This window comes from Zingiber officinale, chromosome 5A, assembly GCF_018446385.1.
Source record: "Zingiber officinale cultivar Zhangliang chromosome 5A, Zo_v1.1, whole genome shotgun sequence".
Lineage (NCBI taxonomy): Eukaryota > Viridiplantae > Streptophyta > Magnoliopsida > Zingiberales > Zingiberaceae > Zingiber > Zingiber officinale.
The window spans coordinates 77021081-77093169 of record NC_055994.1 but is presented as its reverse complement, the minus strand read 5'-3'; the positions used below and the strand labels follow the sequence as shown (position 1 = coordinate 77093169).

At 39.6% G+C, this 72089-nt stretch overlaps 2 protein-coding genes across 3 annotated transcripts; both read right to left on the bottom strand.

The window, feature by feature from the left end:
- Nucleotides 1-15871: 15871 nt before the first annotated feature.
- Nucleotides 15872-23721, bottom strand: LOC121979669 (general transcription and DNA repair factor IIH helicase subunit XPB1-like). Its single transcript, XM_042531660.1, has 15 exons — nt 23686-23721; nt 23542-23598; nt 23310-23366; nt 23156-23233; nt 22872-22959; nt 21897-22240; nt 21060-21135; nt 20768-20961; nt 17465-17625; nt 17298-17370; nt 16931-17050; nt 16797-16856; nt 16560-16619; nt 16305-16379; nt 15872-16213 (listed from the first exon to the last, which is right to left on the bottom strand). The coding sequence occupies exons 1-15, from the start codon at nt 23719-23721 to the stop codon at nt 16175-16177; spliced, it is 1518 nt and encodes a 505-aa protein (XP_042387594.1). The 3' UTR covers nt 15872-16174.
- A 1760-nt stretch (nt 23722-25481) lies between these two features.
- On the bottom strand, nt 25482-46336 carry LOC121980645 (general transcription and DNA repair factor IIH helicase subunit XPB-like). 2 transcript variants are annotated; one of them, XM_042532769.1, is made up of 10 exons: nt 46177-46336; nt 45750-46072; nt 45597-45662; nt 31500-31582; nt 31300-31359; nt 31063-31122; nt 30802-30876; nt 30660-30702; nt 28930-28960; nt 25482-28860 (listed from the first exon to the last, which is right to left on the bottom strand). In XM_042532769.1, exons 2-9 carry the CDS (start codon nt 46051-46053, stop codon nt 28956-28958), a joined length of 696 nt encoding a protein of 231 aa, XP_042388703.1. In that variant the 5' UTR covers nt 46054-46072; nt 46177-46336; the 3' UTR covers nt 25482-28860; nt 28930-28955. The 2 variants fall into 2 exon arrangements, with proteins under 2 accessions (XP_042388703.1, XP_042388702.1); XM_042532768.1 differs by lacking the exons at nt 25482-28860; nt 28930-28960 and adding an exon at nt 29867-30311 and having other exon boundaries at nt 46177-46335.
- Nucleotides 46337-72089: the final 25753 nt, after the last annotated feature.

Below are 72089 nucleotides of genomic sequence, written 5' to 3'. Positions count from 1 at the left end.
TCGTATTCCTAGATCATAGAATAGTTTAGTTCATTTAGCAAACATCGTTTCACATTTTCCACCTGCAATAAAAAACAACAGTCTTTGACAACTTCCATTAAATGCATTAACTGTAGGGGGCAGAACTATATGGCACCCGAGAAAGGTCAATCGTTAAAGAATGAATGTCATTCTCATCCTCATCCCCATCCTTAAAGCACTGAAGAGCATTTTATGAATCCTAAACAACTACACATTAGATGAGATAGTAGAAGCAACGATGAAAACTAGATTAGAAAAGAGTATATTAGCATTAAAGGACTGTTTACTCAAAAATAGGAGGGGAAATGTAAGGAAGAGTGGAAACAGAAGTATGAATAGTGAAAAAGATTTCCTCCCAATTTTTCTATACCTTCTTCCTTATCTAAAAATTAAAAAACCATAGAGCATCTACTTTTCATTATCCTTCCTCTCCATTTCTCATCCCTTATCTCCTTTACTCAGTACCTCACAAAAAATGAGATAAACTAGTTAGAATACGCTTTAGAGGCATTTGGCAATGACAAATTGTCCACTTCTTGATTCTGTTATCGCAAGGTCAAGGATTGGCTCTGTTATATAATTATTATGATTAGTATTTTATGATATTTGATTATTTGCAAATAATTGTATTCAACCATCACATATGAATTGATGCAGATAAGGTTACTAAAGAATAAGAAATCTAATATGTGACATGATTGTTCAAAACTGTAGTATCCAAATTAGGTAAGCACCTTTAATTTAATCTGAGCCTTGGATATAACTTCTTCCCCAAGCAATGTCTTCAATAACTGTATTCATGTGGTCGCCAATGATGACAAATAATCCACATGATGTGAAAAAAAAATGATCAAGAACTTTCACATGGATCAAAGTTACCTTTGGAGATTCTGACTCAGCATAATATAGATTCTTTTTCAACACAAGCTTTAGTTTTCCAGAATTAGCACTCTCACAGATATGGTCTTTTGTATAATCTGACAACTTCTCTTTTAGATAGCTCGGTCAAATCCTTAATAATGCCCATAGTATTCGAACGCGCAGTAGTTATCACAGTACAGAGAGAGTGTGGTGTCAAAATAAACATGGGCGTTGTTTCAAATATGCAAAAAAGCATAGTCGTAAAACACGTACAAAAAATAATAAAAATTCCTATAACTGCTGAGCGACAGAGCTGACGAATGTGTAGCCGTTACTGTAGTCAGGCGAGAAGGTATTCAGATAGATCCGGCCGTCATAACAGACATTGACAGGCCTGTCCTCTTCCTGAGTCGCATGCTAGCGAGCAATAAGAAGCAAAAAAAGAAAAAAAAAAATTCGGATCATTCGTCTCACCTTAGACGAGAAAGAGCTCGTCTTCAGTTTCTTGGACGAGAGAAGTCTTTCTCCTGGTAGAGAGAGGCATTTTGACACATTAGAGAAACAATATAAAGTAAAATGACAAGAAACTAAAACTGCAAAGGTGAATGAATTGGGATAACCACCGTCGTCGTCTGCCATTAACGATTAGGCGATTCCTTCTCGTCGAGGTTCGTGGCGGGCGGCTGAGGAGAGCCAGACTACTGTAGGATCCTAACTATGACTATATATATGTGTGCGCGCGGGATAAGCCAAACCCTAACCCTAATTTACATGATAGCTTTTGGAGTAGATCCAACAAAATTCCGGTCACAAATAATGAAGATTAAAAATAAATAAATAAATTAATAGTAAAAATATATATAAATAGATATAATAATAATAATAATAATAATAATAATAATAAAGAAAGAAAGAAATTAAATTAATTTTAGTAAAAATTTCAATAAATTTAATAAATTGATTTAATAAATTATTAATAAATTTAATAAATTTAATAAATAAATAGAGTATAGATTATAATAAATTAATTTTAATAAAAATTTAAAATTTAAATTAAAAATATAAAAAACTAATAAAATAAGAGAAAATAATATAATTAAAATGTGTATGAGAAAAAATTAAAAATATTAAAGAAATTAAAATTAAAATAATAAAAAAAATATATATATATAAAATAAAGAGATTAAAAAAATATGATAAAAATAATAAAGTAATAAAGTAATAAATAAATAAATATAATATAAAATTTTAATAGGTAGAAGAAAGTAAATAATTAATTTAAAAGAATATTAAAAATATTTTAAAAATAATTAAAAAAATAAAAATATAGTATAATAATAAAAACAAATTAAGATAGAAGAATAATTTAAATTATAAGAATATTCCCACATTGGACATGATATGAGATAATTAAATCAAGTTTACGTTGGACTTAATAGAAGATCATATCAGGATCACGTTGGAATCACACTCTCCTCCGGCTTAGGACCATCATCATCTTCTTTCTTAAAGGCAACATTTTTTTTCTAAGAGTTTGGAGTCGTGTCATTAGCGTCTCTGTCACCTGACCATTGGTTTTGTATGTACCTCTATTACTTATTTAGTTTTTATTTTACAATGGTGTCACATAGGGTTATCATTAATATTTTAGGCATGGCCGAATTCGAGCACACCCTGTTTTTATGGAATCTAAGAGATTTTTTGTCTGTAACTATTGGTTTATGGTTGCTCAGTTCGAGATGACTTCGAAAACATTGTCGTTAAGCGAAGGTGTTGCTTGACCCAATTATCCAATTATGTCAACCGAGGATGAACTAAAAAAATGAATTGGAAAAGTAACCTTTGCCATTTTAAGAAATTTATTTTTTCTGTTCAACTAACAACATAACAAGAACAGTTGATTTGAAGTATACCCTTTTTGCAGGTCCTCAACCTCCCTATTAGTTCTTTTTAAGTCCAGAATATGTTTGATAATTGGAATCAGGAGGAACACAACTTCATCTTCCTCGGGAAAAACTCAAATTCATAAAGGTATATGTTGCACTAATTCTAGGCCTACCCGACAATGGAGAGATAGTTCCACTTGATTTAAATGAGACCTCTAGCCACTGTATATATAATTTTTCCAAGAGTTTGATTGTTATGTAAAGCATTTTGAGAAATTCATAAGGAAGTCAACATCAATTGACAAACTATCCTGTCAGTTGTATATTCTATATTTTTTTTTTACAAATGTTCTGTTTTGTGGTAGTAGTAGTAGTGCTGTTAGCATACCTGTGATATCTTTAATTGATTGTATAGATGATTTTGACAATTTAACTAGATTTAACTAGTGTAATGTGGTGTACAGTTTCTAATGGAATATGTGTGATGCGGTATGTGCTAAAAATATGTTCGTAAACATGCACAACGGAAGACTTAATAATAAATAAACTAAGATGACGTTTGGTTTAAGGGTTTGGGAATGAGAGAATGAATTCATTCTTAAACCTTGTGTTTGATTGATGGGAATGAAATCAAGATTTTAGAATGAAATATAAAAACTTAGGTATTGATGAAACCTACCTCTTCCCTTGGGTTTTGATAGGAATGAAAATAAAATTAGGTTTTAGATAAAAATAACCTTAATATATTTGTTCAAGTTTTTTTCCATTTCATTTTCTCTCTCCTCATTCTCTTTCATTATACTTTCTCTCTCCTCATTTTCTCTTATCTCACATTCTCTATCATTTTCTTCCTATATTATCTCCCATCATACACTCTCTCCTTATTTTCTGTCTCTTCATTCTCTTCCATCATATTTTCTCTCATCACACATTTTCTCCTATTAACACTCTCTCCTCATTTTGTTATCACACTTTCTCTCCTTAATCTCTCCTACCATCTCTCCTCATTTTCTCTCATCACACTTTCCCTCTCTTCAGTCTCTTCCATCACATTCTCTCTCCTCATTTTCTCTCATCACACTTTTCCTCTCTTCATTTTTCCAATCACACTTTCTCTTATCATTCTCTCTCATCATACTTTCTCTCTCCTCAAACTCTCTTCATTTGTTCTCATCACACTTTTTCTTTCTTCATTTTTTCCCATCTCACTTTCTCTCTCATCATACTTCTTCTCTCCTTAATCTCTACTATCATGATCTCTCTCTCCTCATTTTCTCTGATCACACTTTCCTTTTCTTCATTTTTCCCATCATACTTTCTCTCTTTCTATTGCATTACTTAAAACTTAGAATTGTTTAACTTAGAAAATTTTGCTTTAATTTTTTTTTACTTAGAAAATTTTCTCAAAAATATTTTTCTTTAAATAGTTACTCATTTTTTTACTTGGAAATGTCTTAAAAATATTTTTTTACAAAAATATCTAACTTAGTTTTTTTTTACTTAGAAAATTTTTTCAACTTAGCAAAATTTCTCAAAAATATTTTTTTTTTTATTTAAATAGTTAGTCAAAAATATTTTTCTATTTGAAATTTTTCACTTAGAAATTTTTACAAATTTTTCAGAATTATCAAAGTTTTCAAAGTCTTTCAATATTTTCTACCCTTAGAATTTTTTTTTTTGTACACCATTTTTATGTGATCAAAGGGGGAGAAGGAAAAGATTAACTCTATGGGGAGGTAGATTCATTTTTGTACTTTATTGCAGAATTTAGTGTTTTAGCTTTATGTATGTTTACCCTACCTTAACTTGGGTTGTTCACATCAAGAAGGGGAGATTGTTGAAACCCCGAGGTTTTTTTGATGTGATCAAATAAGTTAAGTTAGGTCCTGTTGTGTTTAACCTTGTGTCTAAGTGTGCAGGAACTTAAGAGCACAAGAACTCGAGCGAAAGACGCGGCTAGCGAGAAGGATGACACGGGAGAGAGCCGACGGGCTCGGTGCGTCTGAGGGACGAGGTGTCGCAGAAGAGTACGCTGGTGGACGAGAAGAACATATGCAACATTCGAGGGACAAGAAGCTGGGAGGAAACCTACTCGAGGAGAAGGCCGAAATTAGATTTCGGTGAACCTTATTTCGGTTAGCCGGAATCACCCAAGCGAGCGGAGCCGGAGCGGAAGACTCGAACTGAGGCGAGCTGAACCGGAGCAGAGGGTCCGGACCAAAAAAGTCAATGAGGTTGACTTTGAATCTGGGTACCCGGAATTTGACTTTGACCAAATCGCGTTTGACCACGATCCGTTACGAAGGGAATAAAACTTTATCCCCTCCAGTCGCCCTGACCAAGGCTATAAATACAGCCTTGGTCCAAAAGCTTTTTAATCAACAAGCAACTTTGATACACAACACTTATACGCTTCCCTTTTAGTTTAGCTTCTCATTGTCTATGCTTGAATGTTGTAAGAGGCTTCTCCGCCTAAAGAAGATTTTTAGTGTGCTTTTCATCTGCCTTGGATTAACAACCTCCTCGGTTGTAACCAAGAAAAAATTCCTTTACCTCTTTCTTTTTCTATTTATTATTTATCTTTATGCAAGTGTTCTTTTAAGTCCAAGAAGGGTTGTTTTCTTTTGATTTAGTGCAGGGCTATTCAACCCTCCCTTCTAGTTGGCCCAACGGTCCCAACAGTAAGTGTCTTTTCAAAAGAACTTACAGACAATGATTTCTTTCGATCTCTCATCTGGAAGCCTCCGAGGGACTTTGATCATCTGCTCGGACATGTTACATAATACATCAACATGGAAGAAGTCCAATCAGCTCGAAAAAAAAGAAGTGATCCCCGAGCTGGTTGCTGTTCAAGAGCACAGATCTGGTAATAGCAATGCACCCCTAAAAGGGCTCTGAGCAAGCCCTCAACAGCATTAGGAGTCTCGACCACATGCGGTCCAGCACGTGGAAGCTAAGCGGATAAGATTCCCCAAGCCCCAAACGTGGACACCTATGTTATGCTCTTACCATCACTCAACAACTTACAACACTAAGGATTGCTACCACTTCAGTTTGAAATCTCGCTGAACGACCCTTACGGATTCAGTGGTCGATCTCTCTCTCCTAGCCACCAGCATAATCGCCAATCGGATGGGATACAAGGTTAAGGTGGCCCATCGGCCGAGCGGAGCCAACGACAAACCCAACAGAGAGACAGCCAAAGGCTCACCCGGGCATCAACAGAATGGCCAGCATATCGGTCAGACTGGGAAGAAGAGAATTATGGTAATGCCACCCGAGGCGACATTGGCATGATAGTCGGGGGCCCGATCGATGGTGACTCCAATTGCACTAGGAAATCACATGCACAGAGGTTAGAGATCCACATGATTGGTTATAGCGCAGAGAAGGCACAAGAACCATAAATTAGTTTTCAGTCCTCAAGATTTAGAAGGAGTTTAAATCCCTCACGATGATGCCTTTATCATCAAGGCAGTAATTGCTAACTACAATATTCACCGGACTTTTGTTGACACAGGGAGTTCGATCAACATAATATTCAAGAAGACATTTGATCAACTCCACATAGAAAAAAGTGAACTCCATCCTATGACAACTTTATTATATGGATTCACTGGCAACAAGGTCATGTCGCTCGGCTAAGTTCGGTTGGTCATATCTCTGAGGGAGGAGCCGCTTATGAGGACTCGTTGTACGAATTTCATGGTGGTGGATGCATCTTCGGCTTATAACATCATACTCGACCAACCGATACTAAATGAATTCTGAGCTGTCGTCTCTACATTCTGCTAAAAGATAAAGTTTCCCGTGGGCGGCGCAGTCAACGAGGTTAAGGGTGATCAGTTCGTAGCACGCAGATGCTATGTGGAGGTGGTCAAAGCTGAGTCTTGAGCCCTCGGAAGGCTCGACGACAATGTAATTCAAGAGATGCCTCCCACCTTGGTTTATGAAGAAAAAGAGGAGGTACAAGTCCACCCCAGCTGATCGGAGGCTACCACATTAATCGCGATCGATCTGAGCACTGAGAAGAAAGTCGAGCAGGTGGCTTGCTTAAGGCAGAATCATGATGTGTTTGCATCGGTGATCCACGAGCTCCCAGGTGTCTCTCCAACAATAATGCAACATGAGTTGCACATCCGTCCGGATGCCCAACCAATAAAATAGAAAAAAGGATTTCAGCTCGGAGCAAAATCAAATTATTCGAGCAGAGGTAGAGAATCTGCTTGAAGTGGGACACATCGGAGAAGTATAGTTCCCGAGCTAGCTCCCCAACATGTTGCTAGTATCCAAGTCGGGAGACAAATGGCGGATTTGCATAGATTTTAGGGATTTGAACAAGGCAACTCCACGACGGGTTGCAAGTTGATATGCATATTGAATGCATATCAGGGCTACCACTAAGTCCTGCTCACCAAGGAGGATCAAGAGAAGGTCAGCTTCATCACGATTGATGGGATCTACTGCTACAATGTCATGTCATTCGATCTAAAGAATGTTGGGGCTACCTACCTGAGACTGATGAATAAAGTATTTTGGCAACAGATCGACAACAATATAAAGGTGTGCGTCGATGGCATACTTATAAAACTCCTCTGAGCTGCTAACATGTATGCAGATATAAAAGAGACATGTCGATTCCTGAGAAAATATGGAGTCAAGCTCAACCACAACAAATACTTGTTTGGGGTGAGGAGTGGGCCCTTCCTATGCTACATCGTGACCGAGCGAGGGATCGAAACAAACCCTGGAAAGGTGAAAGCATTGCAAGATATGCCCCCCACCTCGCAACTTGAAGGAAGCTCTGCGTTTAATTGGGCGGATTATAGTTTTGTCAAGATTCATCTCCAAATTGTCCAATTGGAGCTTGCCATTCTTCAAGATTCTATGTCAAGCCACCAAGTTTTAGTGGGACACCAAGTGCAACAAGACACTGGAGGAACTGAAAAGCTACTTATCTTATTTACCTATACTTGCAAAGTCCATCGCCGATGAACCACTCTGGATCTACTTGTCCTCTATAAAGCGGGTTGTCAGATTGGCTTTGGTTGGATAAGACGACAAGGAATAGCAGCCGATGTACTTTTTGAGTCATTTATTAAAAGATATTGAATGCCGCTACACCTGTCGAGAGAAGCTAGCATATGGGTTGGTTTTAGTCGTTCAGAGGTTATGTCCTTACTTTCTCTCCCATCTTATAATTGTGTTAAGTAATAGTACGTTGGGCTGAGTTCTCCTCAACCCCAAGGCGTTCGGACGTCTTAACAAATGGACTATGGAGTTGAGTGAATTTGATATACAATACCAACTTAGATCGGGCATCAAAGTGCAAGCCTTAGCCCTATTTTGTGACAAAAATATAGAATCTTGAGCCAGAGGAAACTGAGAAAGTATATGTGGATGGATCGTCCACTTAATAAGGTAGTGGAGTGGAGATACTCATGATATCTCCACGTGAAGATAGGATGCAACTGTCCATTCGGTTGGACTACCTGGCCACAAACAATGAGGCAGAATATGAAGTTCTGATTGTCGGTCTACGACTGCTAAGCATGTAAGAGCTACTCGAGTCCTTATTTATTCAGACTCCCAACTGGCAGCCTAGCAGCTTTCGGATAACTTTGAAATAAATAATGCGAGGTTGAAGTTATACACCAAGGCGTTCGATAAATTAAAGTTAAGGTTCCAAGAAGTGATAATGCAAAAGATCCCCCGAGCAGACAATCAATCTGCGGATGAGCTAGCCAAATTAGTGAGCTCTCTAAGCCCGATGGAAGCTAGATAGGTCAATCGAGCAGACATTATTAGTAGCCCACATTGAAAGACCAGCTAAAGTAGTACAAAGTGATTGGAGGATGCCCCTGATAGACTTTCTCCGATCAGAAAATACACTAGCAGATCGAGAACAAGCTCTGTTGATAAAAAAGAGAGTCAGTCAGTTCACTCTTATAGGGGATCATTTATACAAAAGAGTCTTTTCTAGGCAATTGCTTAAATGCGTTAGATTGGAGGACATTCAATACATTTTGTAGGAAGTACACTAAAGTTCTTGTGATAGTCATCCGAGCGGTCATTCACTGGCTCGGAAGATTTTGCTGGCCGGATATTTTTGGTCCACATTTCAAGCAAATGCAACTCGGACGATGGCCACTTGCTTATCCTGTCAAAGACATCAAAACATACCCCACTGACCTATTAAAGAATTGAAGACATCGATTGTCTCTTGCCTATTCGACCAATGGAGTATAAATATCATATGACCTTTCCCCATGGCGATCGGTCAGAGAAAATTTCTCCTCATAGCATTGGATTATTTCTCCAAGTGGGTGGAAGCTGAGCCACTCACTAAGATAACCAAGTAGATGGTTATCAAGTTTTTATGGAAGAATATTTTGTGCCGATTCGGCGTCCCCCATAAATTTATCTCAGATAACGGGAGGCAAATTCAAGGATTGAAAATTAAAGAGTGGTGCGACAGTTATGGCATACTGCAAGCCTTCACTTTCGTGGCTTATCCTCAGAATAATGGCCAGGCGAAGGCCATGAACAGAGAAATCACTTAGATGACTCGAAACCCAGCTTGACCACCTTGAAGAAAGTTAGGTCGATGAGCTTCCAAGTGTGACGTGGATGTACCGCACCACTCCCTAAGAGACTGCCGGTATAACTCCATTCCACTTAATGCATGGAGGAGAAGCAGTAGTACCAATGGAGATAAGTGTTGAATCTGATCAGAGACAACTATATGATGAAGAAAACTCCAATCAGTGTCTTATGTAGCTAGACTTAATAGAAGAAATCAGGGATAAGGCAGCCACTCGGCTAGTGGTGTACAAGCAAAGAATGAAGCAGAATTATAACAGGAGGGTCGTCCTGAGATCTTTCCAGGTTGGCAACTTGTATGGAAAAGAATCAAACCGATTGGCGACATCAACAAGTTGGAGCCCCCATGGTGCGGTCCATATAGAGTGATACAAAAGCTAGGGATCTTATTACCAGCAGGACAAAAATGGAAGGAACCTTGATTGGTCATGGAGTGTAAACCATCTGCAACCCTATCAGGCAAAATAGTAAGTTTGCGTTAAATTTATGTAAATTGTAAAAAAATATTGTTCTATGAATGCAAGAAGGTTTAAGTAAAAAAAATTAAGTGCCCCATACTCTCATGTCGTTCAACTGAGTTATAAGTGAACATTCTCTCACACCTTCAGACTCTCGTGTCATTCGGTCGACTTATAAGTGAGTATGCTCTCATGCCTCCAAACTCTCGAGCTATTTGGCCGAATTATAAACGAGTTAAGCTCTCGCGCCAAGTGTCTCAGACTCTCACGTCGTTTGGCTGAGTTATAAGTGAGTATGCTCTCACGCCTCCAGACTCTCGAGCCATTCGGACGAGTTATAAGCGAGCTAAGCTCTCACGCCAAGTGTCCCAGACTCTTGTGTTGTTCAGCCAATTTATAAGTGAGCATGCTCTCACGCCTCCAGACTCTCAAGTCGTTCGACCGAGTTATAAACGAGCTAAGTTCTCGCACTAAGTATCCCAAACTCTCGTGTCGTTCGGTCAACTTATAAGTGAGCATGCTCTCATGCCTCCAAACTTTCGAGCTGTTCAGTCGAGTTATAAACGAGCTAAGCTCTCGTGCCAAGTGTACCAGACACTCGTGCCATTCGGTAAATTTATAAGTGAGCATGCTCTCACCCCTCCAGACTCTCGAGCCATTCGACCGAGTTATAAGTAAGCATGTTCTCATGCCTCCAAATTCCTAAGTAGCCAACCGGGTTATAAGTGAGAATGCTCTCACGTCTCTAGACTCTCGAGTAGGCGACTGGATTATAAGTATGTTTTCACTCCTCCAGACTCTCGAGTCGTTTGGCTGAGTAATAAGCTAGCTAAGCTCTCGCGCCAAGTGTCCTAAACTCTCGTGTCATTTGGTCGAGTTATAAGTGGGCATGTTCTCACGCCTCCAGACTCTCGAGCTGTTCGACTGAATTATAAGCGAGCTAAGCTCTCATGCCAAGTGTCCCAAACTCTCGTACCATTCGGTCGAGTTATAAATAAGTATGCTCTCACGCCTCTAGACTCCCTATTAGTCAACTAAGTTATAAGTGAGTATGCTCTCATGCATCCAGACTCCTGAGCAACCAACTAGGTTATAAGTGAGCATGCTTTCATGTCTCCAGACTCTTGAGTCATTCGGTCGAATAACAAGTAAGCTAAGCTCTCGGGCCAAGTTCCCCAGACTCTCACGTCGTTAGATCAAGTTATAAGTGGGCTTGTTCTCACGACTAAGTATCTAGAATCTCGAGCCGCTCGGCCGAGTTATAAGTGAACACATTTTTATGGCCCGACGAGTCAACTAACCCTCTCATAATGGGACCTATTCCTGACTAAGTCTCAGAGAATCAGGCCGAGCGGCTGAGTTTCTCACTATTAAGCGTTAAAAGCTTTCGCGGAGTTCCAGAAGACTGCTATATTAAAGGTTCTGTATAGTATGGCTTGAGTAGATCGTGAAAGCTAAGTTAAAAGATAAAAAGGAGTGCAGTTATGAATTAGAGTACAGAGAATGAAAGTGCTAAGGCATAGAACATACATATGTAGCATCAAATTTAAAAGGTTTTTTATAAAAGCACTTAACTTTTTACAAGAAACTACTAAAAGACCTAAAGAAAACACTATGCCAGGTCAGTGATCATGTTGATCGGAAGTACTTCCAAAATCTTCTGCCTCTTGATAAATGTTGGAGGAACCTTGGCTAAAAGACAGTCAACTTCCTTTAACTGCTGAAGGATCTCGTCAATACTATAGTCGAACAGCTTGATGGTCCGATCAGTTAGCATCTAATTGAAATCTTTCTAGTGAAGATACTCAACTCTGTGAGCTTCTAACCAACCGAACTCTTCTTCCTTGAACTTAGCAAGTTGAGTCTTTGAGGCTTCCAGCTCAACCTTTAATGCAAGCAGCTCGGCATCTTTTTCAGCAATTGCTCGTTGATGCTCCCCAAGCTGGAGCTCGCTCATTGCTTGTTCAGCCATTTAGCTGACTTGCTAGGTGACCAGAGTAGCTTCTGCTTCCTCAAGTTTTTTGGCCAGGACCCGGGCCTCTTTGTTCTTAATATCTAAATCTTCAATGGCCCTGAGTTTCTTAGCGTTCGCTGAGTTAATCTTTGACTTGAAGTTATGAGCCTGCCTAGTCAATTAGTCGAGCCGAAGGGCCTGGTCATGATTTTTGCTTTTTCCCATTGTCAGCACCCGCTCAGACCCCAACAGCTACTCAAACGTCCTCTCCAAGTCCACCTTCAGTTGGCCTACCTTAGCAGTTAATTGTTCAACCAAGGCTTGTGAGGCACTTGTTCCCCCGACCAGAGCTTGTAGCTGTTTATGTTTGTGTTCTAGGTGGGCCAGTCTCTAGCATAGAGCTAGACCTTCCACCCAAAACTGTGGAGATAAAAAAGGTCAATTAGATTCGATTGGGAAAATAAATATGAAAATTCCAGCTGAACTTACCCCAGTGGATTTTTGGCTGAAGCTGTCAGCAAGTTCACGAGGCGAAATTATCACCACTCTGGCCCAAGAATTCACCCAGGTCTGAGCCAAAGGTCCTTAGTTCTTAATCTTGTGTTCGGGGGAGCACGGTTCAATGAAATCCAGATGGCGTCATTCTTCAGTGGGCAGTTTGATGATGGTCGAGATGTGCCTGCGACCGCTCGAATTGGTAGGCTCCGAGCTAGCCTTGCTTTTCGATTTGGAGAGAGGGGTTGAATGTGTTCTAGAAAGGAGGGCTGCTGGGCCAGCTGGAGGGGGCATCATGCAAGATATTGGTTGGGCAAGGACGGTGCCACACGGAAGCGCTGATTAGGATGGCATCCGATCGGATGAAGTAGGAGTCGGTAGACCGGTCGTCCTCTCAGGGATTGCAGATGAAGAACTTTCACCCCGCTCTGATCGGGGTAGTGGAGTCGACGCGGCTGTAGAAGTCTGGGTAATAGAGGTCGTTGGGCGAGGAGAACCTTCCAACCAGAGCCTTTGCAGCGTTGGCGTTGGATTAGTGGCTCAGCAGATGTGATGGATTATGAAGGAACTGCTATGGACGCCATGGAAGGGCGCTAAGGAGGTAGCTCTCCAATGTCAGCTGCAACGTCCCTCCCCACTACTCTGCTGCCTTCTTCTTCGCCGATCAGCGCTTATCTAAGGTCTCGACTGACAAAAGTCCATGGCTCTCCAGCTCAGCTACTCCCTTGGCATTGACTTCTTCATAGTTAGTTTGATAGATCTGCTGAGCAATGTCCTAAACATCACTTTGGCTGTAAAAAGAAAAGAAAATCAGTTAGATTCAAAAATGATAAAAGGAAAAATGGCTTACCAAAAGGGTCGAGCAGGCGGGTACGGATGGGACTTATCCTGAACATGTACAAAACTCCTCCAGCAGTAGCTTATGTATATGGTATTTTTGGCTAGACAACTGCGAGACAGCTTGGAGGTAGGTCAGCTCTCAGCGGTATTTTCCCAACTCAGGGGCTAGGCAGCTATATCTGATAGCCGTTGGGAATGTTGGCCGGTCAGGGAGTTGGACGTAGAAGTAATGAAACTTCCAGCCCTTGTTGGATGAGGGCATCTTGTCAAAATATACCGTGCCCACTCGAGCTTGAAAGAGGAAGACACTCGTCTCAGACAACTTGGGATAATAAAAATAATGGAATATATGAGGAAGAAGAGGGATCTCGTACAACGGAACAGTACCACGACCCCGCACAGTAACCTAAAGGAATTGGGTACCAACTGCTGTAGCAGGATATGAAAACATTTATAGACTTGGGAGAAAAAAGGGTGTATCGAAAGATGGAGGTCGACGTAAAGTTGGTCCTTAAAGAAAGTAAGAAAGTCATCCAGAGGATTGTGGAGGCGATCATAGGCAAAAGGGATAGCAAGTTGGTAATCATAGGGGATGTGACAGGTGAGTTTCATTTGATTCACCTCATCGCCATTAAAGTCAGACAAGGTGGAGGTGTACCACAGTCCAGGGGTAGTCGGAGGAGAAGGAGAGTGCACTGTGTGAAGAAAGATGAAGATCAAAAATTGAAAGGGGAAAGGGGAAAGAAGAAAGAAGAAAGGACTTACTGGGCAAGATCACCGGCGATGAGAGACAAAAAGCAAAGGAGCAGACTAAGACGAAGGCAGCACAGGGCTAGAAGAAATGAAATCCTTAAAAACCCTATCGCCAATTATTCAGAGTCATCCGATCAAGGATTTAGTAAAACGAGACTTATCCGGACCGTCAAATTCAAAAAATAGTCATCAAGTTCAATACCAACAATCGCTTGTCACATCACACATTCGACGATATGAAAGTTTGACACATGGCGATCAATTACAGGGTACATTAATGAGAAATAGAAATGATCAACAGACGTATGATGAAAAAGCATCGGCATGTTTTTGCATTAATGGCAAGAGATTTAGATGATTTTCAAGAAATTGAGATAATGTCAGCAGTAATTAAAAGACACTATAAGAATGGGAAGGCGCTCAGGAAGGTGGCTCTGCTTTTAACTCGGTGAAGACCCCAAAATCGGTGACGACTGTGAGTTGGGAATGTGGCTATACTATTGACTCGGTGAAAACCTCGTGCTATCCTGCAACCCAAGGAGTGTTAGAGTCAGGCCAGGGAAGGGACCTCCAACGCTCAAGTTAGTAATCGGTGTATGAGGAGAAGAATAGGAGTAGCAACTATGCAATGAGCGCGTCTAAATATGAAGCATCGTATACCTTCGCTTGTAGATGGGGACCCCTTTTTATACTAGCACTGTTGTGTCTATACACAAGTTCCAAAGTACTTTTGATAAGTGATGGGTCATAAAGTAACTCTGACACATGTCCTATAATAGATACGCAAACCTTTGTGATTGGACAGGATAGAAGTTTCGAAAGCACGATGTGCCTGCAGGATATCCTATCTTTTTCGACACAAACTTCCAAAAAAGGGTACGATATAACAGGTGTCTGGGCTCCACTGTAGGTTGATCGGTGCCCACTCGGCCGGAGAATTGCCAGCTTAGCCTTACAGGATGCAGTCGACAACCCGTTCTCTACTCGACCCTTCCTTCTACCGAGAAGGCGCACCCTATCCGATCAACTCTTAGGCCCAATCGGCTAGTGTATGGCTCCAAACTTCATTTGCAAGCTACGAAGGGTAGATGCTCCGGAGGTCCGATCAGCCCTTCACATCCGACTAGTGATGCGAGGCCTGATCAGCCCACAGTATCTGGTCAGTGATTCTGGTCCCGTACAACTGTGTTTTTGACCGTTTGACTTTGACTGTCACGTCAGTCAATCTATGACCCGCTCTCGGTGCTCCACCCTTATTGCCGTACCAATGAGCATGGAACTCATTTATAGTCTACATTCATCACATTAAGTAATTAGAATAGTAGAATGCAAGAGTAATGCACATAGGAAAACAAATTATCTGGATTTGATGTGCCCTAAACCCATTTCAAGTTGACATTCCAGGACAAGTTGCTTAATTATACAGAGGAATGATTTTTTATACCGTAAAGCAAACCAAATTTTATACCTTGAAACCATAAACACTACTCGTAAGATTATCATCGATGCTAAAGCTCGAAACTTGCTCACAAACAACGAGAGCATACGATAGAAATAAGAAAAGATGCGGTCATTCTTTGCAGAGCAGAGAGAATAGTAATTCTGACAAAAGATGCAGCAGAAGGGAAAGAAACTGATGACTCCGGAAGGGAGGGAGGGGATTGACAAGACCACCGTATCATCATCTATTGCCAAAAATACAAATTTTCTTACAATCAACATAACAAGACAACAAAGGCAGCCGCTGGTAAGTGTCATTTAAACATTCATTAACTCGAAAACGAAAGGGGAAAAAAAACAATGGAATTCTGTTTCAGGGAACGACCTTCGAAATATTCAGAGTTCACTGCTCCACATAAATTTCTTTCTAAGTCAACCACCAGATAATAACAGCAGCATCGAGGATGTGGGAGGACAGGGCCTAGAGGTTGTCAAAATTAATAGGTCCTGATCAAAGAGTCTAGCGACATGTCATAGACTATTAAAAGGCTAAAAACGAATGAAAATAAAGTATTTAATCCACTATGCAAAAATTAACGAAATCCAAATTTCATGAACATTTGCAAAAGTTGTATAATTGTTTATAAGTAAACAGTCTCTGATTCTGAGAACAATTTCCTGGAATTTTAATGCGTCAATTCATATCACTATCCTACTGCTCGGTAAATTTCACCCTACCTGTACAGGTACTGCCCCAACCTCTCACAATGAGGTGGTGGAACCCACTACTTAAATGTGGGTCCCACCATCCCAATGTGAGAGGTTGGGGCAGTGCCTGTACAGGCAGGATCGAATTAACCCTACTACTCCAAAATCACCATGTCATCCTCGGCATATAGCACCTGTTCAAAAATGAAAAGTCCTTGAATATAATCTCAATAAAAAAAACATTAACTTAAATTCTAGAAATATCAAAGAACTGGTAAAAAAAACCTGGTTCAGAAGTTCGATTTGCTCATCATAGCTTAGGCCAATGTTTGAATCTATAAAAGATAAAATATTGATTTCCTGTAAAAATAAATTTGTTTATTTATTAGGTGAAGACGTAGAATTCCTACGGCGTCCCTCAACCCTCAAAACATAAGCACACTGATAATTAAAATAGAATTCAAAACCAGTCAAGATGGAAATACCAATTTCACTGAAAATACTTGTTAACCTTTGTTAAGATAAATGAATGTGGTTTACCTCAAATGTATACCCTTGATCAACAAAGAATTGCTTCCTTACAATAGAATCAGCCACTTCCTGTATCAAGTAGAGAGAACAATTATTAGACAATATGCTCCACAACTTTGGTACGAGTTGAGCGTTCATATAACCAATAGATGGAACAATTACTACTAAAACCAACAGATCAAATAATGACTGCAACTCCATATGCTGCACAACTTTAGAACTAGTTCAAGAGCGTTAATATTGCACCTGAGTTTCCATGGAAACAATGGTATAGAAGGCAGGATAGTCTTTTTCTTCCGGTAGCTCCTGCAATGCAGACCATGCCGAGGAATGACAAAAAGTAATGAAATAAACAAACACAAATGAAGGCTATTTTATACAATTTCCACAGCCCTAAGAATGTGACCCAAACGTCGAGCTTCCTGATGTGGTGAACCAGTATGGGACGAAATCTGTATTATCACATTGGCTTCTAAAATATCAATTGAGTTATAACCAACCTGTAAAAAAAACAAACGTAAAAACTTCTTGATTAATGACCAATGATGCTTAACATCCAAAAACAATATAAGTTTTAAAGAAATAATAAGCTGCTCTACTCTTTCACTGCTTCAAAGAAATAAGTTTAGTACCAACCTTTATTCATTTTCTAAGACTATCAATAATATGATTCTCAAACTCATAATCTAGTAAAAGAATATTTAAAAGTCACTAAACTATGTAGTATAAATGTCATAATTCACAAACCTTAGACAGGAAGATTGTGTTATAAACAAAACCGCTCTTGAAATCTTCAAGAATACTAGTTTTCTCGTCATGGCTGAAAGCAATTTAAAAATAATAATAATAATAATAATTAAATAAAAGAACAAGGCCCACTATATGAAAACTTCATCAAAGTTCCCAGAAAAAACCTGGTTGCATCACAGATCATGGGCTTTTGGAGTTTGTTTGCATACGCAGTCAGTGCAAACAGATTATCACCAAAAACAATAATTTTATGACCCTCCTGCTCATGAGCGCGAATAAGAAATTCACAAGATCTGAACTTATTCGGATTCAATACAGATAGTGCCTAGCAAGAGAAAATCTACTTGGTCAGAGAACTAGTCAAGACTATGAATTGACATAAAGTTATAATTGAAACATATAAATAGCAGTAAATAGAGAAAAGAAAAACTGATTAAATCTTAAAGTAAATTTAGTTCAGAATTTAGAGATAATAGAACTCCAAATCTTTTTTAGGTAAACTAAACTGTCAAGCATGCAATAGAATTAAATATATGACAATTTTATATATACTAAGAAAGAAAAGTCTCTAATTCTCCAAGCAATATTAAAGTGGATTACATGCCCAGCTTTCTAAGTCATTTTGCTCTATTAAGGGAAAACTTGAATTTGTGGATATGGACATGGTATAATTAATTAAAAAATCTTAAGATGTCCATATTCACATCAAAAAAATAATTGTTCTGCTAATCTTTAAATTATCCACGTAAATTAATTCTTGCATTGTGACATGGTCATAGTTTCAAACATTTACTTGAACTAAGTAGTGCTATTATTTTTTTGTATTATATTGTGGGCGAGGATTTAAATCTCATACTGCGCCAGTCGGCACGGCAGAATTTATCATTATGCCTGCCAACCGACACAGTACTAGCATTGCAACCACGAGGCCGATGCAACTTCACGACGGCCTTGCGAGGTTCGGGAGGGTGTTGGGATCCCCCTTACGTCTCTGTGGGGGTGCAGAACAAGGGATGGATCATCTTATAGTAAACCAAAATCCTTTGGTAGCACAAGGAGTGCCAAGGAAGTTGAAAATTTCTTATGGGACATGGAGCGGTATTTCTTGGCTACTCGAGTACCTGATACTAAGAAGTTGACAATTTCTAGCATGTACCTTGGTGGTAATGCGAAGTTATGGTAGAGAACAAGCATGGTGAATAATGTCGGGTCGGGAAAAAATTAACACTTGGGATCAATTGAAGAAGAAATTGACGGATTAGTTTTTTCTAGGCAATGTCTCGTGGATGGCATAAGATAGGTTGAAACGTCTCAAACAGAAAGGTTCTGTGAGAGACTGTCAAAGAATTTATTTCTTCGATGTTGGATATTACAAATATATCCGAGGATAAATTGTATAACTTTCTGTATGGTTTGCAGCCATGGGCACAAATTGAACTTCGAAGGCAAAATGTGAGATCTTCCTAATGCTATTGTTGTTGTTGATGCCTTGGCCGATTTTCATACAAACAAAGATAGTTTGGATGTTTCTTCACCTTCCAAATTCATAAAGAATCGGAAAGATACGGAAGTGGAATGAAAGAATGATTCGACTAACAACAAGCGGAATGGTAGGAATGATCACACTACCACCAAGGAAAGAACAACTTAAAGAACCAGAGTTGCTTCTTATGCAATGGGCCTCATTTGGCAAGGGCTTATCCCAAGCGAGAGAAGTTGAATGCTCTCTTCGTGGAGAACATTGAATGCCCAGAACAAGAAGTTATTTCTCTTGTTAATCCTTTACATTTGTTGAATTCAATTGTTGGTATTGATGCTAATGAAAATGAAGGAACATAGAATTCTAGCAAGGTCGTGGGGACTATGCCGGAGTGGGAGGCCTCTATACGAAAGTGTTCGAAGAGGCCGTTGAATTCTTATGGTGGGGGTGGTTTGTTAGCCCCCTAAACTTGGAGGCATGGCTGGACATGAGGACTAGGTCGCTGCTCCTTTGATTCAGCCTAATGGCATGTACGTAGGGTGCGCCACATACTAAGCAGCAAAGGATTATGACAGTGTGCGGGGTGTTGTCCAAGCCGAAGTCATGCAGAAGGCAAACTTGGCAATCAAGCAAGCATGACATGTGGACAAGGCATGCCAAGCATGGGGTGTTGTCCAAGTCCAAGTCATGCAAGAGGCAAACTTGGCAATCATCCATGCAGGGCATGTGTGCAAGGCATGCCAAGCAATGGAGAAGTGAGACAGCATACAGGGTGTTGTCCAAGCCCAAGTAACGCAGGAGGTAGACTTGGCAATGATCTAGGCAAGGCAAGTGCGCAAGGCATGCCGCACAGACAAGGGTTGCAGCAACCTGCAGGGGCTGCCCAAGCGAGGCGGATTTGATGATAATACAAGCAGGGCATGCCAAGCAGCAAAAGATGTGGCAGCGTGCAAGGCTGTCTAACCACAAGTCATGCAGGGGCAAACTTGGGTTATGGCAAACAAATGCGAAGATTGGACATGTAAAGTTTGAGCATTTAGCCAAGCAAAGCTTGCAAGAAAGGTGAGCCATAGCATACGACAAGTGCGTGCAATACAGCACGATAGATGGAGCAACAAGGGCTATTTCGCCTAAGTTCACGGTGCAAGACTTGAGTCATGAACACAACGTGCAAGCTAGCATTTGACATGGTGACAAAGCAACAAAACCATGGGCCAAGCACAAGGCAGGAAAGTTGACAGTTGGCATGGTGCCAAAGTAGTAGAACCATGAGCCAAGCACAGGGCGAAACCATGGGCCAAGCACAAAGCGTGCAGACTAACATTTAGCGTGGTGCCAAAGCATTAGAACCATAGTCCAAGCACAAGGCATGTGGACTGACATTTGACAAATGATGCGGCAAACCACAAGGAGTGCAGCCAAGCCATGTAAACAAAATAGTTTTGTACATGTGACAAAGGTGGTTGGTACAACTATCATGCAATCGCTCATGTAACCACTAACTATGAGGGATACATAGGCGGTTGGGCATTGAAAAGAAAGAGGTCAATCATGAGGAATTTGTGAGTAAATTTGTAATTGTTCCACTAATATTCCTTTGTTATTGGAAATAATAAAGGTTGGGAGTTTTTTCAATACATTGTGTGTTGCTTTCTTGTAGCATTTGTTGGGAAGTGTTACTTTCTTGTAGCAACAAATGTTGCAACGGGTACGGAGTGTTGCAACCCCCGCCAAGGCCTCTATGAGGGCGCAAAGGGTGCCACAACTCTGCAGTGGCCTCCATGAGGTTGCGACAACCGCCACAAATTTCTTTATATATATATATATTTTATTTTTAAACACCCTCATGGTCTAATAACCATCAATTCGAGGCCTTCCCTATCTAATAGTGGCCAAATATGAATCTAACTTTATGCAATTCTACATCATGGCATCCAAGATAATCTAATACAAAAAAAAAATTAACATCTCCAAATAAATGAAATACTTGTTTTCTCTTCAAATTCTCTGTCTCGAAATATTCTGAAGAAAACTCCTCGGTCATAGGACACTGGACTTCAAAACACAGGACATCAGGAATAAATCCTTCCTTTACCAAATCCAACCTGTTTGCCTCATACAGCTTGGGTCCAATAAGAAATTTCAAGTCCATAATTTTTTCATCTTTTCTCACAAGTGTTGCTGCCGTGACAGCAAAAATAAAAAATGAAATATCAGGGAGCTTATGCAGTACAGGTTTGCAATTCAATAGAAGTAATTCAATAGAAGAAAAAAATGACCAGTAAGTCCAAGTTTGCAATGAGATTTGGTGATGCTAATTACTTTACGAAACACTTGTTCTGGAACATCATCCACCTGTAAGGAGAAAGAGAAGAACAGAAAGTGAATCTGCAATCTAAAGAAAACTCTGCTGAATGGTAACGAAAGCTCTTAAGCGAATAATGAACTACTAGTTAGCACCAGATATATATTATGACAAGAAAATTTTAATTCTTGGATGTAGAATGGTAGGTGACACTTCCAATTCACTTGATTTTGGTGGCAGTGATTTCATACTGCTGTATCATTCTAGATGGTGATTCACTGAACAACAACTACAGATCCCTGAAATTACCTCTTATATGTTCAGTCTGAAATAGCTTTAATAGTGCAAACATCATGAAAATTTTATGACCCATCGAAAAAGGAATATAAGATCCCCCTTCATTCAGTCGCCGGGATGATTTCATTCCATGGTCTTAATCACCATGATGATTCTGTCACAAGCTCAACATCTCATCTATTGTACTAAAATCCTGATCAATCAAGAAAATTTCATTTTATTTCATTCAATTTACTAAAATAGTCATCAACATCAAGCTATCCTTACCCGAACTATTTAGGGGTGACTACATTAATCTTGTATCTTTATTGAATTTACGCAAAAATTCAGTCACTAGGAATATCCAAATTGAACTATTAATTATGTTAACTAAATTTTTTTTTGGCTTCTAACACTCTCAACTGTAATCCATTAATTACATAATCTATCAGAGTGTGCACGCATATATTGAAACTAACTTATTCAAATAATAGATATATTGTGTATAGGTCCAAAATAAAAAAAAAAAAAAAACCTCATCTAACAATAACAGTCCCCATTCATTGTTTAGTACTTCTCCAATAATTTTTTCATAATCCTTATATGTTGTCTCTCCACCAAAAGTAGCTATCATTTCATAAGTGGTAATAACAACACCGGCCAAGCCACGAAAATTTTGCTTAGTATCAGATTTGATGAGGCTTATCTTCTCGTCTTCTATATTTGACCAAAGACGAAATTGTGAAGCCCATTGATCCACAGAAGCCACATTTGAAACTAAACACAGACAACATTTTTGTATCTTGCAAGCAGTGGATACACCAATGAAAGATTTCCCAGCATGAAATGGTAACACAATAAGACCGGACCTGGCTCGACCTGTAGTTACAACAAGAGAAAAATCTTTAATCATTCAATGAGAGAGCTGTAATGAGGGGAGAGCAAAACCACTTATCTAAAAAAATGCAAAGAAATTTGAATTTAGCCATAACTCTTTCAGCATGAACGATGGGAAATGAATTAGAAGAAAAAATAATAAGATGACACAAATTTTCACTAAGCAAAAAATAATATGTATTTGTATATATTTCCAAATATACGTTGCAGCAAATTGCACAAAGGCTGAAACAATATTGTTAGCATGAGTTCTTTCCTAAATTATTTTAGTCTGAACTTTCTTTTATAGTAACTCTCTCCAATCAAATTCCATAAGAAATCACGCAAAATAACTACTATTAGCAAGAAGGAAACAAGCATTGAAATCTCAAAAAGGTAGATGAAACATAATACCAAGTGTGGAACTTGGGAAGTTACCAATTCCAATGTGTTCATCAGTGTCAACATCAAGTTGTGTTTTCTCAACAACTTTATGGTCAATTATATGTATTTTAGTCCTTCCATTCAAATAAAATAAATATATTTTTGTTTCACTAGAAAATGTTTTGTTTAGACATTTACACCAATATTGGTGACCAATAATGTTTATGTTGTATGTGATAAGGATACTTACCATTTATAAATATCTTACTTTCACATTCTTTTTGATATGGTCGTTGTCGTGCTTGCGGTTTCATTTGTATAGTCAATTCTGGGTTTACCTACGGTTAAATTTCCTTTCAGTTGCAGTAGCATGGAATGAAAGACAAACATTCTAAAAGAGTTTCAAAGAGGAATTATATCCATCATAATCGAAGCGGATACTCTTGAACTTACAAAAATGACAGTATAACTTGAAAATTCAATGTGTTATAATAATATAGGCATATTTGGAAAGGAATCAGAAATATTACTCACAAAATTCATTGAAAAGTCGTATTCCTCAAGCATAGGATAGTTCAGTTTATTTAGCAAACAATGTTTCACATTTTCCACCTGCAATTAAAAACAACACTGTCCTAGGCAACTTCCATTAGATGCATTAACTGTAGGAGGCAGAACTATATGGCACCTGAGAAGGGTCTATCTCGAAGGAATGAACGTCATCCCCAAACTCATCCTTAAAGCACTAAAGAACATTTTGTGAATCCTAAACAAGCGCACACACGTTAGATGAGTCAGTAGAAGCAACAATTGCATTCAACCATCACATATGAATTGATGCAGATAAGGTTGCTAAAGAATAAGGAATGTAATATGTGACATGATTGATCAACACTCAAGTATCTAAATTATGTACGCGCCTTTAATTTAATCTGAGCCTTGGATATAACTTCTTCCTCGAGCAATGTCTCCAATACCTGTATTCATGTGGTCACCAATGATAACAAATAATCCACATGATGTGAAAAAAAATGATCAAAAACTTTCACATGGATCAAAGTTACCTTTGGAGACTTTGACTCAGCGTAATATTGATTCATTTTCAGCACAAGCGTAACTATTTCACAATTAACAGTCCATTTACAGATAAAGTCTTTTAGATCATCATCTATAAATTTCTCTTTACACAGCCTGGTAAGACCCCAAATAATATCCTTAGCATTCATATTCATAGTAGCCATCCCAGTATAAAGAGAATGTGGTGTCAAAATAAACACCAGTGTTGTTTCAGATCTGTAAGAAAGCATACTCTAGCTAAGAAAAATCATAATTGCAAAAAAATAGGTACTAAAACAAATTTCTGTACATGATGAGAGATTCAGCGAAACTGCTGACAAATCTGTATGCCATATGGTAGTTAGGCGAGACGGTATTCAGATAGATCCGGCCAGACTCCAGAGGTATCTACACTGAGAGGCGGCCTGTGCATATAGTCTGCCATCAGCGATGAAGCGATTCCGCGATTCCTTCTCGTCGAAGTTCGAGGCGGCGAAGGAGACGGACTACATAAATGTGTACGGTAAGATCCTATATAGGGACGTGCGCGATGTTAAGCCTAACCGTATTTAGAAAACAATATTAATAAAAATTATTATAGTATAGTTTAATTTAATTTAAAATTAGCTAGCAATCAAATCTAATTTCTAACTGTATAGATTATTTTCTAACTAATTACGTTCGGTGTAAATTTATTTGTTATCTTTTAAAAAATTCTAATTTTTATTAAAATATTTTTAGAACCCCGTTGGTAAATTTTTAAAATTATTAAATTATATATTCTAATTTTAAAATTACTAAATCACTCACTCACTTTCATTTTTGTCCATGTTACCGTCTTAGTCGAGTCAATTTTTTTAGCAGTCGAATCGATTTTTTTTAGTCGATTTTGACTAATTCATATTTAAAAAATCACTATTATGAATATATTATTTGAGGTATTTTTATAATCAGTAGAATTAGACGAATATATAGAAACTGATTTTATGTCATTTTGAGTTCTCGATATGTCCATCAGCCAATGTTTGCCCTGAAAAATTAATTTGTGTTCAAAAAATCAATGCTCTCAATATATTAGGTCAAATTAATGTTTGAATGCATGAATATCATAAGATGAATTCATAGAACTTGATTTCATGTCATTCTGATTTCTCTAGATCTATCAACCTTGACCCATTTGAATATTCCTCTTCTTGTCGGTATTCGATCAACTTGACATATTTGACTCTTTACTCAAACACACATCATTTGCTCAACCAAGCTCAAAGTTAAGTATACAGTCAACCTTGACATATTTGAGTTCTTACTCAGCTATTTAACATATTGATCAAACATCACAATGAAACTCAAATTAACTTGAACTTGGTCAACTCAGTCAGCCTTGACCAGAGATCGATTACACCAATAATCTTTTTATTTTTTTTATTTTTGATAATATATTTAATTTAAACTAACTCATTAGCTCTATATCCTTTATCCCATCCTTTTTTCATATTAATGCGTGAATGAAGATTTTCTAATTTAAACATTTCATTCTTTATCTTTAGCACACATCAAAAATCTTTTCCAAAAATATATTTTCTTTTTTCATTCATAACTTTCAACATCACAATCTTTGATATGTAAACAGGTCTACAAGACAAGATTATTAATGTTGTCTAGCCTATTTTTTTGGGTAGGGTTGGAAACAAATCAATTTGATCTAACCTTTCCCTTGCATGGGCTCAGCTTAACAAATCATTATGGAGCTCGAGGACGTGCTTGATTCAACTATGCTATTCAATCATGAATTCCATTCATTTAAATTTTACTAATCTCATGGCAACTCTAGTTTGGATACTTTAGTCCCTTATCCTTGGGAATTGAAGTTGGTTGTCGATTGTAGGAGGAGCTTATACTCAAACTTGATTAAAGTCGGAAGTCATTTTCATTTTTATGGAACAAGAACACATCAGTCTATTGAAATAATATTCTTGTTATCTATCTATGAATAAGTTTCTTCATGATAGTATCAGCAAGATTGGTAATAAGTTTATTTATGAACACAAAACAACCTTATTTTGAGGAGGTGGGGGTGGGAGTTTGGCATGCTCTACATTGTTATCTGGTCTAATTTGCTTGTTTAGATGAAGGCAAAGCTTATATATGGCTCACTAAGGTATTGGACTGAGCTTAACAAGATCTCCTTGAGCTGTAATCCATAGGGTCTATTATATACCAATTGTGTCACCATAGCAAAATTCATTTGTAGGCTAGCCTTGATAGCACAGTGTACATTTGTCCACCCCTATATTTCCTTCTTCAGGATGGGGCAGATTTCTTCCAGCTTTTGCTTTTGCTTTTGCAAGAAGGACCATGGTTTTTAAGTGAGTAAGGGGCAAATGACTAAACTTTATATTTCACTTGGCATGGATGCGGTGAGTGAATGTAAGGACACGTGGGCAAAGGGAAGGGGCATTTTGGGGATTTTCTTGTCATTGTTTTTTTTATGTTCTATTTACTCAAAAGTGTGGATGAGAAAGGGAAAACAATTTATAGTGGAAAATTATCCTGAGAGGAAGAGAAGAGAAAGCGTAAAAAAAATCTCTTTCTTTACATGCTTGTTTACTTTGATAGAGGAAGATGGATATATGCGACGTAATTTTGTAAATAAAACAGGGTGTATGCATCATTTTTTAGGTACATGATATAATTTTGTGAGTTAAAAAAGATACATGTATCATTTTTTTAGTATATGGTGTAATTTTATGAATGAAAATGGCTACATACATCATTTTTTTCAATCTATTATTTTCTGTCCGATTTTGAGATGATTGATGTTGCCTCCAAAACTATCCGGTGATGGATTGTGTTTCTCTTCCCTCTGAGAATTTTAATGAAGTAAACGACGAAAATTTTTCTAGTGCAAAAACTTTTCTTAGTTTTACTTTTTGCTCTCCCAAGTAAATTGACCATTAGGGCTGGGGTGGGAGAGGAAGAGAGGGGTTTTTTGTTTTCTCTCTTGCTCACGGATGAGACCGTCACCTCTCCCGTCTTGCCAGTTCTTCCAATATAAGAAATCATTCCCATTGAATAGGAGCGGACGAACAGTGTTATAACCTTAGTTATGAGTCATTTGTCACTGAAATAGAAAAACTAGAGAAAGGTACCAAAACTTAGTCTTGGATTAGTAGGGTTTAAGAAAATAAAATAAAATATATCGAGGAACTCGAGTGGTATTGCACCAACTTCGAGTAAACCCCGAATGAAAAAGAGTTATTTGAATAGATAAACTTTTACCGATTCAAATAAAATGTGAAAAACTGAAATCCAAAAGAAAATAAATCACTTTCCCCTGGCTTGATTGGTGGTTGCATCAATTCAGAGTAGAACCGGCTCTGATACCACTTGTTGGATGGAATCACACGTGAGAGGGAGAGTGAATCACGTAGTTTTTAAAACTTGTCTTTTCTTTTAAATTTAAAAGCAAAGTACGTAGTGGAGAAAGGAAGTTAGTAAGCGAAGTAAAAGAACAAGCAACCAAATATGCAAATTCAGTCGGTTTACTTAGTTTGGAGCCTTCGACGACTCCTACTCTAAGACTCAGGTCACGCGGACCTATCGATGGGTAATTCACTAAAATACCTTTTTCGGTATCTCCAAAAAAAGAAATCGAGTACACGGAAAGACAGAACAAGTGCAACACACTGTACTCGTCCTTTTGTAAATAATTAAGTACACAAATTACAAGTTCGTTACCCAACACCTTCGAAGATTGTCAGAGGCTTGGTGTCGGTCTGCTCCTTAGCAGTAGTCAGGCTCAACAGTGTCATAGCAAAGTCATAGCAGGAAGCTGGAGCAATCAGAACCTCAAACGTACGCGTAGAAGCTTGTATAGAAGTTGTTGTAAAAGCTTAGGTTGAGAAGCCCTTATAAAGGCTGTGGAAGGCGCCTTCAAAGGCCTTGAAGGCGCCTCCAACCTGACAAATTTGATTTTCAACAAACTGGCCCTTATTCGCTATGAGGTTTGATTCTTACCCTATAGAAGACGCCTTCCATACATTAAAGGTGTCTTCTATGAAGAGTGTCAAGGTGTCTTCCACTGCTTAAAGGCGCCTTCCATCCTTGAGAAGGCACCTCGGGTAGTGTTCACCGGAAACTTTTTATGCTCTTTTTATCCTGCAAAATATGTTAGTCTCATAGACTAAATAATAACCTGCAAGACAAGTATTAGCATAATGATACTGAGTAGTAATTAGACACTGTCTCCTCTGAGACCAGGATCTAGTCAAAGTCTCAGTTTAGAAATCCGAAATAAACCTAAACTGGACCGACGTCTATTGTCCCGTAACCGGGACACGTTCTCACCTAGTCACTCTCCTCCAGTGACTTACCTTCACTTACCAATTTACAGTCAGTTGACTAGCCTCACAACCCACCAGATCTTTATGCTAGTTGTTAGGTCCACAGACCCAGTTGGACTTCTACCGGTTGTCCACTGGACTTCCTACCACGTATTAGGTCAGCCCATTTATCTATCTGGACCTTGCACTAGCTATCCGGTCCTGCGAACCTAGCTGGATTTTAATCTGATTTCTGGTCCTCCAGACTCATCAATTCTTGCACGCTTGGTAAAACACTTAGATCACAAAGGCATCTAACTGAACTCACTTGTCATTCATTAAAACCTGAGTTAGACTGTTAATGCAAATTACACCAACATGTACTACCTATATTGTTTTAGAGCGAGAGTTCTTATGTTTCATGTTCCAGACTATTAGTCTTCCTATAATTTTTGTTCTTATCCAACCTATGGTATGAGAACTCTTGTCTATTTAATACTACACCCAAGTTCTTAAGAAGATGTAGCGGTCCTTACCGATACGTTATAGTAAATTTTGTAACGTAAACTTTTACATATTTAATATTACACATGAATTCTGGATGGAGAAGAAGTCCCTATGTCATTTAAAATTCAAGCAACAAAATTGCAAGCAAGGATGGAGAAGAAATTATTTTTTCACTTTGCAATGAAGCAATCATCCTCGCATATACAGCAAAATAGAAACTAAGTACAGAAGTCATTGAAATAAATAATTATCTTAAATGAAAAATCTCAATGAAATCATGAAATAGATGACCACTAAACTCTGTGTGTGTGTGTGAGAGAGAGAGACATACTAACTTTGTATACTTGTAATCTCCTGCATTAAGACAAGCAAATTACAAAACTCAAATTATCCAACATTCCACAAACAATGATAAACTGTTACCCATGTCATGAAGAAGAGCAGCAAGTTCAACCTATTCAAAAGTTAAGATAAGTGATTATCATAGTGCCCATAGTGAGTAATAGAACTGTTCAAAAATAATTTACACCTACCATGAACAGCAAAAATGTCGACAAGTTATAGTTCTTAATACTTATAATAAGCATAACAGACGGTGCTTAATGGGAAAAAAATCCAAATTGATGAGAAAAATAGGTGATTTTTCTTTGGAAAAATAATCATCCTTCAATTTCTTCAAAACATCACTCTTCATAAGGGTGCTTGATTGGATGAAATGAGTGCTCGAGGTCATGATAAGATATTCAAATTGTCATTTAGATATCCGTAGTTTAAACCCCAGCTACGATACATGTGTAAAGAATTTTTTTCTCCAAATGAGAGACGTAATCAAAGGATGTTGGACTTCTGGGTTGGCCGCCGTGTGCGTTTCCCGATTTATCCTAATGGTCGATGTAAAACTTCTGTGGGACCGAACCGGTCATCCTAGGGATAGTCAATGAATGAGGTTAATTGGAATTATTTGGTTGGATGGAATGATAGTGAGGAATGGAAAATGGGAAAGAAATGGAAAGTTGATGTTTAGTTTGGGAAATTAATGATTGATCCCATGGATTTAATGTTCTAAACATGAGAATGAGACATTACTTAACAAAATGGAAGCAATAAAAACTCTATTCCTATTCTCCATTTTTATCATTCTCAGTCCCTTCCGAGATCTCAGCGCACCCTTACTCATTTAATTTGTACCAGGTCATGATTCAGTATTTTTATTTTTCATGAATCTGAAGCTTCTTCGTTGAAATAATTAGTCATCTTTCAAACATTTTGAAATTAAATATCTCACCATACATGACCCAAGCATATTCTCTTTTTATAATATACATCATAAATTGCCAATCTCTTTATGCTAACTGTATTCTTCAATAAAGATTTTTTTTCTCCTTGTTGAACAAGTCTAGGCGAACCAATTGAATATTAAAATAACATGTCTGCAGTGACGCAACACATAACTAGATATGCATATAAAGGTCTACAGACAACCACTAATTACATGAAAGTGAAACACTTCCAAAAAATGAACATGGAACTCATTGAGTAATTAAAAACCAATGAAATTCTATTTCAAGGAACGACCCTTGAAACATTCAGTGTTTACTTCTCCACGTAAATTTTTTTCATGTCAACCACCAGAGAATAACAGCAGCGTCAAGGATGTGGGAGGAGAGGGCCTAGAGGTTGTCAAAATTAATAGGCTCCCTCAAGAGTTTTTCCATCTGCTTGGCCCTGGTCAAAAAGTTTAACGACATGTCAAAGACCTGGTTTCCTAACTCAACCTCCTCTCCTCCAATAATACTTGGATCGATCTGTCAGAATCACAAAAGGTGAAAATAAATAAATAAGAATTCATAGAAAACAAAGCGAGCTGGAAGAATGGTTTCTGGTTGATCAAAGGAGATGACACCGATAGTTCAACAAAGAATATTCTGACTATTTCCATATGAAACAATTGGAATAAACAAAGACCTAACAACTTATTAAAAGGCTAATTATCAATGGGAAGAATGAAAATAAAGGATTTAATCTACTATGCAAAAATTAATAAAATCCAAATATCATGAACATTTATATAATTGTTTATGAGTAAACAGTTTCCTCTCTCATTCTGAACAACAGTTTCGTGGAATTTTAATGCGTCGATTGATATCACTTACCCTCCTGCTCCATAACCACCATGTCATCCTCGGCATACAACACCTATTTAAAAAAGCAAAGTCGGTGAATATAATCTCAATACTAAAAAAAAACACTAACTTAAATTCTAGGAATATCAAAGAACTGGTTTAAAAAAAAAACCTGGTTCAGAAGTTCAATTTGCTCATCATAGCTTAGGTTACAGTTTAAATCTATAAAAGACAAGCTAGTGATTTCCTGTAAAAATAAATTTACTTATTTATTAGGTGAAGACATAAGAATTCCTATGACAACCCTCAACCCTTAGAACATAAGCACACTGATAATTAAAATAGAATTCAAAACCCATCTAGACAGAAGTACCAATTTCACTGAAAATATTTGTTAACCTTTGTTAAAATAGGATAAACGAATGTAGTTTACCTCAAATGTATACCCTTGATCAACAAAGAAATGCTGCCTTACGGTAGAGTCAGCCGCTTCCTGTATCAAGTAGAGATAACAATTATTAGACTATATGCTCCACAACTTTGGTTCGAGTTGAGCATTAATATAACCAATAGATGGAACGATTACTGCTAAAACCAACAGATGAAATAATTACATCAATTCCATATGATCCACAACTTTAGAACTAGTTCAAGAGCGTTAATATTGCACCTGAGTTTCCATGGAAACAAGGGAATAGAAGGAAGGATAGTCTTTTTCTTGCGGTAGCTCCTGCAATGCAAACCATACCGAGGAATGACAAAAGAAATGAAACAAACAAACACAAATACAATGAAGGCTGTTTTATATGATTTTATGAATCATATCGTGTGCAAACTTAGTCCTTTGGTTTCTTTTCTTACAAAATTTACCTCAGCCCTAAGAATACAATCCAAGCGTTGAGCTTCCTGATGTGGTGAATCAATATGGGACGAAATCTGTATTATCACATTGGCTTCTAAAATATCAATTGAGTTATAACCAACCCAAAAAAAAAACAAAGGTAAAAACATCTTGATTAATGACCAATGATCCTTGACATCCAAAAATAATATAAGTTTTAAAGAAATAATGAACTGCTCTACTCTTTCCCTGATTCAAAGAAATAAGTTTACCAACCTTTTTTCTTTTTCTAAGAGTATCAATAATATGATTCTCAACCTCATAATCTAGTAAAAGAATATTTAAAAGCCACTAAACTATGTAATATAAATGTCATAATTCACAAAGGAAAATTGTGTTATAAATAAAACCGCTCTTGAAATCTTCAAGAATACTAGTTTTCTCGTCATGGCTGAAAGCAATTTAAAATAATAATAATAATAATAATAATAATAATAATTAAATAAAAGAACAAGGGCCACTATATGGAAATTTCATCAAAGTTCCCAGAAAGAACACGGTTGCACCACATATCATGGGCTTTTGGAGTTTGTTTGCATATGCAATCAGTGTAAACAGGTGATCAAAATGCCATGTTGGCCGGCGTGGTACGATGGCAACCGCCTCAGTCTGTAGTGGTGTAGATCTCGTGAACACAAAAAGAAGCAAAAGCAAGGCAGGAGGAGTTTCACGCTTCGAGCGCAGAGAGCACGGGTACGGGCGTTAGAGAAAGATTTTCGCGTCGTCCGTGATGTCCGGGGTCCTGATAGGACCTTAGGCAGGCCGCCTCGATGCCGTCGTGCAGCTAGTAACACGTGTATCTGCGTACGCCTGTCACCGACTGCGACATTCGTTTCTGATCGTCCAGGCATATCCCACGTGCGATGCGTGCGGATTTGAAGCCCGCCAGATGATCACTATACGCGACATCCGTGATCAACCTGTCGCCATGGCCGCGCCGGACGCGTCCTCGAGATGATGTTATCTCTGTTGTTCCTCCTGCCCCTGCTACCATCTTGCATGCATCCAGAGGCTACCCCTTCAGCGTACAGCAGCATCGTAGAGCGGCGAGGGATCGGTCACTCGACGTATGTGCCCTAGACGCTCCTCTGCTGCCTGACCGACACCCCGCACTAGCTGGCTCGATGAAAATCTTTTTACGGCCAGGCCGCCCGACCACCCCTAGAGCATTGCTCTCGAGAGGGTTCTACCCCTTCTACCTCGTCGTAAGATCTCGTGGAATCTCTCGACCTCGACCTCAGTCGCCGACCTTGGCCGGCGGGTCCCCCACCGGATCATACCTCCCCTCTGAGTCGAGTCGTCGCTAAGTCAAGTCACCGATTGGTGAGTCTGAGCCGTCGTGACATCCGCACGGGAATGTTCCTCTCACTCGCCTCTCGGCCTCTTAGAAGCGGCGGCTTATGTCGGGTCGACTTGGCGGCGCCCTTGGATCTCTGATTCGTGTAATGCAATCCTCCTCCGTTAAGGCCAGACACAGAGCGGACGTCGTTGTCAGAATAATGATGGCGTCGTTATTAAACGGGCCCAGCTTAAATCGCTGACTAAATCCGTGTCGTAGTCTGATGATGTGTCACCACGGCTGAGTCGGCGGTTTGAGTTGGGGCCTGATGGGGCCTCGATTCATCCCGCATCCGCGGTGATCGGGCCGGATCGGCGATCGGCCCGACCTTATAAAGCCGCCTTTCCTCAGTCAGGGGTCGCGACTCGTTGTGTTCTCGATCGCTTTTCTATGGATCTTCCTTCGTAACGTACTTCTTGTGGTTCGCCTTTCGCCTCTCCCTTTTATCGAGTCCGTCGATCCACAGTCTTGTCGCCTTCGCGTTTAGCGTTTGTCGGGTGTGTATGGTTATCTCTCTGGCTTTTGCTTTTGCCCGATCGATATGTGAGCTCATGAAACATGACCATGGACCGCACTTACCTCCTCCAGACCACGGTGCGTGGAGTCTCGCGATCGCACAGAAGGCTTTACTGATGGTTTTGCATTCAGTCGAAACTCAACCCTGACTCGGGCCTCCTGAGCTGTGTATATTCAGCGAATGGGTCGGCTGGCGGTGGGTCTCTCTATTTCGCGGAGACTCAGGTCTTCCGCCGGTCGTCGCGAATTAGCCACTTTTCGCCTGGTGTGATTCAAGTACGTTACCAGCACATAACTCGACCGTCGATTTTTTTATATCCCAGCGATTCAAGGGGTACTTTTGGTACTCCGGTGGCCGCCTTCTTCTTCTTTCTTTTTCGATAAACTTCCTCCTCAATAAACTTTGGAAGGTATTACTTTATATCTCGCCTCGAAAGGGCCTCGCTCCAGCTCCTTCGAGCAGGATGACAGATTCACCGGTCGCCTGACCTTTCTTCAGGTCCGAAGAATTTAAGACGACGTGGGACTATCTCGGGACCTTCTTGCCGGCCAGCTCGACATGCACACGAAACAGCAAGGCGTTGTGCAACAGCTCGACTGAGATAAGCACCGCTGCATCCGAGCATCGCCGCGCCTTCGCCTGATGAAATTTCCGCGTGTGCATTATTGCTCTTGTACTGCGTTGGCTGATCTTCCTTGCGCATAATCGGTAGAGTTCCGATATCGGGATTAAAAGGAAGCGTTGTTGGCGGTAAGGGCCATGACCGCGAACAGCAACCGGCATTGGTTCGAGAGGCGGATGAGAGAGCGAGACAAGGGAAGAGTCGTGCCTCTCGTGGTGACTGGAAGGGAACCAACAGAAGAAGGAAGAAGGCTCTGGCCAAGGAAGACTCGGCTCACTCACAAGGTGTGGCTTGACCAGAGGTGGGGCCACAGATTGCAGAGTGTCATGGCAACGGCCGTTGCTCATGACGGTCGCCTCGTAAATTAGGTGTATCGGGATCTCTGAGGGGAAAACTCCAAACGGTGGAGGCATTATTCCGATCTGGGACCCGCCTCAACTAAACACACCCCGGTTTTTGCGTTCGCCAGACTTCACTGCTATAGCTGGCTTTTTTTGTCAGATTCTCATGGCTCGCGTACCACACTCGTCGAGACGAGACGTGCTAACGACACCATCAGTGAACTGCTTCACCGGGCTTTTGCAGTCACGCCCGCAGGATGATCGAAGCTCCGCGTGTGGGCCGACGCTGTGACTGGCCGAAGGCGAGATGGGCTCGACACGCGTTGCTTGCATGCAACCCGCCTCGCATGGCGTGATCACAGTAGGCCACCGTTAGTGTGAGTCAGAGTTCGAGTCGCCCTTCTTCAGGCCACGGCTTACTCCAGAGATGGGTGGATAGATTAGGGAGATGATGGACGTGGTAGTCGACGAAGTGGAGTGATGAGGCTAGGCGAGTTGAAGGGTGTCCCCCCCCTCATACTGTCTTAGACTCGCCTGAGACGTTGGCTTGGAGGAGTAGAGGCAGCCGGACGACCGACCAGTGCTATACTATACCAGTCGAACGAGTGGCCACCGAAATAAATAATACGCGTCGAGAGAAGACCCGTCATCTGGAGAGAAAAACATCGGTAGCTTGGGACAAGAAAGTGCAAGGTCAGCGGTTAGACTGGCGGGCGGAGGCGCCGGGGACGGCACGACCACTGAGGGCCCAAACGAAGGCCTAATGTGATGTTGTATCGGCAGGCAGACCGCTATGACACACGGCAGCTGCCGCAACCCGTTACGATCTCGCGAAGAAAATTAGGCGGATGGCTCGTGTGGCATACCTGGCTTGCCGGAGCCCCGGGGGTCTACCGACCACACTTCAGGAGTCGACGCTATCATAGAGCGAGGCCGTACAGAAGAGGGCGGCCGCTGCTGAGTTAGCGAAAGACGATTCAGGGTTCTACGGAATGGATGTATCTCGCTTGACTGCCGCCGTTGCTGGTGGCATTATCAAGGAAGTCAGAGGTCGCGAAAGATATTTCAGTCCAAGCGACTTCCACTCACCATTCCCTCTCGAAAAAGCCTCCTTTCTTCATTTTATGCACATCGAATATTTTGTGAATCCTTCCGGCGGCTGAAATGGCCCAATAAATTTTATAAGGATATGGCGTTCCTACCTTTTTTCTCAATTCCCACAATCGATATACCGATTCTTCCAGGGAATCGCGAATCCATGATTCCGTTCTCTGCTCTTCATCCCCCACCTTTCCTCTAATCTCTGCCTACTCACCTCCTCATGCATATTTTTATTTTGATTTTTGATTGGTTCGCGAACACACCACTTTGGAAATTCCTGTATCTATGATGGTAAAGTAGATCGGTACGCTCGATCGTCGATCACACCGACTGCGGTTCGATGTGCCTGCCTCCATTATTTATCTCCGCTCGACTTAAGCGCCGGTTCGGCCGGGGTTTAACGCCGCCGAACGGCGATCTGACTCTGAACCAACGCCGGACTGCCGGGCCGGGGTTAGGGGTTTAGCTTGGGTTCGGGGTATTAGGAGCGGTCGCCGTTGGTCCGATACTATACGTTTTTGAGATTTTGTCCAGCCAGCAGGTCTTGCTAGGGGTTTACTCTAGTCGCAAGATTCTCTGTTTAGCTTAGAGTTTAGTAACTTGTCGTTAAGGAGTTTTATAATGCGCGAGAGAGTCTACGCTTCATGTCGTTGGAGGTCTCGCCGGTAAGTTTCCGACTCTAAGTTCCGATCGACTCCGTTCCGACGGTTCTTAAATGGCCGGTTCGAGCTTGTCCGTGCCTGCTCGCGGTCTTACGTTGCTAGTATACGGCAGTCATGTTTTACTCCGGCTCGCTCGCGGTGATGTAACCAGTCGTAGGTTCACGCTCTGTTGATTTACCGATTCTCGGCTAAGATGAGTTTAACGCGGAAGTGTGAATTGTCATTTCCGTGTCGACTATATGATTCGCCGGTAAGATTCGTTCTCTTGGCTCGAGGGTCGTTAGATTCCTCTAAGTTAAACATCTCGGAGGATCAGATCTAACGTGAGACACGGAGGGTTCGATAATCTCTAGACTCTAGATTTAACGAGCTAGATTCGGAGGGTAGGAGGGTAGCTTATAGCGCTCGACAATTCGAATCTCTGAGAGATAGCACGAGGGTTACCGAACGGCCAAGCTCGGTCGTTGAGAGACAGATATTTCGGAGCTTAATGCCGCTTACAATCGAAGACGTCTAGGCCGGTAGGCATATCAGCTAATAGGCACCGATATACAGCGGTTGAGCCGAGAAGCGCGGTGGCGTGCCATCAGCGGGGTGTCTAGCTGTGCTTGCGTACGCAGTGCGCATGTCCGCTCGTCTTATAGTTTTCGTTCTGCAACGAAATGATACATCAAAACGGAATATTCGTAATATACATTATCGGTAAGACCTGTCCCAGATGTCGGTGCTCACACGGAACTAAGCTAAACTCTCTATAGTAGTCATGGTCCGTCATCCTCCAGTAGCAGTAGTCAGGAGACGGCGCAGGGGGTAAAATCCCGGGCTGGACCTGTGTGTTCGAGATCCCTATCCGGAGCTCCACCCCCACTTGGCAAGCGCTTTGAGACGTTCTTGAACGGCCTGACTTTATGTGGCCGGCCGCCAGGAAGAAGCGTCGAGCTCTACCGTCGATAATTATATTGAATACCGTCTCTTCTTCCTTTCACCGTCACCGATTTTGGTTCAGGCCCTGAGCTCGGGCAACACTGTTCTCATGTCACTCATGGTCGAGGAGTCCGAGGCCAAATGATGATCTGAGCGCATTGATCTTACTTCTTACTGTGCCGACCTCCTATTTGGAGTCGATCAGCCTCTCCTCCTTTTCGTACGTAAATGGTTTCAGGTTAGTATTTACCCTCGACGACCGAGGCCGGACATCAAATTCCGCTGCCATCTCCCACCATTTTGACATAGCGGCCGTTGGTGATTGCTCCACCCTATTGATCTTCCAAGAACTTGATACGAAGAGCACACCTTGTAACACCTGCAGGAGATAGCGTTATACGGCGCTTGAAGGGCTTACCAACCACTATGCGTCTCGCTCGCTCCAGCGATGACCAGCTATGCCGTCACTGGTAGGCACCGTGTTCTCCCATGAACCGTGCTCGAGGGTACCCGGCTAGTTCGTAGTTCACCGTATACCTAGGCCTTCTCTTCATATTATATTGGCGACTTTGAGCCCGGAATAATAGTAGTAATTGGTTATGGTTGTATTTAGACCCGTTATTACGGAATCATGGCGCGTATGTCGTGTGGGACTTGGACGTCGTAGAGGTGGCCCGGTTTCGGCGACACGTGGATCCGCCACGTGGATCCTCAACTCGGCCGGATCCACTTACTAATGTCGATCGGTCTCCCGGGCCGGCCTGACCGCGTGGTCGATGACGCGCGGCTGCTCCTTATTTTCCTCCTCCCGGCGAGTCGAGGTTCGCCATCTGGCGACGGCGCATGTGTGGAGGCGTGGTGCCATCATCTCTTGCCGGCCGATTTCTATCATCTTTGCCCGGGCCCGGTCTGTTGCCACGTGTGTGACTGGCGGGGCTGAGGGATCACGAGTAGTCGAGGTCAGCGCGAGGTCGAGGTCCAGAGCTACTCAATGCCGCGCACGTTCGCAGCTTGCGACGGCTTGGCGATCAGCGACTCACTGGAGGCGAAATGAGGGCAGCACACCGAGGTGGCCTTGCGCTCGGGGTTTCCAGAAGTCTTGTGCTCCGGCGTGGGGTTCGGCGGCCGGTTCTCGTCTCACTGGACTCGCTCACTGACGTTCGCAGTATTCGTTGACGTATGGGTGCGTGGAGGCCGATACGCAGCAAGTCAGCGAGCCAGCATGCTCATCATCGCTGGGTTTGGAACTGTCTAGCATAGCACGACCTACGACTGACTTTGACGATGGCACCGCGGTGGCAAACGCGGGTGCTTGATAGCAAACTCTTGGGTGGCAGTTCTTAATGGATGAACGGCAGTCGGAATTCCTAAACTCGTGATATCGCCAGCCTACGAAGTCGCGAACCGGCCGGCTGGCGGTGAGGAACATTCCCATTCCGTCACATATATGAGACAGCAAGGAGCGTCTTGATCAGTACGCACCATGTGATCGTCGTGAAATCTGCGCTGTTGATTATATTCCCGATCGGGGGCATGCTTGCCGGAGATGGCGAACGACCAAGTAATGCTCGATCCGCCGTGAATTGATCTAAAAGCCTTGGTGTGATTGATGTCTGCTGTTAGCCGTTAGGCGCATCCTTCCTTTCTAACTCGGACCGGGTCATCGTATTAAGATCCTGTTTCGATTAGCTCGTTAGCCGTACAATACTGTGGCAGCGAGCGCGGGGTGGTGGCGCGGTTCGCAGGTCTGGCTTATTTTGGCTCAGGCTGCGTGTGTCTTGCACTCTTCATATCCTCATCGCGCAGTCGACGCCGATATGCGCCCGTGATATCGCCGCACTCCGCTCGACACAGGCTTCCTTTGCGGCCCACGCCCATTTTGCCGCGCGGGACTAGTCGAGCTCACAGGCTTTAGTTGACGGCTTTGGCTCGGCTGAGCCGTTACAGTGGAAGGCTTCCCACAGATCGGACGGATTAGGGCCACAGCCCACGCCCCTATCTGGCGGCTATCGAGGTACAGGCGAACACGCGCCATGTGCCTCGTGTGTGACGGCATTGATGTAGATGTAGATCTCCAACGACGGCGAAGCAGAGCCCGAGTTTCACCCTCGCGACGCTCGTCGACGCGAGTCGAAGGAGAAAAGGGCGTGGCTATAGTATTTTCGTCTTCGTGATGTCCGAGGGTCATATAGGGGGGCAGCGGGCGTTTGCCAAACCATGCTGATGGCGGCGTACCTGCGGCGTCAGCATCCAGCAGCATATCCATGGCGGCGGTGGAAGCTTCCATCTGCTCTACTAACGTCGATCTCTGCGTGTCTCCCCCCCAAGGCCTACATATTCCAGAGGCCGAAGGTATACAGCCTTCTTCCCGTAGTTGTAGTATCGCTAGCACTGGAGGACTTTGTTGCGTGAGACACATTCATTCCTGCGCTTGGAGACGGACACGGCTCGACCTTTTATGTGACCTGGCGTTGGGTGGCAGGCGGATTCGGTTATTGGAAGATCGCGGGGACTCCTGTCATCTCCTTGCGATGTTCGGTCCGCTCATTATCCCCGCTATCATGGTACTTGTCACTCTTCGGTGTCTCTGAGGTCTCGAGGATCTCGAGTCGCATTATGCCGCATGCGTCGTTGACATAATATCACATCACTTGAACAGCAATAATTTTGTACCCGCGCGCACTGACGCGAAAATAAAATATCAAGAGATCTGGTTCGGATTACGTTACGTATGGTACCAATATGAAGAGATCTACTTTTTTTTACCTCATATAGTAGAGTCTGAAAAATACCAACATGCGTTGGTTAATCGGATGCAAGCTAGGCTTATTTACTAATAATATTGAATAAAATAAAATATATTTTGATTAACTAAGAATGTTGTTATCATCCCGAATCAGTGATATTTATAGTGATATGAACGATTTTCCATTTATAAATATCTTGCTTCGCGTGTATACTTGAGATATCATGCAGCAGTCAGATATACAATACTGGGTGGGGTTCCTGGGTAGAATTTAAAAGAGACGTGGCTGTGGATGATAAAATGAAACAAACAAGAAACGAAACATACATTCTAAAGAGTTCCAACGAGTAATTATATCCATTCAAGTAACTACCATTAATACAACTTAAAATAATTATATTTACTTCAAAAAATGCAATGTGTCTCTAAGAGCGTATATATCAAAAAAGAATGACATGATGAGTTCGAAAATCGAAAATATATCTAGGCGTGTGGATAGTTCAGTTTATTGATGAACATTTTTCCGTCTATGCGACTTGAAACCCTTTGTTTGTCACGGAAACAACATTTAAATAAACGCATTATTACCTTAGAGGAACGAGGAGGCAGAGAAGAGTTATCTCAAGAAGGAAGCAGCATTTTGCGTTTGATAGTAACCGGCGTTATTAGTGGATTGTACAATTGTACGCACAAGTGATGAGAATTAATCAGACTAAAATAAGGAATCTAATATGTTGACGATTGTTGGCAAACATGAGTATCAATTAGGTAGCACCTTAATTTAATCCGAGTTGGAATTCAAGCCCCTGGTGGATGATGTTCGCTGCTGATAACCGCTCGAACGATGAAACAAATACCGATGAAAAAAACGATCGAGAACTTTCCGTGGACGTCGAGATTACAGATCGGACTTCCGATGAGAAAATCGATAATATAATATAGATTAACTTTCGCAAGTGAAGCTTTAGTTTTCCGAATCAAGACTACTGAGACAATCTCATCTGTGTAATATCGATATCCTCCTGAGATACGACGGATAATGAGCCCGGTAGCGTATTGATTATCAAGGCGACGAAGGGTGTCAGATAAGCGTGGGATGCATGTCGGCATAGATCGTTAAAATCAAAATACAAAATATATAGACTAATGCAATGCGATCATTTACTAAGAATTCACTGAGATTCGCTGAGGCTCGCGAGGCGGGGCGACAGTGCACAACGTCGTCGACGAAAGCGACATCACTTGTTTTTACTGAGAGGCATATTCCTCTTCTGTTAGTTATGTGGGCGAGGCGAGAAATTAGGTCGAGAATTAGGCGGAAGATAATTCGACGCTTAAGAAAAATCTTGTTATCTTTTCATTCATGGTGCGCAATCCTACAACATCACCGCGTTTGGTCGTAAGAGAGGCAATGCTTATCTGAAATCTTAGCACAAGGAGGTTTACTGGAGGTTGAGCCGTGTGGCACAAATAATGAGATAAAGACAGCTTCTAGCGTACTGGAGAAGTTGAAGATAAACCGCTGCTGGTGACTAGAGTTGAGCACTGCTCTCTCTTTTCAATGGTCCACCACTGCGGGAAAAGAGTTCCGTTAATATCTAACAATCTCAGTCCAGAAGCTCGTCGAATACGCTTCTCGTTCTGGCGATGCTTCTGTGCTGGGTCAGAGGTTTGTGCTACTTATCCTGGCCTACATCAAAGTCGCTCCGCACTTTTGGGGCCGTGCGTTACTTTTGCACAGGCGAGCAGCAGGCGTCGGTGTCTATTCAGGTGGTGGTTGGGGAGACTGGCCTGAAACGCCCAGACCATCGGGGCGTATACGCCAACGCCTAACTCTTCCATCCTGCGCGACGGTATATTGTAATGGATCGTCTATGATCGCGGTGGTCAATCTCTCGGCATAACGTGAGGCAATATCCACCGCCATTCCGTTCATGGTGTTGTCCGGAAAGAGTCGTCCTCGCGACTAGGTGTGGAGTCCATGTTAATTTCCATCTGTGTTAATTCGATCGGTTTAATTCGCGCTCCGATGGTCTTGTTGCGGCGCCAGGCGGTTGATGTTGCTCTGTGTTTCTCCATCCACAAATGTGTGGTCAGCAGACACCACTGCGAGCTCCGCAACTATAGCGTCCTTGGGTGTGGTAATTTGTTCGTTTTGGATGATGGCGGTTTCCATGAAAGCTTGAGCAGACGCATCGATGTTAGCATCGATGCATGTTACGAGCGATTATGTGCGTTCGATCATTGCCGTTGATATGAGTGTCGCTATAACCGGAACTTCATACGGATGATTTACGTTACCAGACGTTTCTGCCGACGATAGGGGCGAGATATAACGCATATAATCTGCGTTAGCTGACTGCTTTTACGGTCCATCGTTATAACCGGCAGGCGTTGATGTCTGCTAACAGTCGTGAACGACGACGACACCATCAAGCCCGGTCGTGAGCATGTTGTCGCTGCTGTTGTACTCTGTGTAAACATTGGGGAGATGGGCAGCACAACGAAGCTCTTGGTCTCGCGACCATGATGATGGTAAATGCTGGTCATATGATGGGCGGACGATCCAGGTGTTCAAGGAGAGATGATTTGTTTTTGAGTTGACCTGTGTGAGGTGAGTCTGTGTACGATGAGTGCGAGGACGTATGGACCTACGCCGTGTGGACGAGGGTATGTCGAGATGGTTGACAGGGCAGACGGAAGCAGCGCTGGCCGAGCCGGTTCATGAGATGCGTTTCGCCGATATGTCCGGTCGGTCCGGCAGCCGGCACGCCGTCCCGTCCGGTTTCCGGGTCGGTACGTCCGGTACACCTTCTTCGGGCTCACACCTTCCTTGTTGACGTGTCTCACCTCCGGGCGTGGAGTCGCACGAAAATATCATTATCCCTTGTAGGAATGATTCTGAACTATCACGAAAATAATAATCGTCCTCATCCTCTTCGTATTACTGCATTCTGATAAAAATTCTGTATAGGTAGTATAGTGACCAGTACGAAGGGTAATCTATCTTAGTTTTACCCATTTAGTTCCGTTCATTGATCCAAGCCATAAAGGCATACTTACTAATAATATTGAATATAAAAAAATATATTCGACTTAACTAGCAAATGCGGTGGGTTTGGTTGTTATACCCATATAATGTTTGGTACAGTTTATGTGTGATATGATACTTTCGTAAATATCTTCTTTCATTGATCGGACAAATTTCCTTCGTTTGTAATGAATCGATTGAGGGTTCTGTTAAATTTTAAGTCATAGTTGCGTGGAAAGAATAATGAATGTAAATAAACAAAAACGAAAGAGTTAATGTAACGAGTTATATAGATCCATATAATCTAAGTACTTATGAACATGACTGAAGAATTCATATTGATCACATATAGATGTGTTAGATAAGATGTATAGTTCTCGAAAGAATAAGTATGACTATGACGATGACAACATTGTAATACAGATCGTAATAAGTTCATTATATGAGCGTCGCATCACTGCTGATCCACTGATAAAAAACCATTTGAACGAAATGACATCCATTAAATAACGTGACGCATGATGCATAGCGAACGTGGCCGTCGAAGTCAGTATGAATACCATTCAAAAACCTTTGCGACATCCCAACACATCCAAACGTTAGATAGCGAAGCCTCGGAAGCAACAATAGAAGCGGTAATTCACCCATGGCGTTATTCAATGGCGCGTGGCGTTGTACCGTTGATCGCCGTGACAAAAATCTAATACGACCAGAAGAATAGAATCAAATTGTGAGCACCTACTATATAAGGTAAAGCAGGCCTGGATAATTTAAGCACCTTGAATGTCTAATATGTGAATGTCTTCAACGATTGATACGTCAGATGCTATGAACGAATAATATAGATGAGCACCTTTAATTTACGAGCATATAACTTACGCGGATTCGAGAATAAATGCACTGGTATTACAACCTAGTTAAGCTCTTTTTGCAAAGCTTTAGTTTTCCGGTGGTGTTTTCTTTTGTACTAGCTGCTCGCTCGGTCTCGAGTCTCATGGTGACGATATTCTTGGTATCAGACCAGCATAGTGGTCGCGAGTCCTGACTGAGACAACACGCCAGTTCATCACGCCACAAGGAAGATAAACCACACGCAAGCTCAACGTCAAGAAAGAATTGTCACGCACAAAAATACTAATACCCTAAATAAATAGAAAATAAAAAAATCTTGAAGAGAAGAATACGAAATGTGGTGAATAAGCATCATCAATTATCGTGCGCAGCATAGATATTAGGAGGGATGCGCATCGCTAAACGTAAGCAAATATTAGGAGTATTCCAAATGATTGTTTTAACTAATCCCTCATGTGGTGAATGTGGAAGATATGGGATGTGGAAGGAGAAAAAAAAAAAAAAGGATCATTCTGCCTGTCAACCCAGAAGGAGTTAGTAGTCTGATCTTGATGCGGTCATCATAAGCGTAGGTAGCAAGCGTCGTGTGAGCATGCACCTTCACTTTATTTTCAACAGTAGACACTGACCTCTTGGGCTGAGGAGCAACATGTGTTTGCGGACATTCAAAACTATTATGAAACTAACTGTCAGCTTAGAGGAAGATGGTTGATTAATCATTCGCCACCCAAGGTGCGAGACGAACGATCCGAAATTTTTTCGCACTGATTTCGCTTGTATATTTTAAGCGATTCAAGAAGGTTTTGAATGTGAGTCGATTGTGTGTGGTGTAGATTCTACTTATAATAAGTCTGAGTACTTCGCTGGTTTCAAATCACAAAGACTTGATTAAGTTATGTTCTCTCTTGGGGTTGGGGTGTGGTAGGATTTTTTTTTGTGCTTATTGAATAAATCAGTGCGCACGTCTACAATGCAGCGAAGATTAAATAACATCGTGTTTATTTCGACCTGAACACTCTAGCGATGACTATTAATACGGTCTAGTCTAGTCTATACTATGTGAGATGGGGGTTATAGCAACATACAATATGGACCATTGTTTCTAACAGATATTCAGAAAAGTAAGTATAACTGTGGATTAGAAGACTTACCGACCGAGACTAGTCTGAGTTCAGCGACCCTCCTCTCCTTCCTCGGTAGAGTAGTATTCATAAATTGAGGAAGCGATAAAAGTATAAGTAAGATGTATAAGGAAGAGGCTGGCTGCGTAGGAGTATACGAGATTGAGTCAACTCAAATGCCATTAGCAATGAGGCGATTCCTTCTCGTCGAGGTTCGTGGCGGACGACAGAGGAGAGTCGGACTACATAAATGTGTACGGTAAGATCCTAACTATGACGATTTATATGTGTGAGTGCACGGTATAAGCCAAACCCCAACCCTATTTACATAATATTTTTGGGCCAGATCCAACAAAATTGTGGTCACAAATTCAAACACAAAATACAATATTAATAAAAAAATGTCACCCGCTAGTAGAAAACAATATTAATAAAAACTATTATAGTTTAGTTTAGTTTAAAATGAGATAGCAAGCAAATCTAATTTCTAACTCTATTGATTATTCTCTAACTAGTTATGTTGGGTGTGAATTTATTTGATATCATTTTAAATTTCTTATTTTTCTTTAAAATATCTTTATTCCTCACCTTGCTTTGCTTTAGTAACAAATCTGCTATAATAATATTAAATAAAGATATTTTCTAAAATAAAAAAATGAATTTAAACGTATGGAAATCATTTTGATAATAAAAAAATAAATATACAATGTCATTCTCATTTTTGTCTAAACTAGAACAGATTTTTTTTTAAGATGCAATGTTTGCCCTTATTTCTTTTTATCTAAATATAATGACAGATTCGATCATCACCTTTAACAATTCCAAGGTTGCCGGCGTTGCAGAGCCGGGTCTTGCGCTGAGAGATCCGGCGCGCCACTGTGGGAAAAATCAATCTTTAAGCATAAAAATCGCATTTTTGCCTTCTTTCTCCAATATTCCAACACTAGCAACGAGAAGACTCACGGGAAGACATATATCCGAAAGCGCCGCCGCCGGAGGCGGAGCCTGAACCACGAGGGTGAGCCCGGAAGACGGTGAAGGAGAAGAATCCGATTTGGCGTTCTACGTTTCCGCTTCCCTTCCGGCCTCTCCACCTCGTTTTCAGCGAACTCGCCGAAGTCGAGGGGGTCGTCAACGGAGAACCCTCGCCCAAAAGGTTCCCCTTTCGACGACCCACCCTGCCTCCTCGCTCGAAAGCTGATGCTGTACCGACGGCGAGGCCTCCGGCCTTAAACTCGCTTTCAGAGCTTCCATGGATGCAACTCATCCAGCTATGAGGAAGAACCCTAAAACTCAAAACCAAAGTTATCCCAAGGAAATTAGGAAAAATTCCACCTTTCCTTCCATTTCCACCCAAAAAAGCCGAGATTTTTAACACGCTCCGCCGTACCTGAGCGCGGTGGGGGCGATCCGAGGGCGGCAGGGGATCAAAGACGGAGTGGAAGAAGACGAGTCGAGAAGAAGATGCGTAGGAGGAAAAGGCAGCGAGCGTTCGGAGCATTGAATGGCTCCGTAACAAATGCACTGAGTGTCTGAGCATCTTCAGGAGACGGTTTTTATCTTTTTTATGTGGGCCCATCCAAATGAAGAAAGAGACAGAGAAGGTGGTTTCAATTGTTTCGAACCCAGCTACTTTTATTTTGACGGTACACAGCAATAAAAGCATGAAGAAGCTGAGAAAAACTTTCGTTGGACATGCCTCGGAGCATCTCTAATGGAATGAGATTTTTTTATTTTTAAAATGCCACATCATGACCAAATGTAAAAATCCTATTTTTTCCACTATAAAAATCATTCTATCAATTCTTTTTATAAACATCACACTCAACCATTCACTTATCCGGAAAAAATCTCAATTATTTATTGATAAATCATTCATATATCATCTAATTTATTAAAAAAATAATATTATAAATTTATAAATTTAAAAACAAGAATACAACATTGAATAATAAATTATTATAAATAATTTATAAATAATCTTTTACTTATAATTTAATCAAGTCGGCTCGAAGTTGATGATGTATTTAATTATCACATAGTTCATAATTTTTTCAAAGCTATTATTCAACCTCTTGAGTAGAGCTTTGAAATATCTGTGCTTAGAGATGTAAATGAACTAAGCTACTTATGAGTTATTCGAAACTGGATTCGATAAAACCTCGTTTGAGCTCTTTTAATAAGGCTCGTAATTAAAATAAACAACCAAGCTCAAATTTCACAATATTCCACTCGTTAGTTCATGAACATGTTCGTTAGTAAACTCATGAATCAACTTTTAAATGAAAAAAACAATAGTTTTAATATTGAATTTATAGATTTTACACTATATGGATAAATATATTAAATTTATTTATTAGAATAAAATTATAAATTTTAATAAGAATATTATAATTTCTCTAAATATATAATTTTGTCTTTAATGAATATTTAAATTTATAATTTATATTTATTAAGCTCATTTATGTTTGATAAGTTGAATGCCTGGTGAGTCTGGTCGATGCTGAAATATAGATCAAACAGCTCGAGTTCTCCGATTATAAGCCAAGAGTCAAACTTAAACATTTAAGAGTTACATTTCTCGTTGGCCGTGTCCATATCGATCCCTTAGGCCGACCAGACTCAAGTTGAAACTCGAGTTGGCTTAAGCTTCTTGATGTTTTGATTATGTTGATGTTCATAGATGTGGAGGTGGAATTGAATGCGATCGGGGAAGTGTAGTGTATTCTTCCCGATCGAGTCGAAGCAGGATGATGCAGCAAGGGTGGCGAGTAGGAGTGTTGAGCGGTGTGGTCAGACCGTGAAGAGTGAGGGCACGAGGGAAGGACTAGAGGACTCTACGAACCAGCTCGAGGTGAGGGTGGTCTGGTGGTGAGCCGAACGCAGGAGATTGGATGGAGGGTGGTCGGCCAACGGGGCGAAATGCGGTCGGAGTGAAGTGCGTCGAGTCAGTCAGGCTGGTAGGTGAAGTGGTGATAGGTGACGAGTGAGTTGATGGCTGAAGCTGGCTATTGGAAAGACACTAGCAGTGAAGTAATGAAGCCGACGGAAATCTGTAAGGGTGAGGTTGACGGACGACACCTGTGTGGAAGTCGAAGAGTAGGTCAAACTAGATATTTGGTAAAAATCCGGAGATAAGGGTCATCTAGTGGGACATCTAGTGGGACGGTGAGTGAAGTAAGGAAGTCCTCGCGCATGCGACTGGCATGAGGAGAGAAGGAGAAGGGTCGGGAGAAAAGTCAGGATTGCATTAGACACTTGATCAGGTCTGTTAGGACTTAAGATTGATTAGTCAAGGGTTATGAACGAGGTCAGTGCATTCCCGAATGCTTCGTAGTCGCGGTCGCGGTTGATCAATGATTGGTTTAGAAGCCCAGTTATCAGAAATTGACTGTTGAAGCCCAATCGGAATGAGTCAGTCGTACATTGGGAGAAGGATGATTCCGATCGAATCAATAGAGACCGATGATTGGGAACGCCGAGCGAATAAAGTTCTTCCCGATCGATCAATCGACTTGGGGAAAGAATCGAGGTTGAATCAGGTGCTATGCGAGAAATCGGTGAGAAAGGTGTTGACTTTCTTTCGGTGAACTCTACAGCGAAATTCACGTGATTTCGGAACGACCCTTGATTGTTGGGATATGGCGATTAAACCGCCTGAATCGAGATCAAGGGATCGATTAAACCTCCCCAATCGATTGATGACCGCTTCGAAACAGCCTGAGGCCGCGATGAGCCATATGACTTCCGTTCCTCTCTTCACAATTTCTCGGGTCTCGCTCTTCGGGCTTCTTGGAAAGTCTTTGGGAGAGGCACCTAAGAGACTAGCTAGGGTTTCATTTGTGTAAATCTTGTAAGAGATTGAACTTCTGTTCTTCTGCTGCTCAGGTCAGGCAGACAAGGCTGAGGCTTCACGTTGGTGAAGATGTAGAGAAAGAGTCGAGAGAAGTGCCTCGCTAGATCACGATTACGAGAAAGTGGAGTTCATTTACCAGAGTTAGAATAAATCACGATTAGTTATGATGCAGGTTAGTCACCTCTTTCAATCTCAAACCAAGAAGCAACTACACAACGCAACGCGGTTTCGAGTTCTTTCCGCTGCACAACAACTCAGCCTGAAATCGATTCTAACGACCGATACACACTAGCATCTTGGCCGACAAAATCGGATCCTTATCGTGACCGAGACTTACTACTCGTACATTCATTCAATCATATTTGTTGATTGTATTAAATAATTACATTACTATCTATCATCTTCAATAGATTCATGTTGTAAAATAATACACATAGATTCTATATCATTTAACGATTATTGTTGGGTGGACGTGAAATCACCGGCCATCAATCAGAATCTCGGACGGCGATAATAAAAGAAAAAGGATCCGCAAACGTATACGAAAAAGGTTCCTGATCTATGATCTAGTCACAATAAAAGGTTTCACCAGCCCTACTGGATATGGTCCACGATCGAAGGAGTCATCGATGATATCAGATACCTCCGGTAGGGTAGAAATATCCACACAAGCGTGCACACCTTGGTGGACGAATTGGAGGAGAGAGGGCTAGCTGGAGCTAGCTAAAAGTCCAATCATGATATGGCCGGCCATTCCATTCCCCACAGTCGAGCCACCATCACAGTGTGACCCACCATTAGTGTGGCAGATTACAAGACAAAGGTAGACACATCAAGAGGTGTCATTAAAAGAAGGCTGGCAAGCACACTTGTGTGACACACTTTGATGATGGTGCAATGGCGTTATAATTCAAATGCGAATCACTCAAATGATGTGGCGAAATGAATTGGATCGAATAGTAGTCGAAGTTGAGTCGACAAATGAGTGAACTCTGTATCTGACGAGTTCGATCTATCTCTCGATCCATGGTTGGAATCTCACAAGACATAATGTGGTCTAATCAACCATAAAATTGATTCTAATCTAAAGACCAATTATTAAATTGATTGATGAGCAATGATGGTGTACTAAATTAGACTCATTATTATTAGATGAACTCATGAACTGATGCACCCAATTAGCTCAATTATGATTATTCTTAATCCAATTTGATTCATCAAATGAATCTAATCCTCTTGGTTCATCATATGAACCTAATCTCCATCAATTGTCTTAGTGTGTGACCATATAGGTTCTTGTAACTGGTAATGCCCTAAACCCATTTAGGGCAATAATAATGGTATCTAGCAACACATCATTACTACCCAAGTTACAAGAATGTTGAGATCCAACATCACTGACTACTAATTGTGACTCCTCACAATATATGACAAGTGTCCTTCTATCCTAAACATCTAGATTGATCAATATGAGGCATGTGTTATCCTCTAATCAATCTAAATCTTGAACTCCAAGTAGACTCACTCAAATCAAACTCAATATCTTATATTGACTCATTTGGGCATCGTGGTCTCACTCTATCAAGAATATCGATGTCGCTCCGTCATATATGATGTATCCCATCTATCACTCCTCGCAATAATATACACGACCGCTATAGTCCACCCGTGTGACATCACCACATAATGAGGAACTATGGTGATCAGGTCGTACTGACTAGTGACTATTGCCAACATGAGAAAGTATATGACACTCATATAACGTCCATGATACTTTCTCGTGGTGTTATAGATACATTCTCTAATGCATACTACTGTGTCAATGATATTTGATATCTATGACTTGTGATCAAGTCATCGGTTGACACCTACATGCTGAGTCTTATTTGCATTCACACAGAATGTTAATACCTAGATTAGGAATGATTACGAGTAGTAGTGTTCCTATATTATCTCACTATCGATTCAACCAATCGATTGATATGTAAGAACCTTCTATTATGGTATATTCGACACCAATACACAAGTATAATAACCAAAACCAAATGCCTTTATTTATATAGAATACGATACAACAAGTCCAAAATACAATCAAATGATTGGCTCTAGGGACTCTCACAGCTAGCACACTAGCACTATCAGTGCAATCGAAGGCTCATTACTACCACCGTACTTGTGACCTGCCTCCGCCCGCGAAGCCTCGGTCAAGGATCCGTGTCATCCGTAGATCAAGACTTCACATCTCCTCTCTCGATGATCTCTCGAGATGAGAGCGTCGAGTATGTGTTTGGTCTGGTGAAGCGAGGTTCAGCGCATAGCTCCATTGTTGTCAATAGGCTCGAATGGGTCAAGAATGTTAGAACCACCCCAAGTTCGATGATGAACTCATGGATCCTCCCTCGCTACCGTGACAATGCACTCCTCGTTGTAGAATCAACTCATGTCTTGAACTCTTCCAGGTGACAACACCACCATTAATGCAAAATACGATCCGATTGCGATCGGAATCATCCTGATCGGTCTGGACCCTTTACAACTAGCTCATCATTGCTTCCATATATCAAGAAATATTCTTTAGTCCTTCTCAAGTACTTAAGAATATTCCGTATCCAAAGACTTTCACTGGATCTCGATCGTGCTGCATCTATGCGCATCGATACGGACATCGTCGAGTACATAAGACATGGTCGACGTCCTATGGCCGAGGCATAAGGGATCTGATCCATGCAGCCTCTCTCCTCTCAAGAAGAGGGACCTTGAGTCTCGAAGACTCACGCCATGACGACATCGGTAAACTATCTCTTCTGGAGTTCGCAAAGCCAAGAAGGAGTAATGTCAATATGTATGACCGACTTAGGCCAAGCAATCTCTTAGATCTATCTCTAGATCCGTATCTCTAGAATGTGGGATTCTTCACTAAGTCCTTGAGAACAAGTCCCCAGCCAAGTCTTGACAGTCGTAGGGATGTCTTTCACGTGAGCGATGTCATCCACATGCAATATGAGGAAGACAACTATGTCCCAACCTTACCTGTAGACATAAGGTTCATCTTCTCTTGATGAAACCAAACTTTGATTGCATCATCGAATCGAAGATTCCAGCCCGAAGCTTGCTTTAGTCCATAAATGGACCTATGCAACAGATACTTGCTTTGGATCTACAAAACCCTCGTGTTGTGTCATGTAGTTTCCATTCAGAAATGCGATTTTGACATCCATCCGCCGATCTTAATAATGGTAAGTCGCAATAGCAAGCATGATCCAAATGAACTTAAACATCGCTACTAGAGAAAAGGTTTTATCATAGTCAATACCATGAACTGCTTGAAACTTTAGCTACCAAGGGCCCTTATAGATAAGTTCATCCATGTCAGTCTTTCTCTTAAAGACCCACTTCGGGTGGATCAACCAAAGTCCATACTTGGTTGGTGTACATGGATTCTATCTGATCTCATGGCCTCTAGGCATTTCTAATCTGGTCTCATCACAGCCTTCATAGGCTCATCTATGAGCACAACGTCATCATGGTCGACAAGAGAAATGAATATCTCTCGTGTCGACGTACCCTATCGGACTAGGTATGTCTACTTGATGCGGTTTGTTCCCTCAACTCTTTGGAACAACATCATCCACAACACTTTTGGTTCAAGTTCAACTTCCATCGAGGCATCGATACTATTGTTGCATCTTGAACAAGATCGATTGAACGTCTCCCTAGTCTTTCTAGAAACAAAGTCCCTTTAGAAAGATCTGACCCTGATTATTACACTTGTCGCTGACCGGGAATGGAAGTAATATCCCTTAGTTTCCTTGGGATATCCAATGAAATAGCACTTGTCGGATTGGGTCCTAATTTCGAACGTAAGCCTCACAACCCCAAATCCTCATGAAAGACACCTGCATCTCTCCCGTCCATATCCTATATGGTGTCTTTATCCTCGATGGAACTCTTGAGTATAAAAGCTCGTTTCAAAGCATAGCCCAAAGGTATGTCGAAGATCCGCGTGTGTCATCATCAGACACCATATCAATAAGGTATGATTTCTCCTTCGACACCATTCCGTGGTGTTCGAGGAGTGGAGTTGGGTTGTAAGGTATTCTCCACCATCGGATAGTATCTTAATACTTGCCAAGCTAGTTCTCAGACTTCATTTCTTGAATTCTTTGAACTTTCAAAGGATTCAGACTTATGTCATTGTACACATAACCATATCTAGTCATCATACATGAAGTACCTATAACCACCTCTAGAATGACATCGAAATGGCCACACACACATCACTATGTATAAGTCCTAAGAAATCACCGCCTCACTAAAAGGAGTCTTGGTCATCTTGCCTCGTAGGCATGACTCGCATATCTCATATGATTCAAAATCAAATGAGTCCAACAAACCATCCTTATGGAGTCGATAAGCTTGTCATATACGACCTGAAGGCGGTATGAGGTATGTTCGTCATGTCATTGACTGAACCTCTTGGTATTTATGTTATAGATAGGGCTCTCAAGGTCTAGAGAATAGAGTCCGCTTATCGCAGTGCACTGAGAACATATCGCTTAAATAGATTTAACAACATTTGTTCTTTATTGTAAACGAGAAACCTTTCGGTCCAAACAAGAAACCGATATAATGTTCTTAGTTAATGCGGCACATAACAATCGATCTAGTACAAGGTGCGAGGCGAGAAAGTGAGTAGTGGCTGACAACGGTGCTCCATGCTTACCTGAGGGTCCACCCTACATTCACCGCTATTTCTCGCAGCACATCAAGACAAATGTGAGAAGCACATCCAAAGATCTAATACTCATGATGTAGAAATAAATAGATTGACTTATAACATATTCAAGTGGAAGTCTCAATTCTTAAGATCCTCCAAAGTATACTGTTCTCTTCCTCGCGGCCCGATCGCGTGAAGGCAAGTATCCCTCGGCCCCCTCCTTTAGCAGCTTGCCTTGCCTTTTTGGGGGACTTTCTTGCCTGGGCTTGCCTTGCCCTATGTTTCGAACCATCGTAAAGCAGTGCTTAGAAGTTATTCGGTTCACCAACATCGTCGCGTAGCCTTGTCATCATTCATTATAAGAGAACGAACTGACTATAGCTATCTCAAGGATCAGAATTCGGTGCCAGCAAGAACCCCACTTTGTAGGTTCTCTATGCCAATCATTGCCCGAAAGAGGCCGAGATCTCAAATCTCTCATGATCGCCTGCCTCGCTCGCTTGATATGCCAATTCACTTCAAAGCTAGCGGTGCTTCGAGCTCGTCGTGCGCGAGACATCGATGTTGCATCATCGGTTCATTCGCCTGTAAATGGTCAGTCCGATGCTAATGCTCCGAGGCTGCCCGGTTTCCGAGAAGAAGTTTGCTTCTGCTGAGCTTGTCCTTCGACGCATCGCAGAGAAGGTGTTCGGCGTTCGGCGGTAATCTACAACAGAAATAAAGAAATAAGTATCATATTTTTAATCATTTAATTAGGCCTTTAAATATGCTCCAATTAATTCTATAATTCATGTGGGACAAGATCCACATCATACTAACCCTTGAGTTAGCTTTCGCCAAGACTTAGTATGATCGGTAGGTAACAATTACCAATTCTATGCAACTCTTGTTTATAGGATCAAAACCGCATTTATATTAAAACTCGAGTTAGCTTTGGCTAATACGCCCAAGAGTTAATATAAACGTGATTTTGACCTACCAACCATTGGATAATGCCTATAGTTAAACTCGATCCAATTGAGTTAACTAGTTACTCAATCTAATTGAGTTGTACTCACCCTGCGCTGATGAGAGACCAAATTGAAATCCCTCCGTCCTCCACCCTACCATGGTACGTTCTGCTTGCTGGCGAGATTCAACAACAATATGTGATCGAGGTAGTGGTAGGTATCACGGCATGGTTGGCATTTTACGGACGCCGTTTAGATTTAATCTAAACGATGATGCGTATCATATACTTGATAGATCTAATCTCATCGAAGGGTGCATCATGTGCACGACTTAGATCTAATCTAATCGTTATGCACTAATTAATTACTTAATTAACTAGCATGCATCACATACACACAAAAGCAATTAATTAATAATTTTGTGATTATGTCATGGCCCTACTACGATCTTCTCAAGACAATGAGAATATCGGATGGTCAACCTAAGGTCAACAGCTTCTCAAGCGCCTTCCTTTTGACCACCTTGCTTGCGCCTTCCTCGTAACTCCGCCTCGTGGACCTTCCACCACTTCAAAATTTACATTACATTTTGAAACTCGAGTTATATTCGATTCTAAATTTAATTTACAACAAGAATAAAGAGAGGCCGATAGTGCAGCGATAAAAAAAATACAATCTGTCATTACGCAACCACATAGTATGAATTACACAAATTATCCAATCGAATTGGGTCTTTGGGCCATGACTATCACAAAATAATATATAATTCAAAATTATATATTTCTATAATTTTCTGTAATTTTTTTATAATTTTTACAATGTTTTACTAGTACAATTTCCTGGGTTCCTTGATTGGGAGCAATTCTGCGAATCCCAGGCGTGGGCAGGGCGCCCTACCACCGATCTAACCATCGCGAGGGTTCCATTGCGATCTAACTCAGCGCCTTAGCCCGCTATCCCAAAAAGTTTTGGAGGGAAAAATTCTTCTCTAGTCAAAGCGCATAAGCATCGAAAACCTTGCTTCACCACTACGAAAAATACCCATAAAAACTATAAAAATCATAAATTTACAGAATATTACATAACTGAAAAGTTTTCATAAACACAAAATAAACTGTTGATTCCTTCCGCACGTGGCTCTAATACCATGTTGGGATTTCGGGGCACTGGTGCGTCATCGGGAAACCCGAAAGCCCCAGATCAGATCCGGTAAAGAAAAGTTTGAAAACATACGAACGAGTTTCTACCTAGATCTACACTTAGATCTATAAAAGAAAAGGTTATACCTCCACTCGGTTCTCGTCAAACGCGGTCTGATCTCGAGTATCAAAAATAGATACTTGAAGTATCCACACACACGTGAGCGTAGTGAAAACCACACAAAGGGTGTGTTAGCACCTTGTGGTTCGCCAAGGAGAGAGGAGGAGGGGAGAGGGGAGAGGAAGAAGATGAAGTCAATTGCCTTGAATGAAATGAATCCAATTCATTCCCCATAAGTGGCCGGCCACCATCACAAGGTGTGACACCCATCCTCATTAAATGTAGTCATTAAAGAGAATAGCTTTGTGACCCCCATGAGGTGGCACACTTTGATGATGTGGCACATTAACATTAGTCCTCCTAATGCCAAATCACTAATGATGTGGCAAATAGTCAAGTCAAACTTGACTCTTCCTCTCGAATCAAGTCAAACTTGACCAAATCTCTCCCATGGTTGATCTAATCCAACCATTTGATTCAAGCCAACTTAATATAATGGATCTAATCCATTTAATTAAATTGATTCAATGAGTCATAATCTAAATTAGACTCATTAAACACATGAATCAACTTGAGTCTAACTCAATTAGCTCAATTATGATTATTCTTAATCCAATTTGATTCATCAAATGAATCTAATCCTCTTGGTTCATCATATGAACCTAATCTCCATCTAATTGTCCTTAGTGTGTGACCATATAGGTTCTTGTAACGTTGGCAATGCCTCTAAACCCATTTAGGGGAATAAGTAATGAGCGGTATCTAGCAACACATCATTACTACCCAAGTTACAAGAATGTTGAGATCCAACATCACCTTGTGACTACTAATTGTGACTCCTCACAATATATGACAAGTGTCCTTCTATCCTAGACATCTAGATTGATCAATATGAGGCATAAACCGTGTCATCCTCTAATCAATCTAAATCTTGAACTCCAAGTAGACTCACTAAATCAAATGAGCTCAATATCCTATATTGACTCATTTGGGCATGGTCATGCACTTCGTGGTGGTCTCACTCTATCAAGAATATCGTCCGCTCCTTATAGGATGGTCATACATCACTCACTCCCCTCCGCATAATTCGTCATTACCCCGAACGCTCGCTTTATAGTCCCCACGTTGTGCGTTTTAATGCATAACTCCTTAAGGGAACTATGGTGACTTCAGTCTAAGGACTAGTAGTCATACATACGACCACAATGAGAAAGTATATGACACTCGTAATCCAAGATATCTTCTAATACATACTCATGTGTGTGTCAATTGATATCTATATCCATGACTTGAGAGTCATCGAGTTGACTATGGTCTTATTGCATTAACATTGTCCCTGAATGTTAATACTCGATTAGGAATGATTACGAGTAGTGTTCCCTATATCATCTCACTATCGATTCAACCAATCGATTGATATAGGTAAGAACCTTCTACTAAAGGACGTTATTATACTTAGTTTATTTGACACCAATACAAGTAAGTATAATAACCAAAAACCAAATGCCTTTATTTATATAGAATATGATACAACAAGTCCAAAATACAATCATCAAATGATTGACTCTAGGGCTCTAGCTAACAATTAGAACACTCCAAATGCTCGCTCGATGTCTTTTCTTGCAGCTTCTTGTCTTTGTTTGAATATTTTTCGCTTGGAATCTTAGGGCACAAAAAGTTCTTAACGAAAGTAGCCCATTTTAGGTAAATTCCATCAGTTAAATAGTACTCTTTTGTATATTGTGTACCATTTATTGTAAAATTAATCTCTGGTACATTTTCTTTTAGAACTTCATTGAATAAAGGTGATTCATTAAGCACATTGATATCATTACGTGACCTATAATTCGAAAAAAAAATATGTCATATCCATAAGTCTGCAGATGCAACCGCTTCAAGCACAATTGTTGGGACCCCATAATCACTTCGAGTAAACTGTCAGTTTCAAGAAACGGGCTATTTTCTCCATTCCCAATGCATACAATCAAGGCTACCTAATATACTAGGGAAGTTGTGTCTCTGTTAATGCATTTTAAGCAAACTTTGCATGTTAGAAACATTAATCCTTCTTAAGTATTGTAGCTCAAATACTTCACAGAAGTTGATCAAGCAATCTAGATCGCAGTTGTTTCACCCATGCTAGGTATTCATCACAAATATTAGTAGGGGATCCATATGCCAATTTATGGATAGCGGTCGTGTATTTCTAAAGGGGTGACAAACCATGTCTTCCCACTGCATCAACCCTCCATTAAATTATTCTGAATGATGTTGCAAGCCATTGACTATACTAAGGAATAACTCTCTTCGCACCCAAAATCCTTGTTTGAATACTTCATCAGGATATACCGGCTAATCAGAGAAGTAATCATTCAAGAGGCGATCATGTCCGGCTTCACGATCTCAATTTAAATACCTTCTATGAGTTCTGTCGGAAGAACTTTGAGCTGCTAGAACTTTCTTTTCTTCATACTCTATTAGCATTAGCATCATTTGATTCATGTCATCATCTGAATTCTCTAAAAAAATTCTCCATTGATTGCAGAGAATAGAATGCTTAGAGCGATTGAAATCGTGAGACATTTGAAATAAACGAATATTATCAATGTAATTTGAGAAGACAATGTTACTGGAATGGAGGATTCTAGCTTCTATACATGAATATATAGAGGCATTTGTAACAGTTAATTTTATAACAGCTAGTTTGTAACAGTTATATTTATAATGACTAATTTGGAATGGCTATTTTTAAACTAACTAGTTTTATAATGACTACTTTAATAACGGTTAATTTTATCCATCTCTAGTTTGTTAATGACTATTTTTAAACTGGTTCTTTAGTTAGAACAGTCAATTATTTCTCTTAGTTTTAGAAAATTCATTTCAATACAAATAACATTAATACAAATAAAATTGAATTAAATAGATGAAATAAAAATTAACAAATTTATAAAGATAATCTTACCAACATCCACTACCTACTATATTCTTTTTAATATTTTCACAAAATTTAGAATGTAACTTAAGTTGATCTCCCCTAGTATCTTTCATAAATATTTCATACTCTTTCATTGTCATCTTGTGCTTTTCATCTCAATTCGCTCTCTTTGTAATTCTTTCAATTTTTGCTATTTATTATCAAATTTCATGTCATCAATGTCTCTCGTTTTGGATTTATCATTCCTTTTCGTTACCTTTTGTCCCATTGGACGAGTATGAACTTCAGAATCATCTACGTCGATAGAAGCATCTAGATTGGATGAGGATGTATGCCCTCTTGATTATGAGGTCTTGGATTATTTATTAGCATGATGACCAACTCTCCGTGGAGCATATTTCTCACCATCTCTGAGAACCCGCCAAACATGTTCATAGTTGAAGTACTTGCTGCAATGATATTCCTGCCACATTTTATGTGCTCTTGTGAGCATATCCTCATCGCTCCACCCACTTTTACAATATGCATAAAAGTTGTATATTGCTGGAAATTAATTCACCATCGGATAAAGCCTATAGAAATCTGATTTTACCTTCATCCAAGGTTGCTCCATAAATCCATCAGGGCGATACTTGTTGTAGTAATCCGTGATTCATTTTTAGAAAGTTTGTTCCTTTTAATCATTACCGATAATTGGATCAGTGCTAATATTGATCCATGCCTTTGCAAGGTGTATCTCTTCATCCATTGACTACTTGGTTCGTTTGGTATTATGCATACCCAAACTCCTTTCATTGCTCAACTCTGGAATCTTATATGGTGTTATTTATTCTTTGTCAGTCCCGGATACGTATATGCTAGTTCTTCTTGATTCTCTGAGAGCATGAATGAGGGTTGTGGAGAAGAAATTTCATAAGAAGGGGATGACATTACTAATTGGCTTGCCATAGACGGCCAATTTTCGGGAGGATACATATAAAATGGAGGTTAAGGGGCATTATTCGGAGGAGCCGATAAGTTTTGAGAACTTTGAAATTCTGGAGGAAATTGTGGAATGTATGAAACATTTGAAAAATTTTAAAAATAGTATGTAGAAGTGGAAAATTGAGAATATTGAACATCATAATGATTGCGTGAGCTTTGCGAAGTTATATTTTCAGAATTGAAAATTTTCTAAAACCTCCACTATAATTTGGATTCATTTTCAAGGAATAAAGGATAAAATAGAATAAATGAGAAAATTTTATAAGATATATATATGATTTAAAATTGGTAAGAGTCAGAAGAAAAAAACCAACGTTTGAAAAACCCAACCTTCAAAAAAAAAATTAACACTTGAAAAAATCAACGTTCGAAAATCAACGTCCCAAAAAAAACTAATTAAATCATATTAAAAAATTAATAACTAGTTTTATTATGGCCAATCAAAAGTAAAAAAAAAAAAACCTTGGTTCGATTTATCGAATCCCGTTAAAGTTTTTTTTTAAAAAAAAAAAACTTGCCCACAATGGTGGCTAGATGTTTGACCCATATTTTATTAAAAAAAATCCCATAAAATTACCATTGGAGATGCCCGTAGTTTCCTTTCCAGATTCATTGTACCCTTTTCCTTTTGTTTAATTCCAATTCATTGAAAATTAAAATTTTTTTCCCTTTTTTCATAAAAGTACTTTCAATTTATTTTCAAAACATTCTGGGACAATTATGTCATGTAAAGAGAAAGTTGCAGTAAGGCCCCAGAAACATTTGGAAGTTTCAGACTAGGGCTAATCTCTAAGAATTTTCAAACTTAAGTTTTTTTTTTAAAATGAGTAAAAATGATAACGGCATCCATATTTATCGAGATGAAAAAGTAGGCTTAGCCAGACAAGGGCGATTGGGTGCATTCTCAATTTTGTATCAGTTTCAATGAAAATTGATGTTTTTTTTACTGGGTCGAGTCATTTGCTTTTAGTGTTTTTTGATTTGTTTTTATAACTGATGAAAATTTTTTATGGGATTAGATTAGTCATCTAAGAATCATCAAGTAAGTTACATATATAATGTCAACTTAAAAAAACAGGACCTCATACCTAGATTATATATAAAAAAATCAAAAGATTTTAAAAAAACAATGCATTGCCAAAAAAAAAAAAAAAATCATAAGTTTATTGATTAAGAAAAGAGAAAAAACAAAGCGTGATTGTTTTACGTGTTGCATTATTATTATTTACAATATAATAATAACTTAATATTACTTAGGATATAAATATTTTAAATAAGCAGGATATCTTTTGTAATAGATACAAATATTAATAGATAAAAATATTCTATGATAGATTTTTTAAAAATTAAGAGAAGAAAAAAAATAATTATATTATTTGATCTAAAAATTGATACAGAGTATAAGGTCTTATATACTTAAGTTAAGAACCCCTAAACTCTATAAAAAAAATGAAAAAGTTCAAATTACCCTAAAAGCTATAAATAAATAACTCAAACTCACGATGTTACAGCTAGAAGCATTGTGAGTTTGTTAAATAAGAAATAAAAACGTGAAGCGGAATGTGCCTCGGTAAACATATCAGCAATATGTAGTTTTGAAGGAACAAAAAACAATGTGATAATGTCAATCTGAAGATGGTGACGAATAATGTGACAATCAATTTCAATATGTTTCATCCGCTCATGAAAAATTGAATTGCATGTAATTTGAATAGCACTCTGATTATCATAATATAACAGAGTAGATTAATGAAGAGAGACACCTCTATCCGCAAGCAACCAACGCAACCAAACTATCTCACAAGTAGTTGAGGCCATGACACAATACTCAATTTTTGTGGAAGATCTAGAAAAAACATCTTGTTTTTTTACTCTTCCAAGAAATGAAGGAATCATCAAGAAAAATATAAAAGTCAGTGGTAGATTTGCGATCCGTAGGATTGCCAGCCCAATCCGCATCAGAGTATGCATGCAACTGAAGAGATGAAGTAGAAGGAAATAATAGGCTTTGAAATTGAGTGCCCCGAAGATACCTGAAAATACGAAGAACAGTAACCCAATGAACTATAGTTGGTGCAGCGACAAATTGACTAACTACATGAATAACATACGCAATATCTGGATGAGTCACGGTGAGATAAACCAAGCTTTCAACAATAATTCTATACAAACTAGGACCGACAAAGGTGAGCCATCAGATGGAGAATATCGAGCATTAGTCTCAATAGGAGTATCAACGACTCTATTATCAATAAGATGAGCACGCTCAAACAGATCAGATATATACTTTGATTGGGATAAAAGATAACCTTTCGGAGAATAAGCAACCTCAATGCCCAGAAAGTAGCGTAGTATACCTAAGTCTTTCATAGCAAAACAATAAGCCAACTCAGACTTCAAGGAAGCAATTCTATCAGAATCATCACCAGTAATAATCATGTCATCAACATATAATGATAAAAGAATACGACCTGCACTCATACATCTGACAAACAATTTTGAATCATGATTTCTCGGATGAAAATCAAATGAAGTAATCACTGTAGAGAACTTCTCAAACCAAGCACGAGGTGCTTGTTTGAGACGATAAAGCGCTTTATGAAGCCGACAAACTTCACCAGGTTTGTGTGAAATACCAAGAGGAGGTGTCATATAAACTTCTTTATGAAGATCGCCATTTAGAAATGTATTCTTGACATCCATCTGAGATATTCTCCATCGACAAACAGAAGCAACAACAATCAGAGTACGAACAGTTGTCATTTTTGTAACAGGAGCAAATGTTTCTTCATAATCCATATCATACTTCTGAGAATAACCTTTAGTAACAAAATGAGCTTTATATCATTCGATAGATCCATAAGATTTAGTTTTGATCTTATATACCCAACGAGAACTAATAGTATGTTTTCCTAGTGGCAATGGAACCAAATTCCATGTATAAATCTGATGCAAAGCAGTTAGTTTCTCAGCCAAGCACTTTGCCAAAGTGGGTTACAAACAACTTCTCTATAGGATTCAGACTCAGAAAGACAATAAATAGATGCAACAAATGAAGCAAAAGAATGAGAATAACAAGAGTAATAAAAATCTGGTAGTTTAATAGATTTACGAACACGAGTGGATTGATGATGGTGGAGAGAAGGATCATTCGCAACCTCAGGAGATAATTGGGTAGTAGCAGAAGAAAGAACATGTGGAGCGGATATCTCGGAAACCAAAGTACCATATTCAGTTGAACTACCAGTAGAATTTGTGGGTGAATCTTCCTTAGTATTGGTATTGAAAGGATCAATGCAAAGCAGATATGACTTTGTCATATTATGCGAACTAACCAGAATAGAAAAGAATGGAATATGCTCAAGAAACACAACATGATGAGAGACATACAATTTTTGACTAATGAGATCAAAGCAACGATATCCTTTTTGACTAACACCATAACCCAGAAAGACACAAAGAGCAGACCGAGAGGCTAACTTATTACGCTCTGCATGTGGATGAAGGACAAAGTAAGTACAACCAAAAACACGCAAAGAGGAATAGACAGGAGCATACCCATACAATTTTTCAAAAGGTGACAAACCTGAATTGTGTGAGGTTGAAATTTTATTAATGACATGAGCAACAGTAAGGATTGCTCCCCCTAAAAGGCACTAGGAACACTAGCAGACAATAAAAATTAACGGGTTGTTTCAACAAGATATCTATGTTTTCGTTCAGCCACGTCATTTTGTTCAGGAGTATCTGTACACGAGGTTTGATAAATAGTACCATCAGAAGCAAGTAAATGTGAAAATTAATTAAAAGTGTATTCACCCCCCAAATCATAACGAAAATACTTTATGATACTAGAATGTTGAGTTTTCACAAGAGCTCTAAAGTTATTGAAAATTATAAGATAATCAGACTTGTATTTCATAAGATAGACCCAAGAGTAATGAGTGCAATCATCAATAAACGAAACATAATACCTTGACCTCTCCTTTTGTAGGAATAGGAGAGGGTCCCAACACATCAAATTGATAAGATCAAATAGAGCAGAAGAAAAAGAAAGACTTTTAGAAAATGGTAAGGTAGAAAATTTAGCTAGTTTACAACCACTAAAATAAGAAATATCAGAACTTTTTAAAGGTCCTAATGCTTCTGTAGAGGTTAAAAACTACAAACGAGGCGCTGAAATATGATCTAAGCGAGAGTGTCACAAATAAAAATCAGAAGATGAACGACTTAGATGAAAAGACGATAAATCCACACTCGAAGCTATAACTTTTGGTAATTTGAGTTGATCTAAAACATAGAGTCCTCCTTGCTTATGACCTATCCCAATCAGCCTTTGAGATTGCGAGTCTTGAACATAACAATTGAATGAAGGAAAAGAGACTAGGTATCCAAACTCATATAATTGACTAACAAAAATAGGATTTAAAATAAGACTCGGAATATAATAAACATTAGTAAGAGATAAAGAAGATGTAATAATTGAACCAACACATACAATGACATAGGAGTACCATCAGCAATCACAATAGATATAGATGAACGGGGAGAAAAAGAAACAAAAGATGACAAATTGGATGACATATGAAGGGAGGCACTAGAGTCCAAAATCCACAAGGATGAAGATATACTTGAAATACCAGACGACAAGAAACTTATTTGAGAGGAAGTTGACATGGTAGAGGGCTCAAACATTTGTTGAAACTGCTCAAACATATATGAATCAGATTTCCATGAAGTATCTGCACGATCAGGTATGATGACAGAACGAATAATTCTCAGAATAACCAAACTGTAAGGATACACATTTGTATGATCCGCAAAAACTGATGTCAGGATGACCCGTGGTCACACAAAGAATCTGAGACAGAAAAGGATGTCAAATGTAGAAATCAGTAGCATTGGACATCGATGTCAAAATCAGTAGAAAAGGACGTCAGTGCCGAAATCAGCAACATAGGGCTTCGACACCTAAATTGGTAGAAAAGAGCGTCGGTGTCGAAATTGACAACACAGGACGTCAGTGCCAAAATCGGCAGGAAATAGCGTTGGCGCCGAAATCTGCAGAAAATAATGTCGATGCCGAAATCAACAGTAGCAGGACAGAAAATAAATGTTGGTGCCAAAATCAATAGCAGCAATAGGAGACGACAGCGACAACAGAAAGCAATAACAGGGGGCGGTAGAAAAAATAGGTCGGAGAAAGAGAACCGCTCTGATACCATGTAGAAATTAAGAGAAGAAAAAAATTAACCATATTATTGGATCTAAAAATTGATACAAAGTATAAAGTCTTATATAGTTAAGTTAAGAAATCCTAAACTCTATAAAAAAAGGAAAAATCCAAATTACCCTAAACAGTATAAACAAATAAATATATAATCTAACAATTTCAACTTACCTTCTATTTTTATACCTTTAATGGGCCTAGTATTTTTAGCAATTGCAATGGTTTCTTTATTTCTTCATGTCAAAAAAATAAGATTGTCTAGATCCGGTAATGAATTTTATCAAGTGGTTTCAATCCTGTATGGTGGCAAAATGCGAATACGCTGGCCTCCAGCACCCTCGCCAACCCGTCCCAGGCCAACACGGAGGAGGTAAATCACGGGTGGGTACTAGCCTTTGGAATAGTGACTAGTATATAAGGGAGACATTTACCTCGATTTTGTCGAGATTTGAATTCTAGACCTCATGATGGCAACACCTCATGTGCTAGCCACTAGACCATCTCGAGGGGATAAATTTCAACCCTATATGATAATATATATATATATATATATATATTCAGGTATTCAACTCATGGAGCACACTTCGTGATTCATAACTCTAATGACATGATTCCATCTTAGATTAGTAAAACTTGGAACACCAGTGAGCTAGTTTAGAGGTGGACTGGAAAAGACCTCAAATTAGGGGTGTTAATTTGGGTAGGTGGAGTTGAATTCTTTTTTTTTTTAATCCAACCCGAACCCGACCAGAACCCGAGTTCAACCCAAAACACCTCAACCCGAACCCGACCAACCCGATCAACCCGAACCCGACCTATATAACCCGAAAATCCTATTCAAAACGACTTTTTTGGACTATTTTCCCTATAATTCTTCACTTTTATCTCAATACTCCATCATTATCATACAAACATGATATTAATATACATAAAAACATCTAAAGTTTTAAAATAAAATTTGATTTAACCCTAAAAAAACCCATAAAACCCTATATTTAATTTAACCCGGATCAACCCAAACCCGACCCGACCCAATCTGAAACTTTTTTACTCTCCAACCCTCCAACCCGAACTTGAAAATGTCCAACCCGAACTTGATTTTTTTCGGGTCGACTCGGATTGGGTCATCAGATCGGATTCATTTTTGACACCCCTACCTTAAACAAGGGGTACCTATGAGCACACGGAGGGAAAAAAAAGTCAATAAATAGACCAATGGTCTCTAGCACTGCAACTCCGACACTTAAATTAGAGAAGCAGTGACAAAAAGAACAATGGTGGAGTTTTTGCATGAGAAGAGAGTTTACTTGTGTCGGGGGTAGTACCCTTTATAACATATTATTCTTGTATTAATTAGACATCACATCCGAATAAGCCAAATATCAAATCATTGTATTTTGACTGTATTATGTAATCTCATTACTCATATCATGTACTTATAGATTGATTACCGTCGCACGTGCTCTGACAATCATACGTGTTGCATTTATTGTGACCTACCGTGTAAATCATCATAGCCTGATGGACGGGGCCCAATCTTCTTATTGGGCTTTAAGGCCCATCACTTTTAGAAGTAATTATTATAGGAGACAAACGAAAGATGATGAAACAGAAGGGAGTGGAGTCCTTAGAGTCGGTGGGAGCAAAACCCTTAGATTCGATGGGAATAGAGTCCTTGGAGTCGATAAAATCTGATCGGCTGACCTATCTAAGTTGGTAGAGAGGAATGCTCTAAAGATTGGGAAAATCTAACTGGCTGACCTCTCTGAGCTTGCAAAGAGGAATACGCTTAAGACCCGAGGGTTGGAGAAATTTGATCGGCTGACCTCTTTGAGCTGACAAAGAAGAATGAGCTTAAGACCCTGAGGGTTGTTCTCGGACTTTGACTTTTACATCGACTGAAATATTAACTTAATCTTACGTGGAAGTCACATATATATATATATGTCCTATTAATGATAATTTATTACATCGACCATTGTCATTTCTATTATTAAAAGCGATGTAATTAAACTTTTCAAAACCCAAAAAGTTGAAATAAAAAATATTAATATGTATAAGGATTCATTTGTATGAATATATTTATATATGTACCATTCATTTTTTTAAAATTTATTAATTATGTTTCAAATTTATTAATTACATTAATTTTTTAAAAAAAGTGATATAAGAGATTAAGATTATAATTAATTTTAACCTGCCTTGTTAGGCAATATTTATACATCCCATTAATAATATATGAAAAATAAAATCAATTATCCATCTATAATCAATAATTAATATGTTTTTTTATAAAATTTTCATTAGATGATAAGATGATCTACTTACGTCCTGTTCCTAATGAATAATCGATTTTTTTTAGAAATTCAAAGTAGTTTATGGGGACATTGTACCTCAGAGAAATGGAGTGTCATTCGTGCCTGGTGGCGGTGGCTGCCGAGGTACCAACGGCAACGTGGCGCTCTTTGCATAGCAGATCAGTGCAGCAGAAGGGAACTGATGACTCGGAGGGAGGCTGAGGAGGAAGGCAAGGGAGCTGACATTTAAGAAGGCGATTGACAAGACCATTATATCATCATCTATCGTCGAAAATATAAATTTTCTTACAGTCAACAGAGACAGCCGGTATGTGTCATTTAAACATTCATTTAACTCGAAAACAAAAGAAAAAAAATAATAGAATTCTATTTCAGGGAACGACCTTGGCAATATTTAGAGTTCATTTCTCCAAGTAAATTTCTTTCAAGTCAACTATCAAAGAATAATGCAACGTCGAGGGATGTGGGGAGGAGAGGGCCTAGAGGTTGTCAAAATTAATAGGCCCTGGTCAAAGAGTCTATTGACATGTCAAAGACTTGGTTTCCGAACTCGACCATCACACCTCCAATAATACTGGGATCGACCTGTCAGAAATACAAAAAGGTGAAAATAGATAAATTAGAATTCATAGAAAACAAAGTGAGTTGGAAGATTGATTTTGGGTTGATCAAATGATATGACACTGATAGTTCAACAAAGAATATTCTGACTATTTACAGGTGAAGCAATTGGAATAAACAAAAATCTAACAACTTATTAAGAGGCTAAAACACAAAGAAGTTATCAATGCATTCGGAGGAATGAAAATAAAGGATTTAATTCACTATGCAAAAAATAACGAAATCCAAATATCATGAACATTTGCACAAGTTGTATAATTGTTTATATGTAAAGTCTCCTCTCTCATTCTGAACAATAGTTCCTAGAATTTTAATGCGTCGATTGATATCACTATCTTCTTGCTCCAGAACTACCATGTCATCCTTGGCATACAACACCAGTTTAAAAAAGAAAAGTCCGTGAATATAATCTCAATACAAAAAAACACTAACTTAAATTCTAGAAATATCAAAGAACTGGTAAAAAAAACCTGGTTCAGAAGTTTAATTTGCTCATCATAGCTTAGGTTACTGTTTGAATCTACAAAAGATGAGCTAGTGATTTCCTATAAAAATAAATTTGTTTAGGTGAAGACATAAGGTACCAGGTTCAGAATGTACACTGTAGTTTTCAGAGCATATCCCCAAAACGAATTTGGTAATTCTAAATAACTCATCATTGATATAACCATTTCCATAAGAATCATATTCCTTCGTTCCACCACACCATTCTATTGGGGTGTACCAGGTGCAGACAGTTGGGATTGAATCTCGGCCTCTGATAAGTAATTCCTAAACTCTTCTAAGAGGTACTCTCCACCACGATCAGACTGTAGTATCTTGATACTTTTACCATGACATTTTTCCACATCAGCCTTGTACTCTTTGAACTTATCAAAACACTCAGACTTGCGACGCATCAAGTAAATGTACACATATCTCGAATAGTTGTCTATAAAAGAGACAAAATATTCGAAACCACCTCTTGCCTGGAGCTTGGATAGTCATAGGTCCACACAAATTAGAATGAACCAATTCGAACACATTTTTGTCTCTATACCCCTTGGCCTTAAAAGGTCTCTTGGTCATTTTCCTTCCAAGCAAGATTCGCAGGTTGGAAAGTTTTCTGCCACCAATGAACCCAAAGGTCCATCGGCTATTAGCCTTTGAATCCTCCTCAAGTTAATATGACCAAGCCTTAAATGTCAAAGATATATTTTGTTCATTTTCGAAGGTTGCTTTCTCTTATTAGAATTAAAAGATGTGTTATTAATTTCCATTTGTTGCGTCATGGGAGTTATTAGATTTAGAATGTATAAATTGTCAACCAACGTACCAGAACAGATAACCACCATATTTTTCTTGATAACTACTTTGTTATCAAAAGAAATAGAATATCCATCTATAAATAATTTAGAAACTGAAATCAAGTTCTTTCTAAAAGATGGTGCGTAAAGATAATTTCTCAAAATCAAAGTTTTATTCCTATCGAAAGATAATAAAACATCTCCCGCTGCAACAGCCGCCACTCTTATAGCATTGTCCATGTAGACGGTGATTTCTCCTTCATGTAGTCCTAGGGTTTCCTGGAACCCCTGTAATGAATTGCAGACATGATTAGTGGCTCCCGTATCTACACACCAGGTACCGGTAGATAACACCACTAAACATGTTTCGATAACTAATGAATAAGATACACCTTCATTGTTCCTCGTTTCTGCGAGGGCAATCCAAGTTTTGTTTCCAATCAATATAATTGGGACCAGAAAGTTTGTTTTCTTTTAAAATAACAACGAGAGGATTGAAAGTTATTTTGAAATCCTGAGAATCACAAAATAAGATATTTGGTCAAAATTTTAGAATTTAAAATAATATTGATCCCTCAAACAATATAATTTAAATTCACCAACACCTCAAAATGCCGTGAATTTAGTGTGCCACGATAGTGTGGACATATACTAATTCAACATTTGTAAGAGAAGGTTTTACCCATTAATTTTATTATCTTGTCAACCTAACTTTATGACAAATAAAATTAATAGTTGGTTTTTCTTCGGTCACACAAATAATAGCAGTGACTTCGATATGGAGAATACTATTAAATGCGCCTAAGTGTATACCATTACTTGATACTTAGTCCATTAATTAGGATTGTACCCCTTCAGATGGAGAAGATCACACAAAACTAAATAATTTCCTATAATCATCCATAGAAGAAGTTTGATCTAGCTAGTGATCTGCAAACAAACTCATTCGATGTAGAGGAAGGCACTCAGAGCCAACACGCAAGTTTGAATGCATCACTTACAAACCAGTAATGGAGACCGTAGAATTTAATTAAATAAACCCTCTACCACTTAGTTATTTAAAATCGAGAAATTTTAATCATGCACGCACATCACAACACACATCACAACACACATCACAACACATAAAACAGCATATAAAGGCAATAAATATGAAAATAAAATTTCCAACTATTATGACCTCACCCAACGCTGTCCTCCAATATGTTGCCAATGGATCAAACCGTCTCGTATGCCACCAATGGATCAAGCCGTCGCGTCTATCTCGCTTCCTTCTCCGCCGCGCCTCTGGTCCTTAAAATAGCACCACGCATAGCAAGGATACAAGCCGCAATAAAAATAAAATTTTACATTTGTCGATCCTATATTCCACAAGAGAATGTACATATAATATAGATCGAATAGAATGTAAAACAATAATAATAATACAGTAACCAGACATATTTAATTATTACAATCATGCATACACAACAACCTTGACATGCCCGAGGGTTCAAATCACACACAAGCACACAAAAACCATAATAGTTGGATCTAGGATGCCTGCAATCATAGAGTTAATCTATCTAGGACATCCTACTATTATCCGACCTAAATTTATGTATGAACAGTGCATAATTTAACCGAAAACCAAACACACAGAGGTAGAAAACTAGCTATGATACCACTTGTTGGGCACTACTTGGAATACCATTCTGTTTCCCCTGTACAAAAATTTGTACAAGCACAGAACATTTCCTAGCAACTCATGTGCTCTTCAAAAGTTAAACTTGAATAGGAAATGAAACTTAACATTTTTACTCCAATTAAGTTCGTTCTTCAAAGTTAAACTTGGATTAGAAACGAAACTTAACATTTTGACTCCAAGTTCAACCCTTGTGTTCTTCTGAAGTTAAACCATATTACAGAAGTTGATTAAATATTTATTTCAAGGATTGGCTTCCAGGTCATTGGTGAGGCACTAGGCCTTCTTGGTTATGAGATCATCCACCACTTCCTAGACAAAGTCTTTCAAAGAAATTGAATATTTAAACTTCTCATAGTAACCTTAGGTTTAACTACAGAGATCTCAATCAAAGCATAAGATCGAAACACAAAATTGAAGCACAAAAATGAAAACACGAAATCGCTAGCCTCTTGTGTTGGTATTTCATGATCCATACGAAGAAAATAAAACTATTTGTGTTGCGGAATAAATAACTAGTTATACTTTTCTTCGTAGACAAAGACCTCTTGATCTTCTGTCATATTCCTCTCCTCTTCTTGGATGTCGTGTGGGTGACGATCTACCAAGACAAAAAACACCCGAACCCTTTTGTTTCCAAGCCGCCTACCACCAAAAGGATGCAAAGAAAGGACCGCCTCCTCCTTCTTCTTCTCCTCCAAACCGCCAGCCACCAAGGTGCTTCGTCTCTTCATTTTCTTTTCCTCCAAGCTCGGGCCACCAAGAGAAGATAGGGTACCGACCCTAGAGGGAAGAAAAGGGAAGAAGAAAAGAAGTGGGGTGTCGACCCTAGAGGAAAGAAAAGAAAGAATAGGGCGCCGACCTTAAGGGAAAAGAGAGGATTTTTAGTTATGGAGAGAAACATATCAATTCTTAATTGAATTATTGATTTTTGTTGCACAGCCTCCTCTCCTTTTATAACCCTTTGCCCCAGATAAAAAAGGAGAAAAGGTAATAGATTTTTGTTTAGAAAAAATCTCTATAAAAGAATTAACATAATTTTTTTTAGAAAAATTTCTTAAGAAAGAATTAGTATAATTCTTTTTAGAAAATTTCTAAGAAAGAATCAATATAATTCTTTTTAGAAAAATCTCTAGGAAAGAATTAACATAATTCTTTTTAGAAAAATTTCTTAAGAAAGAATTAATATAATTCTTTTTAGAAAATTTCTAAGAAAGAATCAACGTAATTCTTTTTAGAAAAATCTCTAATTCCGTTGAGAAAAAATCTCCCCCTTTTTTTTCCTTTTCTTTTCTTTTTGGTTTGGTCGGCCCCTTGCTTGGGCACCAAGCAAGGCTTGGTCGACCCCTTTTTTGGGTAGGAAGCAAGGCTTGGCCAACCCCTTTCTTAGGCACCAAGCAAGGATGTGGCCAACCCCTTTCTTGGGTAGAAAGCAAATTAAGTTATATGAAGCACAAAT

What these genes read in the sequence shown, in the direction of transcription:
- LOC121979669 (XM_042531660.1), bottom strand. Translation starts at nt 23,721, where the DNA reads ATGAATCAATATTACGCTGAGTCAAAGTCTCCAAAG. An exon ending in CTGAGTCAAAGTCTCCAAAG is followed by an intron (nt 23,599 to 23,685) that starts GTAACTTTGATC and finishes ACATGAATACAG; the next exon opens with GTATTGGAGACATTGCTCGA. An exon ending in ACGACTTTTCAATGAATTTT is followed by an intron (nt 22,960 to 23,155) that starts GTGAGTAATATT and finishes ATTTAACCGTAG; the next exon opens with GTAAACCCAGAATTGACTAT.
- LOC121980645 (XM_042532768.1), bottom strand. Translation starts at nt 46,053, where the DNA reads ATGAGTTGCATCCATGGAAGCTCTGAAAGCGAGTTTAAGGCCGGAGGC. An exon ending in TTTCGGATATATGTCTTCCC is followed by an intron (nt 45,663 to 45,749) that starts GTGAGTCTTCTC and finishes TTTTTCCCACAG; the next exon opens with TGGCGCGCCGGATCTCTCAG. An exon ending in CAACCTTGGAATTGTTAAAG is followed by an intron (nt 31,583 to 45,596) that starts GTGATGATCGAA and finishes ATATTTTAGAAG; the next exon opens with CCAATGTGATAATACAGATT.